Genomic DNA, 72089 nt, shown 5'->3' with positions numbered 1-72089 from the left:
TTTAGGTCTAAGTTTGGGGCCAGGGTGCGGGTTTAGGGTCCGGGGTCCGGGGTCCAATTCAAGGTTGGGGTTGGGGTCCGAGTCCGGGGTTCAAGATTGGGTCCAGGGTTCGAGGTCCAGTTCGGTGTCAGGGTCCGAGTTTGGGTCTGGGGTCCGACTTTGGGTTAGGATTCAAATTCAAGGTCTGGGTCGTGGTTTGGGTTCGTGGTCGGGGTTGAGGTCCAGGGTTTGGGGTCTAGGGTTCGAGATCTCGGTCGGGTTCGGGGTCCGAGGTCCAGGGTTTGAGGTCTGGGTCAGGGTTTAGGGTTTGAGGTCTGGGTCGCGGTCCAGGGTGTAGGGTCTAGGGTTCGAGGTCTAGGTTGGAGTTGGAGGTTCGTTCGGAGTTCGGGGTCTAGGGTCTGTGGTCCAAGTCAAGGTTGGGGTTAGGTTAGGATCGGGGTTGGGGTCCAGGACGGGTTTGGGATCCAGGTCTGGGTTAGGGTTCGCGGGTCCGTGTGGGAATCTGGATCTAGGGTTCAGGTCGAAGTTTGGGTCCGTGGTCAGGTTCAGGGTCCGAGTCAGGATTCAGGTGGGTTTGGGTCTAGGTTCTAAGGTCTAGGTTGGGGTCGGAGTCCAAAATATTGATTAAGAAAAAAATAAGTGTTTACAAAATTAAGAAAGTGACATTTTTCTGTTTTCAAAATTTTTAAAATTTTAATTCTCGATGACAAAATTGAAAAATTGAAAATATTTTTATAGAATAAGATTTTAAAAAATATTTTCATTTTTCTAATTTAAAAAAACAAAAAAAAATTATTATAAAAATATTACTAAATACAACCATATAATATCTTTATATATTAAAGTGCCTATCTAACGACATTTCTTGGTTTAACAGAATATACCTTATAAATAAAAGAATATTCTGTTAAATTTAACGATGTTAATAAGTTTGATCTCCCGTTAACAAATAAACCCAATAATTAAACCCAAAAAATTAAACAATCTTTTTTTAAATTAAAAAAAATCATCTTAGCCACATATCTCTCTAACAAACCGTATATCCCCAAATCATGCACCGCTCACCATCCTATCTTTTCCCCTGCGTCACCGCCTTGGCCTTCCTCTCCCTCACCATTCTCGTCCTCTACAAGGTCCTTTTTCCCATGCTCTGATGTTTCTTTTTTATGTTTTAGTTTTTACTTATTCGTTGGGACATTTTGTCTATAACAGGTTGACGACTTCGCCACCCAAACGAAAACGGTCGTCAGCCACAATCTAGAGTCGACCCCATGGCACTTTTTCCTGCCAAAATCTTTCTCCGAGGAGACTCGCCAGGCTCAAGTCTATAAGATACTTCATTGCTCATACCTGACTTTACTGGCTACACTTTCCCAAATTATTGTTGGGTTTTATGCCCTAAATAAAACTCATTTCAATATACTCAGATTTACTTATTAATATAGATCAGAAATAACATTTAATGTTGCATGGTTCACATGATTTATTTCATTATTATATGAACATAATGTATAGATTCATCTGAAACCCTTTTCACATACTTGATCCTGTTTATTGTGCTGTCAACACATTGGAAAGTAAACATGACTATGTGAATAAAGTTTCCTAGATTTATCAGACACAGGGTTTTACTGATATGATAATCTACAACAAGAGTTTACTTGTATTTGGAGAAATACTATGTTCTTTCCAGAACATTGGTTAAAGTAAAGCTCAGGTTGGATGCATGGAGTATGCATCGGAAGGGACCGATATTGAACTTTGACTTAGATTTAATTAAACTTACCGTAAAATCTATTCAAGTCAATATCGCCTAGTTGATCCTAGATCAAATGATCTTAATCCTGTTATGATTAGGCCCAATCTTGAAAGGTTATTCGTGTTCCTTGAATTGTTAGTTAAGCCTACTTTTAGGTCAGGGTGATACGTACTTTTTGGGAACACGGTAGTGCAATTGAGTGGGAGCGCTAGCATAAACATGGAATCTATAGCTTCTATTTGGTGAATAGTAAGCAAAGGATGATCTCCTTCGAGCTTGACCAAACGAAAATAAATGGTGGAGATCTCATTTCACATAAGCTGAAATATCATTTATACGGGGTCAAGTGTTTTAAGGATAAAATACATAGTAGGGTGTTACGGTAATTTAATCCATTTACTGTGTAGATCATTCATATAGAGGATAATTAATCAAATTAGGATTATAACAATGGATAACTAATGATGTGTCTATATGGTGGACCATATAGAGCATTCTATATACTGAGAGTGCAATTCTAAGTTCTATGCGTGGATTCAACGAAGAATTAATAAGTTAGTGAATTTTAGTGCTAAATTCTTGATCTACTTATTGGAAGCTCGGTTATATAGACCCATGGTCCCCCCACTAGTTGAGATAATATTGCTTGTAAGACTCATGTAATTGGTTTTGATTAATCAATTATAATTCACAAATTAGACTATGTCTATTTGTGAAATTTTCACTAAGTAAGGGCGAAATTGTAAAGAAAGAGTTTATAGGGGCATATTTGTTAATTATGATACTTTGTATGGTTCAATTAATAAATATGATAAATGACAATATTATTTAATAATTATTTATAGTTATTAAATAGTTAGAATTGGCATTTAAATGGTTGAATTAGGAAATTGGCATTTTTGAAAAAATCAGATACAAAAGGTGTTAAAATTGCAAAATTGCAAAAAGCAAGGCCCAATCCACTAAGTGTATGGCCGGCCACCTTAGTAGGTATTTTAAGTTGATTTTTTCATTATTTTAATGCCATATAATTCAAATCTAACCCTAGTGGAATGCTATAAATAGATAGTGAAGGCTTCAGGAAAAATACTTCTTCTGATTCAGAAAACCTGAGCTTTCTCTCTCCCTATCTTTAGCTGCCACTTCTTCTTTCTCTTCCCTCTTGATAATTTCGAAATCCTTAGTGTATGAGTAGTGCCCACACACATCAAGTGATACCTCAATCATAGTGAGGAAGATCGTGAAGAAAGACTTTCAGCAAGAAGGAGGTTTCAGCATCAAAGATTCAGAGAAAGAGATCCAGGTTCAGATATTGATAATGCTCTGCTACAGAAAGGAATCAAGGGCTAGATATCTGAACGGAAGGAGTCATATTATTCTGCTGCACCCAATGTAAGGTTTCCTAAACTTTATATGTGTTTATTTCATCGTTTTAGAAAGTTCATATTTAGGGTGTTAATAAACATACTTGCGAGTAGATCTAAGATCCTGGTAAAATAAATTCCAACAACTGGCCTCAGAGCCATGGTAATTGATTTACTTGCAAGAAATTTGGACTTTAAAACGATTGTTTGTATGATTTTTGGATGGTATCATGTTGTATTGAGTGTTATTTGATGATTGATTGATGTTTGTAAATTTTCGTAAAAAATAATTGCGATTTTGTTTCTGGAATTATTTTTATTGGATAGTATGGAAAAAATTAAGCAAGTTAGCCTTTTACAGAACTCAATTTCGATTTTATTTGAATTAGTTATGAATTTTTGAAGATTTGAAAAAATCGCGGCTGTGCTGAAATTTTCCTGCAATCGCAAAACTGTCCGTACAGTTCACAATTTTTTCGTTTTTCTTCGATTTTTCATGCTTTTTCATGGAATTAACTTCCGATTTTTGGTATAGTTTTGTATTTATACTATTACTATTCCTAATTCAATTCTAATTATGATTTTGAATTAATTTAATATTTTTTAAATTTAATTCAAGATATTAGTGTAATTTGAATTTGAATAGAATTAGTATCTATCTTCTTGCTTAAAAATCTATCTTATTTTAAAATTTGATTATATCTTATCTTATTTTAAATGTAAAAATAAGATATTTATAATCATGTAATTTTTAAATGATATAAGATATTTTGCTAATTTTTTAAATTTTGTTATTTTATTTATTTAAATTACATTTAAAATTTGAAAAAGATATTTATTTATCTTTTCTAATTTTTTATTTAATTTTTATTTATAAAATAACATTTAAAATTTTAAAAGTAGTTAGCAAATTTTGAAATGATATTTAGGTTGGTTGAAACCTAATTTTTTAAAATTGTAGGTTTAATTTTAAATTTAAATTTTAATTTAATTTCGAAATTTTTATTTCAATTTTTTTTTTTAAATTTTCGAAAATATTTTTTATTTAATTAATTATTTAATTTAAAATTAAATAAATCCTACATCCAACTATCCAGCTAACCTTGTTGCAGGAGTATGTGTTTTTAGCTTGTTTGTAAGTTTTCAAAACCTATTATTACTTGATTGCAAATAGCCATGGTTACTTTTTGCCAGATCTAATGATCTGATGGCTCCCCTGATTTGAACAACTGTACTAGGTTAATTACACTAGTTTAACCTAATAAAATTGATTAGCAACATAATTAATTTCATTTATTTTGAAATTAATTTAAGAAAATTATAGTTTAAAGAATTTTTTATTCTAAGCTAAACTATATGTATTTTCTTGTATTTAATTAAATATAGAATTATAACCATCTAGATTCTTTCTGAAGCTTAATTTAAATTTTTCATTAAATATTCCTATTTAAGTTGAAATTTAGTTATCTACAACTAACCAACTTAAATCTGAATATCTTTTGAATTTCAAATTTCAAAATTAAGTTGAGGAATTTTAGGCATTGGTTATTAAGATTCTTTAGATATTTTTTAAGTCAATATCTTTTCAAATATTAACTTAAAATGGAATATTTTCAAATTAAGTGGTTACAACTTAATTTTTGATATTTAATTAAATTTAAATTTGAAAATATTTAAGTTCTAGATTTTTTCTAATACAACTAAAATTAGATATCTTTTCAAATTTTGTGGAAAAGATACTTAGTCAAATAAGATATTTTCTAGATAATTATTTCTAGACTACTTATTATTTCTAATATTAATTAGGAAAATATTATACATTGTGAAATTAATTATTTATATAATTAATTTTGGTACAATTTATTTTAAGTATATTTTTCCTACTATTAAACTAGAGACTAATAATTAAGCCTTCTCTACACTTAATTATTTATTTCTTGAATTTAATACATTTAATTAATTTGAAAATTGAATATCTAAGTTGATTTTTATCATCATACTTAAATATTTCTTTTTCATGACATTTAATTAAATAGAAAATTATTTGTAGTTGAAATTTATTTTTTCAACTAAATTTAAATAATTTTCAAAATATATTTTTTTTCTTTATTTTATTAATCAATTTTCGAAATTGCATTTCTTAAATGCTGGAATTTCGAATTTTATTTGAAAAATAGATTAAGTTGTAAATTAATTATTTATTTTAATTAATTCTTGGATCAACTTAAATCAATGATTTTTTCATTTATTGATTAATTTAAAATAAATTGAATTAAAGTATATTATTAGAAATTGAATTAATTAGTCAAAGGAAAATCTAGATAGATGATATTTTTGCTTGAAGTATTTTTCTAGTGTATTTAATTAAATAGAAAATTAATATTTAAGTTGATTTTCATCATCATACTTAAATATTTGAAATTTTTCTTATATATTTAATTAAATAGGAAAATTATATTTTTTGTTGTAAATTAATTTTATTAATTAATTTTGGGCCAACATTAAATTAGAATAATTTTTCCAGGATTAATTTTTTATTTTAACATGCATTTTCGAAAATTGTATTCTTAAATACTTTAATTTTTCGAAATGCAATATATATTTATAAAAAATTAAATTTGAGTTGTAAATTAATTTATATTAATTTTGTAACAACTTAAATTGAATATTTTTCTAAATATTTATTGGAAATTATTACTAAGATGGAAATAATTCATGTTATTTTTATATCCATCTAAGTAAAATTTATAAATATTAAATTAAAATTTATATTTAGAATTTTTCATTCTAAATTGGAAATTTTAAATAAATATATATTTAAAATAAATAAATTAAATAAAGAGAATCAAAGAAAATACAACTCACTTTAAATAATGAGCTTGATTATTATTAAGATATTCGATCTCCATTGTTGGTCTTATAAAAGTTAAATGTTTTCAATATAACCTCGAGACGCTAGACTTCGTCCCCCTATGGATGGTTATTCGTTGAACGCATTTAACACCGTAAGATTTCATTTGATAAGTGTTTTGTGAGTTTTCGTCTCTATTTAGACTCTCCCCTACGGTGACTACTTAGAGATAAACTCATAAAACATGAAACAATGGTGGAAGCTCATAAAATGAGAATAACCTTGACTCTCGCCTACCGGGACAACGTTGGATTCTTATTTTGATTGAATAAAATGTTGCTAGAATGGTTTCTATTTTAGATGAGCTGACAACTCTATTCAATAAATGATGCTTTGACTCTCGCCTACCGGGACACTGTATCAGTTTGTTGAAAACCTTGGAAATTATTTAGGATTGTATGTTTTAGTATTTTCACTTGTCATTCCTACTTCCTATATGCTTATAATTTCTGAATTGTGTATGAATTTATATTGAACCATGTTATTTTCTGTTATTACACTACAAGAAAAGGGCTTTTTGCCGGCGCATTTGGTGACATGCGCCGGCAAAAGTTGTCGACACAAACAAATATATGGAATCCCAATTTTTTTTTGGGTTTACTTTTGCCGGCGCATATGTGCGCCGGCAAAACATATCTATACCGGCGCTATCAAGTTAAATGCGCCGGTAAAACGTGAAAACATTAGGCGCGAGAATTTGCCGCCTTTGATTTCATTTTTGGGGCGCATTTATACTTTTGCCGGCGCACATTTGCGCCGGTAAAAGTAACCAAATTTATTGGAGGGGAAATTCCCGCGTGGGTTTTATGTGGTAGGTGGGGCCACTTTTGCCGGCGCACTTATGCGCCGGCAAAAGTGTTAAGTGAAACGCACGTTTTGGGTTTAGGTTTACAAATATTTTTTTAATACTTTTACCGGCGCAATTGGATGCGCCGGTAAAAGTATTAATATGTATCAGGGGCTACGAAGCCCCCCCTTTCTTCCCCCCACTTCATTTTCTGGAAAACAGCCGCCCCCTCTCTTCTCTCTGGTTTTCTCTCAGCCGCCCCCTCTCTTCTCTCTTGTTTTCTCTCAGCCGCCCCCTCTATCTCTCTCAATCTCTCTAAATTTCTCTCAAAATCTATCTCCCCCACTCAATCCCTCTAATTTCCCATTATTTTTTTCCCCAAATAAAAAATCCGACCACACTCCGACGACACCACCGGCGGCTGCACCACCGCACCACCACTACCGTCCGCATCACCGCACCGCCCAACGCACCTGTTCAAGGTATTTTTTATTTTTTTTCTATTGATTAAATATTTAGATTTGTATATATGTGTATGTGTATATGGTAGATATGTTTGTATATGTGTATGTGTATGTATGTATGTATTTATATGTATGTGAGTGTATATACGTATATGTGTGTATGTGTATGTATGTATATTTGTGTATGTGTATGTATGTATGTAGGTATATATGTGTATGTGTATGTATTTATATATGTATGTATGTATGTATGTATGCATGAATATATGTATGTAAATATGTATGTGTATGTATGTATATATGAATGTATGTATGTATGTAAATATGTATGTATATATGTGTGTATGTATGTATATATGTATGTAAACATATATGTATATATGTATGTATGGGTGTGTATAAGTGTATGTGAGTTTATGTGTATGTGTATGTGTGTGTATGTGTATAAGTGGGTGTAGGTGAATAGCTATGTGTATGTGAGTGTATATACTAATATATGTGTGTATGTGTTGATATGTATTTAGGTATTAAATTTTTAATTTGATTTTACTTTTTTATGTAATTAGGTCCGTGTTCAACCGCTCGGGATTACCGCAAGCTGCCACAAGTTGTTATTTTTTCACTCGATTCAGGTATATTTTTTTGCTTTCACTTAGTACGTAGTAGTTTTTGATATTAGTTTATATGTATATGCATGTTAGTGAAGTAGGTTCTGTGATAAAATTGACTGCTGTTGGATGGGTGGATTATTTTCATGTTTATATATATTGTCTTGAAATATTTGTTTGTGTTGTTTATAGGTTTTGAAAATTTTGGGTTTACAATTTTTAAGCCGTTATGCTGCCGAAATTTTAGTAGGTAAAATGTGAAATTAAATAATTGTTTAAAAAAAAAATTAAGAATAACTTAATAAAGTAATTGGTGATAAAATAAAATAAATAAAGTAAAACATAAAATTGAAATTGGAACATGTAATTTAAAAATTTAGTGAAGTAATTTTATTTAAAAAAAAAATATTTTAAATTTAAATAATAAATAATTAGAAAAATAAAGTGGTAAGTTTACGTTTTTAAAAAGTTAGTAATTTTAATGTAAATAATAAATGATTAAAAAATAATAAAAGTAAAAAATAATGTAATATATAATTTACTATATATTAAAATTTTGAAAAAGTTAGTAATTTTAATTTAAATAATAAATGATAAAAAAAATAATAAAAATAAAAAAAATGTAATATATAAATTAGTATATATTATAATCTATAATAGGTAATCAATTATTTTTTATTTTAAAAAATTGTTAATCTTTAATTTAAATGAATAAATGTGAAAATTATAAATTACTACTTATTGTTTAATTTTAAAAAGTAAGTAAGTGATATTATTAACTTTAAAAAGGTTGTAATTTTTAAGTTAAAAAAAAAATAGAAAATTATAAATGAATATTTATTGTTAAATTTAAAATGTAAGCAAATGATATTTTGAAAATTAAAAAGTTTGTAATTTGTAATTTAAATAAATAAAATAAAAATTATGAATTAACTTTTATAATAAAAATTAAAATTTAATCAAGTGATATTTTTAAAATTTTAAAACTTTTATACTTATAATCTAAAGATAAAATAAAATAAAATTTTAAAGTAATTATATTTAGAATTTAATCAAGTTATCATAAAGTAAGTGTAACTATAAAGTAACTATAAATGAGCATAAGATATTAAAATAGCATAAAATTAAATTGTTTTTATCTTTTCTTCATCTCTTTGGTTATACACCAAAGATAGGATAGAACAATTGTATTTGTATTATCACATAGTGATAATTTAATTTTTTTTTCAATTTTACACATGCACGAAATACCTTAGACCCGTTTGGAGAGGCTGAGTCAGTAAGGACTCTTAATACGCTTCTCCAAATTATCCAGGACTGTTTGTCCGCATGGATAGTTTGGGCTTGTTTTATACTTATAGTATGATCTATTGCTTATTTGATTATTTCATTAGTAGATATTTTGGTACAACGTCTTCTTACACGTTCTTGTAAGTCGGCAAACTTAATTACTACAAGTTTGCTAACTTATAAGAACTGTGGGGAGGTGCTGCCGAAATTTTTACAAAAATGAAATAATCTTAAGAGCGTAGATTGCACTATATGTATATTACAAACCTGAATGGGATAGGTTCTTTACCCTTTTAGTAATGGAGTGAGAAGGTGGATTAGGACACTTGCACATTTTTTTGTTTGTTTTTAAATTGTTTTTGTTAAATACTTCGTAGTGGAAGATGCCTGCCAACCGAAGTTGGATGAAGGCGCACCGGCGCTCTGCAGAGTTTCGAAGTGGCGTTGACGAGTTTGTTGCGGTAGCAACAAACCACGTGAACGCTGACGGATTAGCTCGATGCCCATGCATGCGGTGTTTGAATGTGAATTTTCACACACCTGCAACTATAAGGGTTCATTTATTTCTCAGCGGGATCCAACCTTCGTACAACCCCTGGTATTTCCACGGGGAGACTTTCTCTCAGCCCGCAGTTGAACTTCCTGAAAATGACGAAGAGGAAATGGCAGATGTGTTGGCCGACATGTTAAGAGGGGACCCTGGGTTTGACGAATCTGCTAACACTACTGATTCTTTCAATGAACCCCCTATCAACGACAACAACAAGTTCGATGACTTGTTTAAGGAGATGGAGGCTGAGTTATATCCAGGTTGCAAAAAGTCAGCCCTTAATGCACTGGTAAAGCTTATGCACTGCAAGGTTTTGAATAGGTGGAGCAACCACTCTTTCGATATGTTGCTGTCCATCTTGATTGATCTATTTCCAGAGGGGACAAAATTACCGAAGTCGCATTATGAGTCGAAGATGCGATTGCGCAATCTAGGTTTGGGTTACGACTCAATAGATGTGTGCAAGTATAATTGTGCTATTTTCTGGAAGGAGAATGAGAAGAAGGAGTTTTGCCCTGTATGTGGCGAATCACGATGGGTGAAAAGAAAGGGTAAGGGGAAAAAAGTTCCTCACAAAGTTATGCGTTACTTCCCACTCACACCTAGGCTGAAACGATTATATTGCTCAAGACACACTGCGGAGGATATGCGGTGGCATTACTCGCAGAGACCAAAAGAAGACGGTGTGCTTAGGCATCCTGCGGATGCTGAAGAATGGAAGCAGTTTGACCGCCTTCATCCGTCTTTTGCTGTTGAACCTAGAAATGTCAGACTGGGATTGACGACTGACGGTTTTAATCCATTTGGCAACATGAGCAACTCTTACAGCCTGTGGCCAGTTATTTGTGTCCCATATAATTTGCCACCGTGGAAGTGTATGAGTTCTGAATCGTTGTTGTTGACCTTATTAATTCCAGGTCCATCATCTCCTGGGAAAGACATAGATGTATTCATGAGACCGTTAATTGATGAACTGAAACAGTTGTGGGAGACGGGTGTTGAAACGCACTGTGGGATAGACTTGAGGTATGCCTTACTAATTTTTTTAATTTCTAAATTACTATACTCTTATTAAATTGTAATTAATGTATTAATGTGTAACTTTTTGCAGACCAAGTTTATCCTCCCACGAGATAACCCTACATTCGTAGACTACGGTGAGTACGAGATGTCAAAGGGTTTACGTGACTGGAGGGCAGACTGCAAGAAGAAGTGGATACAAAACATTGAGGAGCTTGGACAGGAGAGGGCCGACATGTCACCTCCTGAGGGAGTAACTCAAGAGGTGTGGAGTGACTGCATCGCTTATTGGAGCACAGACAAACAAAAGGTACATTTTTTAAAATTTTAAATTTTGGTAATGTTTAATTTATATAGTCAATAATAAATAATTAATTGTTAGAAAAATTATTAATTTCAGGCGAGAGCAGCGAAAAATAAAGAAAGTCGGGGTAAGATGAAATTTTTAGGAGGCTGGGGCTCCAAGCCCATTGTTTCACATGTTGTCGAAGGGGTAAGTTTATATTTAACTATCATTCATTTAACTTTTTCTATTAAAATAACAGTACTAATATATTTTCTCTTGAAAATAGGCTAACCCCGACACAGGAGAACTGCCAACTGCGGTGGAAACTTTTCAAAAGTTTCACCATAAAGGCAACGATTGGCGCAACGAGTTCGCGCAACAAGCTTACGTAAGTTTACGTTTTAATTCAATTTTTATTTATTTCTTTCAATTTATTTTGTGTTAAAATTAACCATTTAACTTACTTGTTTAATTGTTTTAGGAGCAAATGGTTGAAATAGCGGCAACTCAACCAGCGCCCACTGCAGATGAGCCCGAAGAGCCTGCTGTCGATCCTACACAGTACCCCCGAGACTTACCTGTTATGACGCAAGTACTCGGGGAACGATCTCGGCATCTTAGAGGCTTTGGTCATCTCCCCAGACTGAAGGGAGTTGGGGCCAAAAGAGCACCTGCCACGCATCCTTCAGCCCAACCGACTGTTACAATGGAACAGTACGAGGCTTTACAGAAAAAAGTGGAGGAAGCGGAGCAGACAACTCAACATACGAGGCAGCAGTATGAGACACAACAACTCTACCTCAGACGATTCCAAGATCAGTTTGAGTATCTTTCTCGAGCTGTGCCGGGTTTCAACTTGCCTCCCATGGATCTTCCACCATTGCCCACTCCTGGTGCTGGATCATCTGAGCCGCTGCTGGTGCTGGATCGTCATCGCAGCCTCCCGAGACTCAGAGAAACAACGATGACGACATTACCCGCCTATAGAACTGTACTTTTTTTATTATCCAGTTCGAACATTTAACATTTTGTTTATATACTGATTTTAGTAGTAATTAATGTTGGTTTATCTTGTAATGTAAATTATGTTGGTTTATTTTGTTAATATAATATTATAATTATTTAAAAAAATATAATTAATTATATTTAATTAATTAATATTAAAATTAATTAAATATAATTAATTAAATTTTTTTAAAAATAAAATTTAATACTTTTGCCGGCGCAATAGTGCGCCGGTAAAAAGTGGCAAAAACAATTGGCGCCAACAGCCAGATTGGCGCCAATAGTTTTGCCGGCGCACTACATGCGCCGGCAAAACCTAATCATAGCAGGTTCAAGGCGGATAAGGGCATTTTTTAACACCGGCGCTTATTTATTGCCGGCGTTATTCCTCGCCGGTAAAAGGACGTTTTACCGGCGCAGTTAATGTACGCGCCGGTAAAAAGTCCTTTACCGACCAAGCTTCCCAGATAAGCTTTGCCGGCGCACAACTGCGCCGGCAAAGCTTTACCGGCGCAGTCAGTGTACTTTTGCCGGCGCAACAATGCGCCGGTAAAAGCTGGATTTCTTGTAGTGTTAAGTTGTAGTTTAATTTCGAATCTTCATTGTTGGTCTAACATGTTTGTTTTTCTAATGAGATAAATCCCTAATGGATTTTCACCATTAGACATACATAATAGTGTAAGATCTCGAAAGATAAATATTGTATATGCAACATGTAGCTGTTCATCAATTGATGACACCTTAGACTAGTATTTTTACAATATGAAACAAGAAGATTACATAAATAAGATTACTTTGTCTTTCGCTAATCGAAGCATCGTTGGATTCTTATTTGTAAACGAAATTATCCTAATTCTTCTTAGCTTATTCATTTCGAATTAGCTCAATAATATATCATTGGATGAATGGTCTATAAATCATTTCATGTCATTATATTTTCTCTTAAGAAATTAAATGACGCATATGATTATAATCCCGAAATTCTATTCCCAATTGATATAAATCCTCAATCTTAGAAATCTCCTACTTGTATGGGCAAATCTGACTTAGAGTTTGTATTAGTAGTGGTGGTCCAAGAAAGAATTACTCATTATATTTGGTTGAATTTAAGTCTTTGACTTTAATTTTAGAATCCAAACAGAAATTTTCTTATATTTCTAATTCCAGAATACAATACAGTTACACTTTCTCAAGTGTTTAATATCCATCTTCTATTAATGGATTAAAACTGTATGGAATATGAGTTAGGTATTCTGTGACCAGGATCCACTTGAAGTATTCTAAGAACTCTTTGATGTAACTATACCTAAGTCATCAAAAGACACTACCACATTTTTTTTTAATCTATGGCATTTGTATCTTGTTCATAGTAGATTTGACAAGATCAATCTCTGCAAAGAGTTAATATGCCTATATCCACTGAAAGTAGTTCATCTCATTCGCAGATGGATGTACATTCAGGGGCGGATATGAGTTTTTCGTTGTATTCTTAAAACGATAACTCTAGATTATACCTTTTAGCAAAGAAATTTGAAATGTTTGAAAAATTTCATTAATTTCTAGCAATGGTTAAAACCATTAAGGTAAGTGGTTAAAGATCTTGCGAACTGATAGGGGTGGAGAAATAGTTAGTAGATATGCAGTTCAAAGATCATTAATTTGATTTTTGAATTATATCCAAACTTACCTCCCCAGAAATTTCGAGTTGCATATTGATGATTAGTTACTAGTCGTTGCCTAAATCTTCTATGGTAATACAATTTCAGAATGATGTAATGGTTGTATACTTAATGTAAATCATTACTAGATTCATGGATGACCTAATCAAAATCTTAAGAAAAGCTAGAACTGTTAACCATAGTTTGTTAGCTTTTCTAAGTGATTAGGGGTGGACCATCCCATTGTCAATAGATAAGAAAGTGTTTGTTCAAACAAATACTACTTTTCTAAGAAAATGACTAAGTCTGAAAAACAAGTAGCAAATAAGGGAGATATTTAATTCTTGATTCCAAAAGTGTTCTATCATCTTACATAGGATGATCCCACTGCCTCTGTTGTCTTGTCACAATCAAAGAGGTTAATACCATTTAGTTTTCTTCGACATAATTCACGGTACCTTGTCGTAGTGGGAGAGTTTCTAGGAACTCACCTTCTTATAACTTGGGAGACACTAGTGATTAAAATCCATTGTGAGTTTAAACAAGTAATGGATTGTCATGATAAGAAACTAAGAAGAAAGCCAATAGAACTATGGTTTAATCCATTCACATGGAGTAACCTAAAGTTTTCTATTACAAGGACATAAAAGGAAATTTTCGTTTATAAGTCCATTCAATGGACTTAACAAAACTTCCTGTTCCTAGTATTATAGGTTTGAGTTTATCTAAACCTATGGCTTGTGGTATACCTGGTAATTACTTACTCTAATGCAAGCAACTTACTTTAGTAAGATGCTGAAGCATTTTCTTTCTAATGGCAATCTATAGAAGCTTCACAACTTCTTAGGTATAGATTTTATTTATCTAAGGAAAAGTCTCATCTATTCCAGAAAAGATAAAGCCATGAAAGAATTTCTCAAATCAACAGTGAGAGGTCTTAGATATGCTTTTGTATGCCTTAGACCAGACACCTGCTGTTGAGTGGGAGTAATGAGTAGGTATCAGATTAATCCAGGAGAAGAACATTGGAAGACAATCAAGTAAATCTTAAGATAAAGAAGAGGAACTATATGTTAGTCTATAATGGTATGTTTAAAACTCTTAGACTACACCATATCAGATTTCGAAATTTGCCTTTGTGCTAGTAAATCTTTCTGATAAGATGGTGGTTACTCTGGGGGTGGAATAGTGATTTTGGAGAAGTGTAAAAACCTATCTGAATTCTCTAGGTCTACCAGATAGGGACTGAATGTTAAAGCTGCAGGAAAGGTACTTATTCAGTCTAAGGAAGGTTCTATACATTTTTGGCATCATTCCAAATTGCCTTAAACTACTAGTGTTAATTTCCTGATTAACCAAAAATAGTTGCCAAAGATATAGAATCCAGTATCCCAAGAGAGTAGACATATAGAGAGGAATTTCACATTATCAATGATTTTGTGATTAAGGAAGAGTAATGGTGGAGAAAAGGTTGTGTTTAATTCAACCTTTCAGATCCTATTACGAGGAGGTTATTACTACTACACTTGATTTATATATCAAGGTGTTGAGATTATTTGAAACACACTTTTTGTTTTATATTAGTGCAAGTGGGAGTTTGTTGGGTTTTATGCCCTAAATAAAACTCATTTCAATATAATCAGATTTACTTATTAATATAGATCAGAAATAACATTTAATGTTGCATGGTTCACATGATTTATTTCATGATTATATGTACATAATGTATAGATTCATCTGAAACTCTTTTCACATACTTGATCCTGTTTATTGTGCCGTCAACACATTGGAAAGTAAACATGACTATGTGAATAAAGTTTCCTAGATTTATCAGACACAGGGTTTTACTGATATGATAATCTACAACAAGAGTTTACATGTATTTGGAGAAATACTATGTTCTTTGCAGAACATTGGTTAAAGTAAAGCTCAGGTTGGATGCATGGAGTATGCATCGGAAGGGACCGATATTGAACTTTGACTTAGATTTAATTAAACTTACCGTAAAATCTATTCAAGTCAATATCGCCTAGTTGATCCTAGATCAAATGATCTTAATGCTGTTATGATTAGGCCCAATCTTGAAAGGTTATTCGCGTTCCTTGAATTGTTAGTTAAGTCTACTTTTAGGTCAGGGTGATACGTACTTTTTGGGAACACGGTAGTGCAATTGAGTGGGAGCGCTAGCATAAACATGGAATCTATAGCTTCTATCTGGCGAATAGTAAGAAAAGGATGATCTCCTTCGAGCTTGACCAAACGAAAATAAATGGTGGAGATCTCATTTCACATAAGCTGAAATATCATTTATACGGGGTCAAGTGTTTTAAGGATAAAATACATAGTAGGGTGTTACGGTAATTTAATCCCTTTACTGTGTAGATCATTCATATAGAGGATAATTGATCAAATTAGGATTATAAGAATGTATAACTAATGATGTGTCTATATGGTGGACCATATAGAGCATTCTATATACTGAGAGTGCAATTCTAAGTTCTATGCGTGGATTCAACGAAGAATTAATAAGTTAGTAAATTTTAGTGCTAAATTCTTGATCTACTTATTGGAAGCTCGGTTATATAGACCCATGGTCCCCCCACTAGTTGAGATAATATTGCTTGTAAGACTTATGTAATTGGTTTTGATTAATCAATTATAATTCACAAATTAGACTATGTCTATTTGTGAAATTTTCACTAAGTAAGGGCGCAATTGTAAAGAAAGAGTTTATAGGGGCATATTTGTTAATTATGATACTTTGTATGGTTCAATTAATAAATATGATAAATGACAATATTATTTAATAATTATTTATAGTTATTAAATAGTTAGAATTGACATTTAAATGGTTGAATTAGGAAATTGGCATTTTTGAGAAAATCAGATACAAAAGGTGTTAAAATTGCAAAATTGCAAAAAGCAAGGCCCAATCCACTAAGTGTATGGCCGGCCACCTTAGTAGGTATTTTAAGTTGATTTTTTCATTATTTTAATGCCATATAATTCAAATCTAACCCTAGTGGAATGCTATAAATAGATAATGAAGGCTTCAGGAAAAATACTTCTTCTGATTCAGAAAACCTGAGCTTTCTCTCTCCCTATCTTTAGCTGTCACTTCTTCTTTCTCTTCCCTCTTGATAATTTCGAAATCCTTAGTGTATGAGTAGTGCCCACACACATCAAGTGATACCTCAATCATAGTGAGGAAGATCGTGAAGAAAGACTTTCAGCAAGAAGGAGGTTTCAGCATCAAAGATTCAGAGAAAGAGATCCAGGTTCAGATATTGATAATGCTCTACTACAGAAAGGAATCAAGGGCTAGATATCTGAACGGAAGGAGTCATATTATTCCGCTGCACCCAATGTAAGGTTTCCTAAACTTTATATGTGTTTATTTCATCGTTTTAGAAAGTTCATATTTAGGGTGTTAATAAACATACTTGTGAGTAGATCTAAGATCCTGGTAAAATAAATTCCAACAATTATATCACAGAAAGGCGTCGTTCTGTGCCCGTTGTGGGCAATCAGACATGCCCTGAATTCTTTCGATGGATCCATCGGGATCTCGAACCTTGGACCCTGACTGGAATCTCGAAGACCCATTTGAAGAAAGCTCTAGAATTCGCTTTGTTTCGGGTTGTGATTGTTGGAGGGAGATTGTTTGTTGACTTGTACTATGAGTGTGTACAGAGTCGAGCTATGTTTACGATTTGGGGTTTGTTGTAACTTCTTAGAAGGTACCCCTGGATGGTTCCTGATGTTGATATGATGTTTGATTGTATGGACAAGCCTAGTATTAACCGAACTGAACATGGATCGATGCCATTGCCTCTGTTTCAATACTGTACCACTCAAGCTCATTTTGACATCCCTTTTCTTGATTGGTCCTTTTGGGGTTGGTAAGAATTAAATTCTCTTCTTTCATTAAACTACATGATTATCATTTAATTATTTTCTTAATGTAGTTTTCATTTCATTATCCAAAAAATTTTCCAATTACATTGGCACAAAAGGATTGAGCTAATTTGTTTACAAAAGTTTGAATTATTACGACTAATCACCAATAATCTAAAATTAGAGGTATGTTCTATTTGAATTAATTTATTCATTGGGCTTATATATTTGTGTATTTTTTTTTGGTATTTGTGTATTTATGCGATTTTTTTTTTTATGAATTACTCTTTTTAAAAATAAATATGTTTATATAAATTTAAATTTAAACTCTATATAAAATAATAATTTTTTTTTCTAGAAACATAAAGCTACAGACTAATTTCATTAACAATCATCAATATAAAATTTAAACTCTATATTAAAAAATACTTTTTTTTTTTCTAGAAATATAAAGCTACAGATTAATTTCATTAACAATCATCAATATAAATCTGAACAATTCAAAATCAAAACAAATAAATATTCAAGTATTTCAATAAATTCATAAACAAATAAATCAGAACAATTCAAAATCTCAAATCAAGAAAATTAAAAGTTTAGATTTATAATCTTTACAATATGAAAAACTTAAATAGATTTATCTACCATTGTTGTTGTCGTTGCTTAGTTACTGAATTCTTAAACAGAAACCACTAGAACTTATATAAAACTAATATTTACGTGGCTCGCCACGTAATTTTCATCTAGTAATAAAATACATTTCATTTTTGACAAGGACAAAATGAATTGACCATAATATAATAATAATATATTAGTAATATAATATATATTTTTTTAAAGAATATAAAACAATTAATAGTGTCCACGTATTGAAATAGAAAATAATATAATATATCTCAATAATGCATTGGCAATAATATTTTTTTAAACGTGACTCTGTATCTGTTTTATACTATATAATAATAAAATGCTTTTCTAAGTAAAAGAGAAATATGATAGTGCCGAATTAGTTGAGGTTTTACTACTTTCACTAAACTAATTAGTAATATTAAGCACTAGCTACCATTTTCTGAAGCGACAATAGATTTTACTATATGTATCATGAACATTTATTAAAACTTTCACATATAGAAATTTATGGACATATTTTTCTTTTAAAAATATTTAATAATATTTTAACAAAATATAAATATATATTGCTAAAATAGAGGAATGAGGTTTGAAAATGAAATGATAAAATAAAATACTTTTTGTATGTATTTTTATAAATTTGTCTAAATTAAAACTAAATCATATATATTTTCTAGTTTTTTTTGACCTCTTGAAATAGAAAAATTGAAATATTACACAAATTTTTACAACACTCAATTAAACAATAATAATTTAAAATTTAATTATTTTACTAATTCCTTTTAAATATCTAGCTTATAATTATAAGGCGTTAATACTTTGCTAAAAAAAACAATGCCATAATAAAATAGTTAAAGAAATAGAAGAATGGACGTTTTTTTCTTAAAAAAAAATAATGCAAATAAAATCAAAGTATTCTAGTTTCATTTTGCATTAAGTAATGGTTGAGCATTGTCCAAGAAAAAAAAAAGTATGATTGCATTTTTCGAAATTATTATATTAAATTATATATTTATTTATCAATTTGTACATGTTTTTTTGCAGCATCTATTTATCAATATTTACACAAAAGAGTGTACAGTAAAAAAAAACTACTAACCAAATTAAGAAATGATATATTTATTAGGTGTGCGTTGTTTAATCATTCATTGGCTTTTAAAACGTGAAAAATGCACAAACAAATGGTTGAAAAAAAATCTAGATATGATTTTTCACATTGTCATATCTATATGATATGTAATTTATTCTATTCTTTATTATCACTATCTTATAATAATATTCTTATCACGTTGTCATAAAAAAATATTAATTCTTAGCCTTGGGCTATATATAATAACATAATAAGAGTTGAAAATTTACATAGAGAGAAGCGATCGATCGAGGAGGGTGTGAGGAAAATTAAGAAAGAATAGTTTATAATGGGGCAATATTGGAAATGGCTAGGGTATTATTTGATGATATGGGAGATAGTATTAGTATTAGGAGTAGTTGGGTCATCGACTCATTTAGGTGGATCAGGTTCGTCGTGGAAAAGGTCATATAAAAAGATAGTAAAGCAGATAAATGGTAAAGGACCCTATATTGGGCTTATCACTGTATATCCTCCTGAAGAAGATGCTTTCTTCTCTACTGGCTCTTTTCAACCCGACTCCGACTACCCTTTTCTCGATCTATCAGGTAAATCAATCAATACAATAGCTTCCCATTAATAAGGATTAATGTTAATTAAATATCTTTTTAATTTTGCAGGCAGGCGATTTCGAGTGGGGAATGTTTATGGCAAGAGAGTCATTTATGTGAAATGTGGAGTTGGACTGGTAAGTAATCTTATTTGTTAGTCTTTTTAAAAGTATAATTATTATGTGATTGATTTTTAATAAGATCTTGATTATCATCATCTTCATAAATAATTTACAGCCACACGATATATGTTTGTTTACTTATATTAATGGGTCCATCAGTGTCACCATAAGCTGCATGGGCCTGGCGCAGCCCACCAAAATCTTAAAATAAATAAATAAAAAATAATAAAACTCGTGTGAATTTTTATTAAAAGTCATATCTTGTATGAATTCATTAAAAAAAATATATATATTTAAAAACAAAACTTAGTTTTCAAACAAAAATATGAGAAAAAATCATTTTAAAAAAATTAAAAAATAAACAATTTTTTGTAGCTTTCATGTTTATATTATTTTAAAGATATGTTTATTATATCACCATCACTTTTACAAATATTTAAATATATATATTCAAATTGTAAAATATTATTCGGCATATTTATATTTGTCAATTTATTTCGTATTAGTTAGATCTTCAAAATCAAAACGTTGTAAAAAAAATATATGCTTGCATGTACTAACTAATTATATATATGTAAAGAAATATTTGTTTTAGAAAATATAAAAGAAAAAAACAATCCTCATATTTATTGGCATTAATACTATTGGTGGCCTTTATTTTATTTGGTTATATTATGAAGCAAAGAACAATGTCGTTGGCTTCCCAACCTACTACAAAAGTCATCCCAAACCCAACTGCCCTTCACTACTTTTTGACTGATTGGTGTAACAAACTACAAAAACAATTTGTATATGTTGGTGCTAATTTAATTTTTTATAAATGTTTTTTGGGGTTCAATTTAAACGATTTCAGTTATTAAATTTAGTAATTTATATAATATCATTTCATGTACAGTATACTGAACTATTGTTACATGCTAGTGATTTTTTTTTCTGAGTACAACATGCTAGTGACCTAAATTTATAATTCATTAATTCATATTATAATATATGCTTTGATTTGGTAGGTCCTAATTTAATTTTTATAAGTATTTTTCTGTTCAATTAATTAAACAATTTCAGTTATTAAATTTAAATTTAATAATTTATCTAATATCATTTCATATAGTATGTTGAAGTATCTTTACACGCTTATCTAAATTTATAATTCACTAATGAAAAACTTTGTAAATTATTTTCCGAAAATTTTATTAGAGAATTTTTTGGAATATATCCTTATATAGTTACAATTAATCTTAATTTTATACGATGATTTATTATTAAATTAAAATATGAATCATATATATATAATTAATATTTTGTGTATAATTAGATCAATGCGGCTGCTACAACACAACAAATGTTAGATGTATTTAACATGAGGGGTATTATTCATTTTGGGATTGCTGGGAATATCAACGACTCCATGTCTATTGGCGATGTTACCATTCCCAAAGAGTTTGCCGACACTGGCATTTGGGATTGGCTGGTAATTAATTAATTAATTTTAGTTATATTATACAAATAATTAACAAACAATATGTAATTAATTAATTAATTGGCAGAACCCGAATGCAACGGTGGATAGCACTGATATTGCAGGATTGGATGTGAAGAATTATAATGTACCAGAAGGAGGAGAAAATCTATTGGGTCATATTGGGTTCAACTTTGAGCAATTCTACTCAAATTCTGGGAAGCCAAACACTGCACAGCCCATGGTTTGGGCTCAGGTTAATCAGCACTGGCTTCATGTTGCTTCCAAACTTGAGGTACTTACTGATTTGGTATATTTCTTCATTAACTATATATTCTCTTCTTTATTGAAATATACCAAATAATTACCTAATTGTTATGGTTTTCAGGGGATGGAACTGAAACAGTGTGTGAATTCAACTTTGTGTTTGGAGAAAAAGCCCAAGTTAGTTGTGGGACTTAGGGGTTCAACATCCAATATTTTTGTTGACAATGCAGCTTATAGGGACTTCCTTTTCCAAACATTTCAGGTTTCATCTTCAGACATGGAAAGTTTTGCTGTGGTTATGGTAATTACTTAAAACTAATTTCTCTTTATGAAAATTACAAGGTTTAGTAAGATGATCATACAATATTTATGAATAATAATATAATTGGGTGTGTGTTTTTTTGCAGACAAGCTTGTCCAATGAATTCCCTGTGCTTGTAATTAGAGGGCTTTCTGATATAGCTGGTGGGCAAGAAGGAACAAATACCATTGAGCTGTTTGGTTCTCTGGCAGCTCTTAATACAGCCAACTCTGTTATTCGTTTCTTGAAGGAATTAAAAGCTTTTGATGATTCCAATTATAGTTATATGTAGTTTTCCACGATGAGTTACTACTAGTACTACTACAGTACTCAGATATGGAATGAAAGTTCTTGTATTGTTTATACATTTGCTAATTAAAAATTTCATAAATAAAACAAAAGTTGATGCATATCGCCGTCTGTGGGAATCGAACCCACGACCACGTGGTTAAAAGCCACGCGCTCTACCGGCTGAGCTAAGACGGCTTCTTGTAATGTAATGAAGTATTATAAATTATAATTCTTTGCCTCCTTCCAAACACAAATCTTAATTATCTAAACACATAGAAATAAATTTTTATCCACTTTGTAACATGTTTCTTTTACTATACATATATTTTTTAATATTTTTTTTTTTGGATTCTTTACTAAATTTAAAAGGTTAAATGGACCTTGTAGTATATAGTGATAGTGTGTTAAATTTGTTTAAAAAAGAAGAGTAAGCATTATATTTAGTACTATTTTTTAGTTGTGTTCCAATACATAATAACCTGAAACCGCTTACCATATTATGGCTGGCTGTTCTTTTACCAAAGCTTGTGTGGAGCGTAGTTTGGGTATGAATCTTAATACTGGGGATGAGGATTTTGGTGGCTGGTTTGAAGATTTCTGTAACTCTCATTTAACAGAGAATATTGAAAAGTTGGCAATGATTCTTTGGAGTGTTTGGCGGGCCCGCAATAATTTATTTTGGAATGATAAGGCTACTTCTGTGGAAAGAGTTGTTTCATCTGCAATTACTTATCTTGAACTTTAGAAATTTGCTCAAAATAACAATGGAGGAACTTCGTCTTCTTCTAGTCAGCCTCTTGCTGGTGTTGAGCACTGGATTAAACCGTCTTTGGGAGAGTTGAAGGTTAATTGTGATGCTGCTCTTTTTTCTGGAGAAAGGAGTCATGGATTGGGTTGGATTGCCAGAGATCATGCTGGGTTGTGCTTTGTCGCTGCTGCTGTCAAACTCCGAGGTGAAGTTGACCCTGTTGTTGCTGAGGCGCTGTCCATGAAGGAGGCTTTGAGTTGGATTAAATCCTGCTGGGGAGAAGGCAGGGTTGTTGAGGACTTTTGTCCTACATCAGTTATTTTGGAGTCGGATTGTCTTGTGTTGGTTAATGCTATCAATAGCAAAAGCCACATTCTTTCTCCTCTTGGTCTTATTATTTCGGATTGTATTAATCTTATACGATCCTTATTTAGTTTTCATGTTTCAGTTCAGTTTGTTAAACGATCTGGGAACCAAGCGATTAACTGGTTAGCTCGTTCTTCTGATTCATGTCCTGATCGTATTTCCAGTAAGGGGTCTGTCCCTTCTGGTTTGGAAGCTATTTTGTTAGCTGATTTGCTTCAATAAAAGTTGCAATCTTTGATTCAAAAAAAAAGATGCAAATTAAAAAAAAAAATCATTAATAATAATTAAGAAATTAATTTCCTTTTCCAAAAAATAAAATAAAATATATTTTCTTAAAAGATAATGATAATATTGTAATAAAAATAACTATTAAAGACATTCATTAATACTAAATGATAATATTGTAATAAAAAAAAATACATAAATTGTCTATTACATTTTAGTATACGATAAATTTAATACTGTTATAAAATAATATAATATAATATAGAATAGATGAGAAGAAAGAAGAAGAAGATGAAGAGAGAAAGAGAAAGTGAATGAGAATTTTTGAGTTGTTTATTCCAATGGGGTGAACCCCTATTTATACAAATACAAGAGTGAAATATTAAGAAACTAAGAAAAAGAGGAATGTTGATTACAATTAATGGTAATAAATAAAAGATTTGGACATCCACATAATTATTAATATTTATAAAACTCCCCCTTGGATGTCCATAATAACTGCCTTATTAAAAATCTTGCTGAAAACTTGATCAAAGGAAAAAGAGTATAGTGTAAACTAAGTCCCCCTCTTTTAGGCATTTGTGGAGATCTTCTAATCGACGAATTTCGATCTTATCTGCCGTTTTCTCAAATGTTGATGTTGGTAATAACTTTGTGAATAAATTTGCAAGATTGGCACTTGATTGAATATGTTGAACACCAATATGCATTTTCTTGAAGCGTATAAAGAATAATTTCGTGAAATGTGTTCCAACTCTATCTCCTTCAATATACCTCCTTTTAGTTGAGCGATGCAAGCAATATTATCCATAGAGAATTGCTTGGGTTGATACTTCTTTATTGAGTGCAATCCATATGTTTCCCGAATATGCTATGTCAATGATCTCACTCACACACATTCTCTACTTGGTTCATAAAATACAAGTATGTTAACATGATTTATAGTTGCCTCGTTAAAAACCTTGCCAGAAAAACCTTGTGGGACAAAATCTGAGCTAGGAAAAAAGAGTACAATATATATTTCATATTCATAATTATTTGTAAGTTGCCTCATTAAAAACCTTGCCAGGAAAACCCAGTGGGACAAAACCTGAACTAAGGGAAAAAGAGTGCAACATAAATATGTCTCCCCCTCATGCACATATGATCCATAATTCTTTTAGTGATAATAAAACTCATAGGATTATTGTTATCACTTTTAAAATATCACCATATATAATCTTTGATCATATATTTTCTATAACTCTTTCAGAGTATGTATGGACTTCTAAATTATAGATGAGGGGTTCGTGAAACATTAGTCTTTATCCAACTAATTGTATCATTCATGTGTGTACACAACTTTGTTCATACGAAAATTTAAAATTTCAAGTAGATATGAACATAACACATTAATGATAATATAAATTTTTATTTGTGATAATGATGGTACTCCAAGACCATATATTTATTTCATCTTTGTTATATATATGATCTTAATTTCCATATCAAATGATCATATATCTATAATTCTTGATACATATGAAGTACTTCAGGACTTCAATACTAATGAACAAACTTTATACATTAATATTTCTCGAAATACAAAAGAAATAAAATTTTGTTCTTCAATTAATCAAAAACTCTTCAAGAGTCTATCACAACGTATAATTTACGTATTTATACTGCATAGACAACCATACATATTTTTCAAACAATAATTTACTTACATGTCTTTATTTCATACAAAGATCTTTGTCATATAGTGCGCGCGACTTAGAATTTATATCACTTAAGACATGTATTAAATTCTTCTAGAATTTTTAAATAAGGCTTATTTCAAATTCTCACTATTTTAGGAGCTCCAAATGAATAACTTTTGTTGCAACATTTATGTGACGCTTATAAATCCTCATAAAATATATTCCAGGCTATAATCAAATCATGATTATATTTTCTCAATATTTAAGCCTTCAATCAATCTCATGTCTATGCAAACTTTGTACAATAATTCATTATGTACAAATACATATATGCAAATTTCTCATTAGAAATATTTATTTGCACACCCTACAGGTCTTACTTCACTTTATGTGAGTAAATTTGCCTGGACTGCGTCATAATATTTTGGCCAAAAACAAAATGGATGTCGATAATTCTCGACAAATCTAATATCATGATCCTTGCTATCTCATGTTAGTTAATTGCATATGCACACATTCAATATTTATTGTCGACAAAAATTTCAATAAATGATAATTTCCTCCCATATTGACATAATTTATAGAGATCTCTTCAAATTACATATTTTTCAAATATGTTTATCATTTATTGGTACCTATATAGAATTACTTTAGGGATTCAATTATGATCAAATGTGTTATGTCTAACTTCTCTTGGGAGTCTCTTCAAGTACCGTTTTCATCACGGTTATCATTTTAATCATCAATACTTTATAACATTAAGGTATCTTTATGAGTACCTCTATATTTAACAACTTCAGGTTAAATCAAATGAATATTTATTAATAATTTCTATATTGTTTATTTACGCTTCAGGCGTTTTCAACTCATTCTAACTCAACTTTGAATAATATTGATTTGCAGTTGGTATATATCATTTTGAACTATATATTGTTCTTATATACTTTGTGCAAGGATCATTTTTGAAAAATTATCATCGATCCCAACTGCTTCTCTCCCCCTGATTGAGAGAATTTTTTAAAATTGTGATATCTAATAATATTAATATACCTGTAGGGATTTCAATATATCACAATGAATCAATATTTATTTAAACTCATATATACTATATGAGATTGAACTTCAGGTTCAATAAACTTCAGTTTCAAGTTCAATCCTTATTATGAACTTAATTCATTTCTAAGAATGAGTCATACGTGTATAATTAGAAATACATAAATTTACACATTTTGTAAATGCATGATCATATAATCTTACCACATCGATAAGAAATTATGCAATAAAAATCTAACAATGGCTCAAGATTATTAAAGAAATATAATTTAAATATTTTTTATGTGCAAATATATATATGCACATTCTTCTTTTGAGCCTTATAAATTAACAATGAGAAGAATCTTATGGTTCTTAAACAAAATTTAGTCAAATCCTTTAACAATTTATTGCATATGGTTGATCATGTCAAAATAATTCAATTCATGAACTTCAGGTTCACTATAATTTGTATTTCAATGAAACTTTCATAAGGGAATGTAAAATCACTACAACATAATCATTACAAGTTTCATTTTTATATACACGAATAATATAATTATATTATTCTCCAAAACATATACACTCTTCAGGAGCCACTATTATGTTTATCAAACTTTATATTTCTTCAGGAATCACTATCATCAATTCAATGATGTGTATAATTTAAAAGATACATGACAACTTCATCATGTTATTGTAATGGTCAAATAGATATAATCATAATATATCATTCATTTTTCCTGGTATCTTTTTAACAAGTCGTCTAATTTATTAATAGACTATTCATCAGTCTAATTATCATGACTTGATATATTATATATTTAAATGTACAACAAGTACATATAATAAGTTATTTATTATCACTTTCATAACTAGATAAAAGTTATACATCTAGGTACATACAAAGATATTTTACTACTCAAAGTAGCAATTGTATGTACTTCTTCAGGAAGCTTTTCAAATAATCATTTTGTGATTCTTTATCACTTTGATATTATTGGATCACTAACAAATATTAGTAAATTATATATCCACTTTTGGGAATATGCAAACTGAATTATATAGTAACTATATATACATATCCTGTACCAACAATAGTTTGAAACTATTGATTTCAAGAAATAATAAAATATGTATATATTAATTTGCTTTTGGCATTACCAATATATGTGAAATCTATATTCTTTGAAATAGAATTTCATGTCTATTCATTCTCTTTAGGTAATGATATTTAAATATTCTAAATGTACAATAAGTTCGTACAATTCACATTCTATTAAATAATCAAGTATATTTTTATCTTGATTATAAGTGTGTCCGTACTACAGGTACGCGACCACTTTTATTCAATTCCACACATGATATACAGATTTCATGCACTTTGATTGTGTGTGGTATCTCATCTTTTGGTTGTTTCTACTTTTTTCTGGAAATATTTGAGTAGTAAATAATGTCATTGATTATTTAAAATCATTACATTCACTTCGGGGAATGACGTTGAACAAGTAGAACATTATTATAAATTTCTTAAAAATTTATTACTTGTTCATCCATAAAAATATAAGAAATTATTCAACAATTTCTTTTACGATATTTCAAAGAATATATGAATGCAATTTTTGCATAGTCTCCAAGATGTATGCAAACTTTAATCTTTAATATATGTCAGATTCAATAATTTCCAACATTGCAAGTAATAACAATGTATAATAACATGACTAATACGAGGAATCTTTAAAAGTAATTGACTTCAATTTGTATCATTCTCTGCAGGGAATGATGAACAATAAATACATGTCTCATGTATTTAAATAACATTAGTCATGCTCATTGTTATTCTTATACTTTGATGTTTCAATGCAATTTTCTTAACATTCTTTTTGGGTATTCAAAACCCACTATAAAATTGCATCAATAATAATCATTTTTAATGATTCTTTAGTTGTATTCACATAAATACAATCATTTTTTTTCTTCGATAAATATAAAACATTTACTTCAGGAAATGTTTGTCAAAATCTATATCGATATTAGATTACTTTTCATTGTCCTCAAAGAATACAAGAACATATATATAAATATGTATTCATCTCTTTCATTATATATCCATTAACTATATAATGAATATTACGTTTGCATAATCTTCAGGATATATGCAAGATTTTATTGAGGACGCATAATCTTCAGGATATATGCAATATTTTATCAAGGATGCATAATCTTCAGGATATATGCAATATTTTATCAAGGATGCATAATCTTCAGGATATATGCAATATTTTATCGATGATGTATAATCTTCAAGATATATGCAATATTTTATCGATGATACATAATCTTTTGGATATATGTATAATTTATACAGATTTTCTCTATCATATCATTGACACACATATATTGTAAATATTATAAATGATAAGAACATAATATATATGAAATCAATAATAAACATATAAAAGCATATACATACATATATAATATATATAGATATATAGATAAAAATAAAATAAAAAAAAAGATTCTTGAAATTGTTTCAGTCAGATGAGTATATATATAAATATATATTTAATGTATCGTGACTTTGAAACAATTCAAGAACCTTAACAAAATACTTATATTGGGTCTTAGGCAGAGATCATGCTTGAAGGTTGGACAGAGACTCGTGCTGATAACGTGTTATAAAATAATATAATATAATATAGAATAGATGAGAAGAAAGAAGAAGAAGATGAAGAGAGAAAGAGAAAGTGAATATGAGAATTTTTGAGTTGTTTATTCCAATGGGGTGAACCCCTATTTATACAAATACAAGAGTGAAATATTAAGAAACTAAGAAAAAGAGAAACTAAGAAAAAGAGGAATGTTGATTACAATTAATGGTAATAAATAAAAGATTTGGACATTCACATAATTATTAATATTTATAACAAATACAAGTTTTAGCATTAATAATCTACACTTAAATTTTAATTTTTTGTGACTGTGAAATAAATATCAATTTTATAAACTTACTTATAAGTATAGATTTCAGTTTAAAACCAACACTAAAAAGTAGAAAATCTATTTTTGCAATATAGTGTAACGCCCGTACTTTTATAAAAAATATTAATTTTATTTACAAGTGTTAAACGCGGAAAAAAATAATGTCGCATTTTTATTTAATACCTGAAAATGTTCACAATTGACCAGTTTTCGTACAAAAGACATAATAATTAATAACTAAAATAATTGCGACATAAGTTAAATAACGTAAATAAATAAACAGAGCGCCCTAGACTGCCTGCAGTTATATGGTCCTCAGCGAGTTCACACACACAAGCACCCAAAGTTCCACTCGCCACCGGCATTCTAGACTCCTTGGTCTGCACATGGTAATTTGATAAGGGTGAGCTACTAAACTCAGTAAGGAAATGTATGTTAGATAGTCACATAAATAAAAGTAAATCCTAACTAAAATGCACATGCACATATTTAGACAGATAGCAAAACATAAACTTAATTATATCACTAGTCACTAATAACTAGGTTCTAAGCTAAATCACATAATAATGATTACGCCTGAGTCCGAGTTTGGCAAATAAACTTGAGCTATTGGACTAAATGGCGGAGGGCTGGGTTCAGTAAAATCGTACCCACTACTACATGGCCCCCTATCTACCATATAGACCCAACAGTCAAGTATTTAACCATTATCTTCTCAGTCAAACCATGTCACATTATAATCTACCTAATTTAAATAATGTCAAACTACTATACATTATTTAAATAACATAACAATCATAATTAAATAATGTGAATCTTATAAACACATTATTTACATACATACTTAAATAACATGAATCTTATAAACATATTATTTAAATATATACCTTTAGCAATGGCCATGCTCTAATACTGTAAACATACATAAATAACATGAATCTTATAAACATATTATTTAAATATATATTACACAGTACATTAAATAACAAACAATAAAGAGTCAGGCAGAAGACCTTAGTTAACTTTTCTTTTACTATTCCCGCTCTTCCTATGAATGTTATTACATACAGAAACCTTATGTTTTTCTACTTAATTTCCTTACCTCGAATGTGGAGAAACCTTTGATTGCACTTAAAATTTTTAGAGGAAAACCAACTCGAACAATACCTTAATCATAAATACATGAACATTTGACTCAGGCATCATGACATCAAATCAAATTCTAAACCAATATTCTTAATAAAAATACATACCTTATATCTTTTATTTAATGTTCTAGCAGAAACTCTTGTATAATAATACCCTTGAACCTTAGCATATGAACTGTAGTACTTTATATGATTTTGGTAAATGAAGAATGGACAAACGAGAGAGAGAGAGAAAAAGAAATATGGTGTGAGGTTGCTTGATTTTTATGGTATCAGAAACCAAAAAAATGAAAGCACTTTTAAAACGTTGGTCTAGAAGAATCTTGGGGGAGCGTTGAGAAGCTTTATAGAATTTGAAAGGAAATGAAAGCTAAAGATCTTATTTATATAACATTGAGTACAAACTACACTGTGGTTCACTTAATTAACTAGAGTTAAACAATTAAAATGAATTAATAATCTACAAAATGACACATGGAATCCTAAAGTTTCCTTGTTGCTATTTCGGTTGAAGAATGATTCAAAGGTGAAGGATTTATCTGAAATAGTTGAAAAAGATGTGTGCATGTATGTACATGATTATAGACTTGACCCTCAAACTATTAACCACTTTTCTTGTTTTATTCTTTAATTGAATGTGTACAAAACTACTTCCTATTATTAAGAAATAACTCTTGAAGGATTTTGCCACCTAATCTAATAATTCCCTTTAGGTTCTTAGAGCTATACGTCCAAGCATAATAAAAATTACTACCTTGATTTTCTCTCTTCATGACACATAACCATTCTAACTTTAAAGTACTTAGTTATATACAACTACATTCTCTACTCTTATAATTGACTTAATCTCACTAATCACAACATACATACAACATACATTCATGTGTATATAGCTAACTAAATATCTACCATCATAATTCAAATTTTAATATCTTACCTCTAAATTATAACCCACAAGCCACACGTCCAAGATAGAGTGAAACTCTCTCTCTCTTGATGTCACATATATTAATTTAAAGTACTATTTACATAGAAAATTTGTCATCATTCCATTAATTAAATATGATAACTAAAATTACTCATAATTTTCTAAGTCTAATCCATAAAGAACCTAATTCAAAATCCATAATAATTAATGGAAGTCCAATAATACTTCCATTCTACTAATACTCATATTCTTGTTATTTTCTAGACTAACACAAATCTTATTTAATTAAAAAAAAATACTACTATGCTCTAAAAGCTAACTTATTCCATGCAATTACTATTTCCACATCAAGATTTATAGACTAGCATAATAGGAAAATAATAACTGAATATTTTAGTTATTACAATCTACCCTCCTTAAAGGAATTTCGTCCTCGAAATTTACTTACTTGAGAATAACTTGGGGTACTGATTCTGCATGTCCTTCTCCAACTCTCATGTCGCTTCTCTATCAGAACTATCACTCCATAAGATTTTGACTAAGGGTATAGTCTTATTTTGTAAGACCTTTATTCTTTTTTCTATCACGTGCACAGGCCGTGCCATATAACTCATATCCTGCTGCAAGTTCAAGTTCTCGTATTTAAGCACATGTGTCGGATCAGGTACATACTTCCGTAACATGGAAATGTGAAAAACATTATGTGTTTCTGCTAATGTTGGCGGTAGGGCCAAACGGTAAGCTACTTGACCAACTCTGTCTAGTATCTCAAAAGGACCTATAAATCTTGGGCTTAACTTTCCCCGTTTTCCGAAATGCATAATCCCCTTCATAGGTGATACCTTCAAGAACACTAAGTCCCCTACAGAAAACTCAACCTCCCGTCTTTTCAAATCTGCATAACTTTTCTGTCTACTTTGGGCGGTGAGCATCCTTTGTCGTATCTTTTCAACTACTTCTGAAGCTTCTCTAACTGCTTCTGGACCTAAGTAGCGTCTTTCTCCAACTTCATCCCAATGAAGCGGTGATCTACATTTTCGTCTATACAACATCTCATATGGTGTCATTTTGATTGTGGCTTGATAGCTATTATTGTAGGAGAACTCCATTAGAGGTAAATACTTACTCCACGAGCCAGTGAAGTCCAGTGCACACGCTCGAAGCATATCCTCGAGTATTTGGATGGTGCGTTCAGATTGTCCATCTGTTTGGGGATGAAATGTTGTACTTAATTACAATCGTGTCCCCATTGCCTTATGTAGACTCTCCCAAAACTTGGAGGTGAATACTGAACCTCTATTAGAGACTATCGTCTTTGAAACTCCATGCAGCCTCAATATCTCTTGCACGTACAGGTTAGCATACTGCTCTGCGATGTAAGTAGACTTTACTGGCTGAGTTGGTGAGTCTGTCTATGATTACCTAAACTGAGTTGTGTTGCTTGGTTGTTCGGGGTAGTCCTGTCACAAAATCCATGGCTATATCTTCCCACTTCCATTCAGGGATTTCTAGGGGTTGCAACATCCTTGCTGGTCTCTGATGTTCAGCCTTAACTTGTTGACATGTGAGGCATCTAGCTACAAATTCAGCTACATCCTTCTTCATCCCTGGCCACCAATACAAGGTTTTTAAGTCATTGTACATTTTGGTTGACCCTGGATGCATTGAGTAGGGTGTAGTGTGTGCTTCCATCATGATCTTTCTTTTAAGCTCTATGTCGTTGGCTACACACACGCTTCCCTTATACCACAGCATGCTGTCTGTACCTTCGGAGAAATCCTTTGCCTTCGTCTCTGGCAAGCCTGCTCTTTTCTTCTGTAAGAACTCATCAACAATCTGTGCATCTTTAAGTTCCTGTAGCAGCGTTGAGACAATGGTTAGGTTAGCTAGTTTAAGTGTAATGATCTACATACCACTTCTTTGGAGTTCTTATTGTAGTGACTTTTCCATTTGTGCTAGTATTGCCACACTGGCATAATATTATGTTGGCCTTCCTCGGGTGGTAGTGGATTTCACAATCATAGTCCTTAACAAGCACTAGCCATCGCCTCTGCCTCATGTTGAGTTCCTTTTGCGTAAAGAAGTACTTCAGGCTCTTGTGTTCGGTATAAATTTCACATTTGTCCCTGTAGAGATAGTGCCTCCATATTTTAGCGCAAAAACTACTGCTGCCAACTCTAGATCGTGTGTTGGGTACCTTTGTTCATACTCCTTAAGTTGTCTTGAGGCATATGCTAATACTTTGTCATTTTGCATTAGCACGCATCCCAGCCCTTGTTTCGATGCATCAAAGTACACCACAAACTTATCCTTGTTATTGGGAACACATAATACAGGGACTGTTATTAGTTTGTCCTTAAGTGTTTGGAAGCTTGTAACGCCCCGATTTCCCGAGACGTCACACTAGCTAGTCCGTTTAAAACCATTTAAGATAAAGACAATAAAAGACTTCTTTAATAAAAAAATAACTAAGCATGAGATCTCATTATTTTTAAAACAAAACATTTATTTATTCATAACTTTAAAATATAAAGCCTTACAAAAACTATTTGAATCATAATCTTAAATGAAATATTTTTAAACCAAAACATCGTGACAATCCCCTAACATGTAATCCACGCCTCGAGCTCGCCATCCTCACTGTTTAGTTTTGTCTTTACCTGCACACAGAGTACCCGTGAGCTAACGCCCAGTAAGAAGAACTATGTAGGACATAACCCCCCAACTAGATAACATAGTCATAAGTATAACAATATCACAACATCAAATTAACTCATACCATACTTGCATACATATAACGACATGTCATATCACATATTATTCTCACATACAATACAACATCATATCACAGTGTAATCTTAATGCATGCTATACTCACACACATAACACATAGTATCTTATCGCACATTGTCCTCACATACGATAATCTACTCCCACTCATGTTGATCAGACATGAAGTGTAACTTGCCCTGCCCTGTGCTGTTCTCACACTCGACATCCAATAAGGCAATCCCTTATCACAAGTTGTACTCACCCATGAAAGGATAACCTGCAAGTAAACCCATACAAGCAGCCAAAAATATATATCCTGCAGTGCTATGCTCACACCAGCAGCAGAAAACCTATCCTATAAGTGCTATCCTCACACAAACAGTCAAAAGCCTTATCACTATCACACACTAATAACATTAGCATAAAACAACAATCTACCATAAAACATGTAAATACAAACCCATAATACAGTTGTATGTTTCAACATACACCCTGTGCACAGATGTCCACTCTTCTTACCTCAGTTGTTAAGAACACCTTCCTGCTACTCCAAGCACCTCAATGAATTTTCTTGTTGAGGACAAGATCCTCAAATTCCGCTGCTTAAGACTTGTTATCTCGTCATTACTACCTATAACAACACATGGTTCAAGGCCCTAACATTAAAATTCATACTCTTACAGTACAGCAGAAAGATCACTATTTTTGACCAACAACTATACTAATTCAGTGAAAGTTGTCTTCATAAAAATTATAGGAAATTTTATTATCTTTCCAATGATATAAAGATCATTAAAAATGGATTAAAACTGAGGGAGTTATGATTGTTTTACTGAAACTATTTCTGAGAAAGAATATGGAGTAACGAATTACACAACTTAGCAAAAATACAAACTTTTGACATTGAATGGTTCAGAACTAGAAGATAACATCTTCATCAAAGTTTTAGTAAATAAATTCCCTTTCTAATGATACCAAAATCTTTGAAATTGGAATTATATTCAAAGAGATATTACAATTTTACCAAAACAGTTTTGCCAGAACAAGATTCAAGAAACGAATCACATGATATTGAATAAAACTAACTTTTTGACATAGTATGACTTTGAATTAGCAAAAAGTTTCTTCATAAAACTTATGGGAAATCGAATAAGCTTTCCAACGATATAAAAATCTCTAAAAACGGATCAATATCAAGAGAGATATCATCACTTTACTGAAACTTATTTTTCTGAAAACGAAAAAATATAATAGATCCGAACCCTAGATAACATTTAGCATTATTGAGCAAGAAAATATTTCATACCTCTTCACAAATTTCTATTTGATGTCTCAAGCCCGCAAGCCTTGATTAGGAGCAAACATGAAGAAGAATGAGGCTTTGACTAATTGGTTTGGAGAGGAAAAATAAAATTATGATAGTTTAGGGTTTGATAAAAAGATTATGAGATATCGTATTCTGATAGGTTTAGGTTAACTAAAAATAATAATATATAATAAAATGCTAAAATTTTATTAAATCAACAAATATCTAAATTTTTAAATTTTAAAAGTAAGCCCTTTATTTCGTAACTTTAGGCTCAGTTTTCACCCAGAAAAATTCCGAATTATGATATAACTATTTCTACAAAATTTATAGATTTTTGAATTATCTTTCCAACGCCACTGGAATCACCTCAATTGGAGCTCTAAAACTCTAGATATGATCATTTTAGTAAAACAGTTTTTAATCCTGCGAATTTATCCAAACCTACGAATTTTTGTGACATTAATTCCATTATAATGTTATTTCATGCACTCATACAATAAATTAAACCCACTAAATAATCTATAAAACTCTAATAGACTTTCATATTGGGCTTTAATTGAGTAATTATCCTAATTCGTAAAAACACCATAATTTTACCTTGACACTTACTATAATTTCAACTATGTTTAGAAATCTATCAATACTATTTTAAGCAATAGTCTCTATTCACTATTAGTAGAAATAAATAAATACTTATTCTCACACAAATTGTATATCTGTTGCGATATTTAGCACACGCAAGTGTACGTATCGTTTAAAGTAGTAGACTCACCAAGAGTGAGGTCGATCCCACAGGGAGTGTAGTTAAGTACGTTAAAATTAAAATTTTACTTCTATTTGGTTAAATAAAAATAAAGAAAGAATTAAGAATAAGAAACTAGTAAGAAACAATTATTCAAGAAAATTGAAAGTTAATAAAAACTAGGGCTTCGATTTCAATTGTTTCTATTGAATATGGCCTAATATGATTATTTTCCTAATATTAATTTCTATGCAATAGCAGGTTTACTAAGGTAATTTATAGTCTTCTCAGATATATAAACCTCAATTACATGTAAACTTTCTACTCTCGTGATAAATTTAACATGCAACAGGCATTAAACACAGAAACCCTATAAGATATCTAAACCATATAGGTACTCTCGTCCTATATCGAAATTCAGTTCTATTCTACTATAGCATATTTGACACTCACTTCTCAGATCTCGCATCAAAATCATAAACAGTTAATTGGTGGCCAGACAATTAAAAGAAATTAAGTACAAGTAAAATAGAATACATAGAAATTAGGGGGAAAATTAATCATATTAAAATCATAAAACAATGTTAAACAATATCCATCTAACCCTAATTAAAGTGTTTAGTTACTCATGTTTACTGAAGCACAATTACACATATTAACTTTAAGAAAAGAGATGAAAATAGAGAAGAGAAGAAGAGAAGAATGCTGAAAACCCTCTGAAGAATGCCTTCAATATTGCAGTTGATCTCTCCACTCTGTATCTGAATTCTCTCTGAAATTGCTTGCTGAAATCAACTCCCTTCTTCCCTTTATATAGGCATTCAGGGCCTAAAAAGATGGAAAATCGCACATGTTAAATGCCCATTCAAACTAGGAAACCCCCAACACCCACGTGAGATAAAAATACGATTTTTGTGCTGTTTAGGGAGGCGGGCCGCGGCATGCTAAAGCCATGCCGCGGCCCGTGTTGGAAGCGATTTTTCTGCTGCGTCGACTGATAGTATTTTGGCCATAACTCTCTCAATATTGCTCGGAATTGGATGATTCAAGATGTTCTGGAAAGATAAAAGAGAGATCTAGAACTTTTATGTTTTGACTTTTTCCAAAATCCAATCAAAAGACAGTCGAATTCAGGCTTGAAGTTTCAGCTTTATTTTCTTGCACAGTTTTCTCTATTTTAAATATCATGATATTTTTATCTTTTCCCATCTTTTTCTCTGATATTTTTCTAATCTTCTTCTATTTTAAATCTGCAAAAATAAAAGATAACAAGCGTAAAAATGCTCCAAACACGATTAAAACTCAATTAAAAATATACTAAACTTAATCTAAAATCAATACTAAAAATAACCTAACAATATCAAATAAAATTTAAAATATATGTATATTTTTACCGGGTATTACATTCTACCCTCCTTAAAGAAATTTCGTCCTCGAAATTTAACTACCAAATACACGAGGGACTTCATGTTTGTCACCACTTACTACATGACCTCCTTATCTACCTTATGGACCCAACAAATATGTACTTAACTTTTATCTTATTGGTCAAACTACAACACATAACATATACAGTCTAATTTAAGTATAGTTATTCCTTTATACATTACTTAAATAACAAAACATACTCCATCCCAATAACTTACATATACGTGCTTTAAATACATAAGTTTTGCAATAACATGCTCGTAATTTTGTAAAAAAATTCTTCTCTTATTAACATCCTTACATGTCATTAAGAGTTAAACTATTTATTCTCTAATGAACATCCTTATATGTCACTTGAGAACACATTATACAATACAAAAATAACAAACAACAAAGAGTATGATAGAAGAACTTATGCAAACTTCTCTTTAATTGTTCCCATTCTTTCATTGAATGTTAATTTTTTTTTAACTTAATTTCCTCCATAAAGCTACAATTCCGTTATTATAGTTACGTAGCATAATTATTAAGAATGTTGCCCTACACATAACGATCCAATATATCATCAACAAACCGATGTCATTCAAACAGACCACATGTCTTCTATAAATTACATGAACTACATGTAAGCTAAAGATCGTTAAAGGTCTTCTTACACATGCGAGCTAGCCAATATATAGGCTTAGAAGCATACAAGTTAACATACTCTCAGGAATGAGCTACATGCATATCACTATAAAAGAAACATTTACTAATCCATCCAACTAATGAAATATGAATAAAATTTACTATCAAAATCACTCTTTCTAAGAATAACTCGAGAACGAAAATCGCTTAATCCAATTCTCATATATATTTTTCTTTACTCGCTTAATCATATACCATTTATTTGTACTAAACGAAACCATTACATATATGTAGGGATCACAACCCTAACATCATGCTCATAGCACAATCATAGCAATAACATATAAAAATGATTTCAATCATATCATGTCTTTACCATAACATTGGCATATCATAGCCATTACTTACATAACCTGGGCCTAGCCTGGCCTTACAATATCCTGGGCCTAATCTGCCCATATAATAAACTGGGCCTATGTAGCCCTACCATTGTTATAGGATAGGGTATCTCTATATTCAACAGTAACATCACTGGATCATACCCCACTATAACAATGTCATACACGAATCAGACAAATGTAGGGTAGGGTATCTCTACATTCAACGGCCTTATCCCGTATCATACCCCACCATAATAATTTCAAACACGACTTAGAAAAATGCAGGGTAGGGTATCTCTACATTCAACGGCCTTACCCCGTATCATACCCCACCATGGTCCCTCACTTTACCTGAGACGTTAGCATACAACTTGCAGCATACAACAAGCAATATATGAATGCAACATACAACATATACAAGTCAAAACAACCCTAATCAATATATCAATTCACAAACTCATATTGTGTCCATACCACACATTCTCAGTACCATATACATATTCATAATAACAAATCATAAATCATATTTCAATACATAAAGAGTTTAAATTGTGACAGTCAGTAGTCCCGTGATCCATAAGGGGAAATACCGGGTAAGCTGTGCAATCCCACATCGCCTGGGGAAGGTCAAGTGGGATGATTCTGAGACTGTGTAGGTATGGGACTACACAGTTGAAGAGGGTTTAAATGGATTGATTGGTACTACCTATGTCAACAAGGTGCATCTTGTTTTTCGGTAGCCCATCTCGAAAGAACTCCACAGTTAAGCGTGCTTGGCCTGGAGCAATTTCAAGGATGGGTGACCTCCTGGGAAGTTTTCCCAGGATGCGTGTGAGTGAGGACAAAGCACGCTGGAAACACCTGTGTTGGTCTGTAGGGTCAGTCATCAATCCAGGAAGCAGCCAGAGTGGCGTACTCGTGTATAAGAGCCATTAGTCCGTGGGTGTAAGGGCCCAATGGAGGCTTGAAGCGGGGACGTTACAAATGGTATCAGAGCCTTGACCCAGCCGGAAGTGTGGTCGACGAGGACGTCGGACCCCGTAAGGGGGGGTGATTGTGACAGTCAGTAGTCCCGTGATCCATAAGAGGAAATACCGGGTAAGCTGTGCAATCCCACATCGCCTGGGGAAGGTCAAGTGGGATGATTCTGAGACTGTGTAGGTATGGGACTACACAGTTGAAGAGGGTTTAAATGGATTGATTGGTACTACCTATGTCAACAAGGTGCATCTTGTTTTTCGGTAGCCCATCTCGAAAGAACTCCACAGTTAAGCGTGCTGGCCTGGAGCAATTTCAAGGATGGGTGACCTCCTGGGAAGTTTTCCCAAGATGCGTGTGAGTGAGGACAAAGCACGCTGGAAACACCTGTGTTGGTCTGTAGGGTCAGTCATCAATCCAGGAAGCAGCCAGAGTGGCGTACTCGTGTATAAGAGCCATTAGTCCGTGGGTGTAAGGGCCCAATGGAGGCTTGAAGCGGGGACGTTACAAAGCTACCCTCACACTATTCTAACCAGACAAACATCTGCGTCTTTCAAGTCAACAAGTCAAGTTGGTTAGAGGAGTTGCAATCTTGAAAAATCCTTCAAGGAAGCGTCTATAGTAACCAGCTTCTTACTTCACTTGCAGTCTTAGGTGTTGGCCAGCTCTTGACCGCTTTGATCTTTGTAGGATCCACCTCGACTCCATATTTGGAAACTATATCGCCTAGGAATGCTACCTTCTCTAACCAGAATTCACATTTCTTGAATTTGGCGTATAGTTGGTTCTCCTTAAGTCGGTTTAGAGTCATCCTCAGGTGTTCCACATGTTCTTCCACAATTTTGGAGTAGATAAGAATGTCATCAATGAATACAACAACAAACTTATTTAGGTACTCCTTGAACACCCTATTCATCATATCCATGAAGGTTGCTGGGGCATTAGTTAGTCCAAAAGACATTACTAAAAACTCATAGTGTCCATACCGTGTTCTGAATACTGTCTTGGGTATGTCTTCCTTTCGGACCTTCAACTGGTGATACCCAGATCTTAGATCTATCTTTGAGAACACAGTCGAGCCTTGCAATTGATTAAATAGATCGTCAATCCTTGGAAAATGGTACTTATTCTTGATGGTCACCTTGTTGAGCTCACGATAGTCTATGAACATCCTCGTGCTTCCATCTTTCTTCTTGATAAAGATTACTAGAGCACCCCAAGGTGAGAAACTTGGTCTAAAGATCCCTTTGTATAGGAGCTCTTGTAGCTATACTTTGAGTTTCTACAGCTTGTTAATCACCATTTTGTATGGAGCCTTCAAAATTGAAGCATTCTTGGAGCTAACTTGATGATGAACTCCACGTCATTGTCTGAGGTTATCCCCGATAGATCTCTTAAAAGACCTTTTGGAATTCACAGATTATGTGCGTGTTTTTCATCGTTAGTTGTGTCTCAAGTGCTTTGTGCATTACATTGGCCAACAACGCCTGACACCATACCTTCCTTATCTGGCTAATCTTTAAGGATGAGATTAAAGAAATTCATAAGGCTAGCTTAACTTCTTTGAAAGTAATTTGGTCTCCGGCCTTTGTTTCCAAAAGCGACCAAATACTTTCAGCAATAGATGAATGGATAGCCAATCCATATCAAGTGCAACGTCATGATCCTTCATTTCCAGCTCTATCAAGTCATTCGTCAGTTGTCTTTTATTGAGTTCCGTATATCCCAATATGGGTGCTACAATCCTTCGTCATTCCTTCCCCTCTCATCGATTAGAGCCTCCTTCAAATGTCGATGGTTTTTTTTTTCATTCTTTCATGTGATGGCTTAAAGCAGTGTGTTGGCTGTTGAACTAAATTCCTCGTGCTTTACTGCTTATTGCAATGCAACTTTTCATCCTGAGCTTGGAGCCATTCCATAAGCTTGGAATTCTCTTGCACCAACTACCCGCAAAAATGAGCATCCTCTCAACTCAGCTTATGAATTGTTATGTACTTACGCGGACACCTCTTCCGTAATAGTGCAACTCATTATCCTTGTCGTCCACCACGACTATCCTAGCCTTGTAAATCGTCTCCTTCTTAAACTTCTTGTAGGTGTTGAAGCTCCTCCTTCTTGATTGTTTCCATTGAGACGACTTGATCGTCTAAGCAACATTGTCTCTTAATATTTAGTTCTAATTCTTCTAAAATAAAAATTCCTAAAAAAAACTAACCTAACTATTTGAATAATTTATAATATTCCTAGTAGATAAAATCAACTAATTATTTTTCTATAAAAGAAAAGTTTCTCCCTATTAACATAACAGTTCACAAAATAATCTCTATAATCACGTAAAAGAAAATAATAAAACATATTTTTATATGGTTTACTTAAAAAAAAAATTCATTTTTTTTTTCAAAAGTCATATGGTGCTAACTAAAATCAACTTCTAAAATTTGACCTAAGAAATTTCTTAAAATAAATTTTTATGAAGATATTAAAAATAATTATTTCATATGGGTAGTACCTAAACTTGGATATTGGTACTAAGGGGTTTTTTTTTTTTTGAAGTAAAATGTAAATTTGGAAATTACACAAATACACATAAAATGCAAGCATACAAAATGAGACTTACTTGGTAACAAGCGGAGACTTTTTAGCCGATGTGTGTAACTCGTGAGAACGTTCGGGAACGATATAACTGTGGCTCTGATACCAAACTGTAACGCCCATACTTTTATAAAAAATATTAATTTATTTACAAGCGTTAAACGCAGAAAAACATAATGTCGCATTTTTATTTAATACTTGAAAATGTTCACAATTGGCCAGTTTTCGTACAAAAGACATAATAATTAATAACTAAAATAATTGCGACATAAGTTTAATAACGTAAATAAATAAACAGAGCGCCTTAGACCGCCCGCAGTTATATGGTCCTCAGCGAGTTCACACACACAAGCACCCAAAGTTCCACTCGCCACCGGCATTCTAGACTCCTTGGTCTACACATGGTAATTTGATAAGGGTGAGCTACTAAACTCAGTAAGGAAATGTGTGTTAGATAGTCACATAAATAAAAGTAAATCCTAACTAAAATGCACATGCACATATTTAGACAGATAGCAAAACATAAACTTAATTATATCACTAGTCACTAATAACTAGGTTCTAAGCTAAATCACATAATAATGATTACGCCTGAGTCCGACTTTGGCAAATAAACTTGAGCTATTGGACTAAATGGCGGAGGGCTGGGTTCAGTAAAATCATACCCACTACTACATGGCCCCCTATCTACCATATAGACCCAACAGTCAAGTATTTAACCATTATCTTCTCGGTCAAACCATGTCACATTATAATCTACCTAATTAAATAATGCCAAACTACTATACATTATTTAAATAACATAACAATCATAATTAAATAATGTGAATCTTATAAACACACTATTTACATACATACTTAAATAACATGAATCTTATAAACATATTATTTAAATATATACCTTTAGCAATGGCCATGCTCTAATACTGTAAACATACATAAATAACATGAATCTTATAAACATATTATTTAAATATATATTACACAGTACATTAAATAACAAACAATAAAGAGTCAGGCAGAAGACCTTAGTTAACTTCTCTTTTACTATTCTCGCTCTTCCTATGAATGTTATTACATACAGAAAACTTATGTTTTTCTACTTAATTTCCTTACCTCGAATGTGGAGAAACCTTTGATTGCACTTAAAATTTTTAGAGGAAAACCAACTCGAACAATACCTTAATCATAAATACATGAACATTTGACTCAGGCATCATGACATCAAATCAAATTCTAAACCAATATTCTTAATAAAAATACATACCTTATATCTTTTATTTAATGTTCTAGCAGAAACTCTTGTATAATAATACCCTTAAACCTTAGCATATGAACTGTAGTACTTTATATGATTTTGGTAAATGAAGAATGGACAAACGAGAGAGAGAGAGAGAAAAAGAAATATGGTGTGAGGTTGCTTGATTTTTATGGTATCAGAAATCAAAAAATAAAAGCACTTTTAAAACGTTGGTCTAGAAGAATCTTGGGGGAGCGTTGAGAAGCTTTATAGAATTTGAAAGGAAATGAAAGCTAAAGATCTTATTTAAATAACATTGAGTACAAACTACACTGTGGTTCACTTAATTAACTAGAGTTAAACAATTAAAATCTATATATTTATATAAAGGAAAGCAGACAAATGTATAGTTGGCTCTCTAGAATTTTTTGTTTTTATTTTTCTAATGTTTTGAGAATTTTATATTAATGTGCTAAAAAACATGAGTACTCACTAATCTTACTTTTGTTAATAATCCCACATTGTTTATAAAGTAAAGTGGAATATTACATATACACTATAAAATAAGTCCTTTCTTTTGTTATTTTTATTTGTCCTAAAATTTATTTTTTTTTCTTCTTGGATAATTGATTAAATTAATCTTATTTAATTAATTAGTTAGAAACTTTTTTTTTTTTTTAAAAAAAAATCATCTAATCTATAGTGTGTGCTTATATATTTTATTATTTATATATATTTATATATATAGAAAAAATACAATTTATTTTTTCATTTTAAATTTTGGGAGAATGTCATATTAGTTTTATATAATTTTTTTATTTATACAAATATACTATAAATAAATAATTTCTTTTGTCATTTTTATTTATTCTAATCTATAAATCTATATAAAGAAAAATAGACTTTCTATATTTTTTCTTTATATTTGTCAAATTTTGTGAGAATTTCATATATATATAAAGGAATGCACAAGACAATGTGAGGTGACATTCTAAGAATTCATTTTTCTATGTTTTTTTTTCTGTATTTTTTAAGTAACTTTGTTAATTTTCACACTCAATAATAGAAAGTTCTTTAGGAGAAGCAAAAATCCCACATCGTCTAGAAATCATTAAGAATGTTAATGTGCTTAGTAATTTTTGTGAAAGTTGTATAATGGGTGATTAATAGTATTAATCTATCCCACATAATTAATTTTTTTTAAATAAAATATACATTATTTTATTAATTATTTAAAAATCTAACAAATGAAAAAATTTATTAATTTATTTTCAAAATTAAAGTTTTTTTTTTTTAAATTATATTTTTTTAATGTTGACAAATCTATATAACTATAACCAACTTCATACGGTACTTATTATTTTAATTATCGCAAAATAGTAAGATAAATAAATATTTTATTATGGAAATAATTAGTCATATGGATTATGAGTTTTCTTTTGGTATAAATTTTACATCCATATAATTTATTAAAATTAATTCTCTTATCTAAACATTTTATATAGAAATATTCTATCACTAATAGTTTTATATAAATCTCGTAGTTTTTAATTTTTAAAAAAAAGATAATCAATCCCTTTTATAGTTCTCATCCTACATTCATTTTTGTAGAGAAGGTATTTTAACGGCACCATAAAACAAAATGTAAAAACGTTTATAAATAATAATTAAATACACAAATTAAAATATTATATTTTAGATATATCACTCAATATAAGTATAATAAATATATGTACAAATAAAGATTATAAAAGTTAAACAATACCGCGCGAAGCGCGGCTTAGTTACCTAGTGAATTAATAATCCACAAAATGACACATGGCATCCTAAAGTTTCCTTGTTGCTATTTCGGTTGAAGAATGATTCAAAGGTGAAGGATTTATGTAATATCCAGTTTATATACATATATTGGTATTTGGTATATTAAGTGTGATACAATTATATTATTATTATTATTATTATTATTATTATTATTATTATTATTATTATTAATATTTTTATTGTTGTTGTTGTTGTGCGTGTGTGACTCGGAAAAAAAATGATATATATATTAAATAGTAAAGCATTAGATTAGTTAGTTTAAAATTTAAAATTTAAATTTAAATCAGCATAATTTTATCTGATTAGTTAGATTTTTATTTTTAAATTTAAACCTATTATACGATATGTTATATACGTATATACTCTAGAACCCTAGCAGCCAGATAGTATCGTATTCCTTTATTCTCACCATCTCTCAATTTTTTTTATCCTCTCTATTGAACCAAATCAATTGTTTTAATCTTAAGAGCTTCGGGGTCAGCAATCAACCGATCATCGTTCCGTGTCTTCGAAATCTTCAGGTAAAATTCGTAGTTGTTTTTATTTTCGTTTTCAGAGAAATAGGCTTTCATAAAACTATCATATCTCTCTCCCCATAGGTCCGTTTTCAGTGATCTAGGTACCGTTTTAAATATAATTTAATGATCTATATTTTTTATGAAAAAACTCTTTCCTAATTCTGATTATTTCGATGTCAAAAAATTCATGTTTTACACTGACTGTCGATTTACAGTTTTTTTAAAATTTCTTTCCGATATTGCCTTAGTAAAAGTGTGATATCTCTCTCGATATCTATTATTTTACAGCGATTCTTGTACTGTTAGAAAGATAATTCAATAATCCATATTTTCTTTGAAGAAACCTTTCTCTAGTTCGGAGTTCTTACCAGTCAAAAGTTAGGATATTTACTCGGTTATGGTATTTGGTTTTAAGTTTTGTTTCAGAAAAAGTATCTTCAGTAAAAATTCAATATCTCTCTCTCTCTCTTTTGATCCATTTTAAAAGATCTTTATCTCGTTTTAAAGCTTAGCAAAATAGCTACATTTTTTATGAAGAAAGTATTGTCTAGATCGGGGTGTAACTATTTTTAAAACTTTTATTTTTGGGCTGTATTCAGAAATCGGCATGATCCAGGATTTTAAAGAAACTGTTTTGAGAAAACATGCATAACTCCTAGGTTATAGCTCCGATTTTGATGATCTTTATACCGTTAGAAAGGTCTTTCAATTAACTAAAAACTTTGTGAACAGTAGGACTTCTAATTCAAACGTTTTATAAGTCAAATTCTAGGCTAAAGTTGTTGTACAGTAAGAGTAATAAATATATTGAGTTTATCGGTGGACTAAGGGTTTCGTTAAATGTTATAGGGCCTAGAAGGTGTCGTAGGAGTTAATTACAGCGGAATTGAGGTAAGGAAAAATAATTATACTTTATACTTGCTTTTTATATGGTTTGAGTACCTAGTATGACTGCTTGAATAAATTGTATTGAAACTGTGGAATGTGATAGTTTCGGTGAAATATTAGTGTTTTGTCGATGGATTGTATATGGTTGTTTAATCATGTTCCAGGTACTTGGAAGTGGTTGGAAACCACACATGTATGGTGATGTGGTAAGTGAGGCAGTGTACGTAAGGGTGCACTGGTTATTGGTACTGCGTTCCGGTTAAGAACGTAAGACACTCCAGATTTGTATGGAAGCTGGAGTGTGAGTGTGTGGTATTTCAGTATTTGTGTGGCTGCCTCTATTTATACTTATGATTAGTTTGTTGTATGTTTGATGTATATGTTTGTGCTATGATGTGTGAATGCTGATACATGGTATTTTGTTTTTCCTTACTGGGCTTTGCAGCTCACCCCTTATTTACCCCCTATGTGCAGATAAGTAAGCCTGTAAGCTTTCGGTGACAAGTTGAGTCTGGGCAGCATGGGGTGTATCTCGTGTGATCATGTAACTGCGTGTGGTCTTGGCCATCTTCCGCTGAAAGTTTTTTTTTTAATTTATTAAACTTATCGAGGATGTTGTCGTTTAAATTTTCTATTACTTTTCCCTAAGTGGTAATACTTTATTTTCAACTGGGTACCCATGTTTTGAAAATTGTTATTTTTTTTAATAAAGGCAACATTAGTATCTTAATGCCAATTTATTTATGGCATCTTATTTAACATAAGTAAGGGCGTTACAATTTATCTCAAATAGTTGAAAAAGATGTGTGCATGTATGTACACGATTATAGACTTGACCCTCAAACTATTAACCACTTTTCTTGTTTTATTCTTTAATTGAATGTGTACAAAACTACTTCCTAATATTAAGAAATAACTCTTGAAGGATTTTGCCACCTAATCTAATAACTCCCTTTAGGTTCTTAGAGCTATACGTCCAAGCATAATAAAAATTACTACCTTGATTTTCTCTCTTCATGACACATAACCATTCTTACTTTAAAGTACTTAGTTATATACAACTACATTCTCTACTTTTATAATGGGAAATTTGATTTTCTATACTTAGAAAATCAAAAAAATTTTTCCCTAAACCAAAAATTTAAAACCTAAAAAAACTATTCCTTTTTTTTCAAAACCCCAAAAATACCCCCCTCACAATATTCTCTCTCTCTGCATCATCTCTCTCTCCCTCTATCTCACCCCAACCGCCCACCCTCACCCGAACCACCCTCACCCACCCACGTCAACCCCAACGCCGATCACCACCCTCACCCCCGTCGACCACGACCCCAACCCCTCCGACCCCAACACCAACCCGAAAGAGAACCCCAGTCTCTGAAACTTTTTTTTTTTTCCTGCGATTTGAGAGAGGGAAGAAGACAGAGGTCCGATGGTCGGACCCCCAAGGTCCGACCGTCTTTTTAATTTTTTTTTTTCTGCGATTTTGGAGAGAGAGGAAGAAAGAGGTCGAGTGGTCGGACCTTCGGTCCGATGGGTCCGACCATCGGACCCATCGGACCCGAAGGTCCGACCGGCTTTTAATTTTTTTTTTTCCTGCGATTTGAGAGAGAGGGGAAGAGAGAGGTCCGATGGTCGGACCCCATGGTCCGACCATCGGACCTGGGGTGTGGGATTATTGGGACCGGCTAGATAGAGAGAGAAAGAGAGATAGTTTTAGTTTGGGGGTATTTTTGGGGTTTTGAAAAAAAAGGTATAGTTTTTTTAGGGTTTAAATTATTGGTTTAGAAATCAAATTTTTTAATTTTCTAAGTATAGAAAATCAAATTTCCCATTAGAATTGACTTAATCTCACTTATCACAACATACATTCATGTGTATATAGCTAATTAATATCTACCATCATAATTCAAATTTCAATATCTTACCTCTAAATTATAACCCACAAGCCACACGTCCAAGATAGAGTGAAACTCTCTCTTTCTCTTGATGTCACATATATTAATTTAAAGTACTATTTACATAGAAAATTTGTCATCACTTCATTAATTAAATATAATAACTAAAATTACTCATAATTTTCTAAGTCTAATCCATAAAGAACCTAATTCAAAACCCATAATAATTAACGAAAGTCCAATAATATTTCCATTCTACTAATACTCATATTCTTGTTATTTTCTAGACTCACAAATCTTATTTAATTCAAAAAAAAAAATACTACTATGCTCTAAAAGCTAACTTATTCCATGCAATCACTATTTCCACTTGATTTATAGACTAGCATAATAGGAAAATAATAACTGAATATTTTAGTTATAGTATCAATATTGGGTTCTAGTATTTTACTTTAATAATAAGTATATAAAATCACTAACGATTTATAAGTTGATAAATGATAATCATGTCGAGCACTATAAAATTAATACATTAATAATTATTTATTATTATTTAATATATTAAAGTGCTTAATAATAACTATATATTAACATGCATGCCGTTTTATAATAAATTAATAATTTTTTATATTATTTATTATCAAAATTTGTAAAACCTTACATATTATTATAATGTATCCATAATATTATCACCTTGTTATATAGTTGATATTTATTTTGAGTGCGTTACTTTTCTTCCATAAATTTAATTAAATATAAGACTGATGATCCCAGAATTTATTTTATGGCTTTATTCAACGACTACCTTTGACTAATTAATAACATTAATGATGCAGGAAAAATATATTTCGACCCATGGTCAATAATCACATTTGACAAACACTAATAAAGGGTAAATACTATTTTGGACCATCTGTTTTACAAAAGTTACTAATTGAACCCTGTGTTTTGTTAAATGACAAAATGGACCTTGTATTTTTTAAAATAGTACAAATAGGACCCTGAATTGATTTTTTGTCAAAATAAAGTTTAATTATAATCCGATCTAAAAGTACTGTGACAAAACTGTTTACATTTTTTGTATCTGTTCGTATTAAGCATTGTCTTCAAGTTGGTTGTATTAAAAAAAAAAGTTGTCAAAAATTAAGCTCATGGTCCTATTTTTACTATTTTAGAAAATACAGGGTCCATTTTGTCATTTAATAAAATACAGGGTCCAATCTATAACTTTTGCAAAACACAGGGTCCAAACTGGTATTTACCCCACTAATAAATGCCAAAAATATATGTATTTGTAGTAATCAATTAATAATAGAGAAATGCTAAAAGAACCGGTAGTATATAGTATCTTTTTATATTTTAATATCGTTATTGGTTTAATTAAAAATTGAGTCTCATATAGTTTAATATAATAATTAAAGAGTATCGCTAGCCAATCGCAACACATGTCTAGAAAATACTAAACACTACTATAGTGCCTAATAGCAATGCTCTTAATAATACTAGCAAATATAATTTAAATGAATTAGGATTCTTTCATCATGATATATATTAAATTATGTTTCTTAAATTTTTAAGGCTATTAATTTTTTTAAAAAAATTATTAATTGAGATTGTTAATATAAACACTTTTATCCAATTTTAATAAGAGAAGTGTCACATGGATAATTTAGTACATGAGTTTGAGAGATAATTTAGTAGAGATTAAAATATGGGGAGTATAATTTAGTAAATGAACCATCATTAAATTAATAAAATTAAATAAAATTAGATGAAATTCTTTAAATTCAATAATTTTAATAATTCAAAAAAAAAAATTAACAACTAAAAAAATTCCGGAGCGAAAAAAAATCATAATTATCCTAAATTAAAATGTCCAATACCACCAAAATAATAATAAAAAAAATTGATACTAAATAGATAAATAACAATATGATACCTTCTTGTCAAATTTGACACTTTAATTATGCATCGATTTTAACATTTCTCTATATAATTACGGCAGAACAGAGTTTTCTTTTAAACAATGAACTTTCATTGAAAATAATAAAAAAGTTTAATACATTACAGAGAAGAAAGATAGAAAAATATCCATTCAAACTAGCTTGATATCACCAATTATGAATTCATGTGCGGCCATGAATGAAGAACATGAATCAGAATATTTTAAGTACGATAAAAACTCATAACAATTATGAATTCATGTGCGGCCATATATGACGAACATGAATCAGAATATTTTAAGTACGATAAAAACTCAACAACAATATGACACTCACACTAAACATATACTCATAATAATTTCCTTACGTTCACTATTTAGTATTACATTACACACATAATATTGTGTCGCATATGCACTTATTTATAATCTTATATGTTTACACTTAAAATTACTACTACGTACGTACGTTGTGACTGGTTCAAATCAAGGTGATCGGAAGGCCTTCAGGATTGGGATTAACAAAGAGAAGAAACTGGGGATCTTTTTCCAGAACAGCCATATGCTTCTCTTCAAGGGTTACAAATGCCTCAATTCCTTTCCCACCTTGTCCGTCTACAAACGCAATCATGTTCCTAAACTCGGGTCCTACATTTCCATGGGCCCCGACCCATATCGGCTTTCCCCATCCAAAATCTACTTCATTGAAGAAGCCTTTCCAGTTTGTGAATGCATAAATCTCAGTTGCATTTGTTAGAAGTCATCACCTCCTCTAAACTTCTAGAAATTTCTAGTTATTACATATTTGTTAGTTAATTTAAGACAAAGCCCATTGTAATTACCAAAGATTAGTAGAAAAGTCTAGATAAATGTAAGAAATGAGTAGAAAATAATTCTCTAGAAATTTTTAGAAACAATAGTCACTAGATGTTTCTAGTTATTTGGGACAAGCCCAATGCTAGAATTCTCTAGCAAATTGAAGAGGCTTCATCAACCAACCATGAGGCACTATAAATAGACCCTTGGTCTCATGGATGTGGGTGCACAAAACAAGTGAAGTCTTAGTGTGTGCTAAGTTATCTATACACAAGTGTGTGTGTTCTTAATAAGTGTCTAAATACAAAGTGTCCCAAAAGTGTGAGTTATACACAAGTGTGTAGTAAAGGTGTCTAGTGATAAAATAAAAGAGTGAGTGCTTAGTGTGTATTGTGGTCAAGTTAAAGTGTTCAAGTCTTGGTGTAATTGCTTTTACAATAATAAAGTAATTACGTTTTTCACGTGTTGTGGTGTCCAACAAGTGGTATCAGAGCCGGATCGAGTTCGTTCCGAAAGAGTCCTTTGTTGAGTTTCTTAGAGTGATCGTGTGTGGTTTAGTACTATAGAGTTTGCACGATGGGTGACCTTCAAGTGGTCGGCGGAATTAAGAAACTTAACAACCAAAATTACAACACGTGGTCGATGCACATGGAGGCATATCTCCAAGGCCAAGACTTATGGGAGATCGTTGGTGGCAATGAAGTCACACAACCAGAGGATGCATCCGCTTTAAAGAAATGGAAGATTAAAGCGGGCAAAGCCATGTTTGCGATTCGGACCACAGTCGAAGATGAGATGTTGGAGCACATCAGGCCGGCGAAGACACCGAAGGAAGCATGGGATACTTTTGCATCGCTGTTCACCAAGAAGAATGATACAAGATTGCAGCTTCTGGAGAATGAGCTTCTCTCAATCAGGCAGCGCGACATGACGATCAACCAATACTTCACCAAGGTAAAATCTCTTTGTCGCGAAATCTCTGCATTAGATTCTGGTGCTGGCATGTCAGATGCTAGAATTAGAAGAATTATTATTCATGGATTAAGGCCAGAATATAGAACTTTTATTGCTGCAATACAAGGTTGGCCAAGCCAACCTTCTCTTGTTGAGTTAGAAAACTTGCTAGCTGACCAAGAAGCGTTAGCTAAGCAAACGTCTGGAGTCTCATTAAAGAGTGATGAAGAAGCACTCTTTAGTAGAGATAAGAAAGGACGACCCCGACCAAATACTAGTAGAAATACTAGAAAACATGATGATAATGATAGTCATCGTGGGAGATCCCAAACATGAGGAGCTCAGAATAAAGACAAACGGGGTGGTCAATCAAAGAATAACAATAAATTTGATGGAAAATGCTACAACTGTGGCAAGTATGGCCACATGGCTAAAAGTTGTTGGTTCAAGAAGAAAACTGCAGAAGGCAATGCAGCCACATCAAATGCAGAAAGGACAAGCGATGAAGAATGGGACGCAGAAGCATCATTCGCAGTGGAGGAAGAAGAATTAGCTTTAACAGCTTCTGTTCCAGGAAAGATCGACTACAATAACGATTGGATAGTCGACTCTGGCTGCTCAAATCATATGACAGGAGATGAAGAGAAGCTGCAAGATATGACAACATATAAAGGTGGTCGCGTTGTGGTGACAGCCAACAACTCAAGATTACCGATCGTGCACATCGGTAAAACAACAATCACGCCGAGATTTAGCCCAAAAGAAGTTTCACTCCAGGATGTCTACCATGTACCTGGGATGAAGAAAAACTTACTATCAACTGGGCGCAATCCTTACTTCTGACAGCCACCATGTCGTATTCGGCCCTCAAGATGTCAAGATCTACAAAGATCTTGAAATCTCTGGAACACCGATGATGAAAGGATGCCGCTTAGAGTCTGTCTATGTAATGTCAGCAGAGTCTGCTTATGTAGACAAGACTCGGAAGAATGAAACAACAGATTTGTGGCATGCAAGGCTAGGACATGTCAGTTATCATAAACTCAAGGTGATGATGAAGAAGTCTATGCTGAAGGGTCTTCCTCAACTCGAGGTCAGAACAGAAACCGTATGTGCTGGCTGCCAATACGGTAAGGCGCATCAATTACCGTATGAAGATTCAAAGTTCAAAGCTAAAGCACCATTGGAGCTGGTCCATTCTGACGTATTTGGGCGAGTCAAACAACCATCAATCAGCGGTATGCGATACATGGTTACATTCATCGACGACTTCTCAAGGTACGTATGGGTTTTCTTTATGAAAGAAAAATCTGAAACTTTTTCAAAATTTAAAGAGTTTAAAGAAATAGTAGAAGGAGAAGTCGGCAAGAAAATCCAATGTCTCCGAACAGACAACGGTGGCGAATATGCCTCAGATGAATTTTCTGAGTATCTTCGAGAATGCCGCATACGCCATCAATTCACATGTGCAAATACGCCACAACAGAATGGAGTAGCCGAGAGGAAGAATCGCCATCTTGCAGAAACATGTCGAAGCATGTTACATGCAAAGAATGTTCCAGGGAGATTTTGGGCTGAAGGTATGAAGACAGCTGCTCATGTAATCAATAGGCTTCCCCAGGCTAAGTTAGGGTTCGTTTCACCCTTTGAAAAACTGTGGGGTTATAAACCTGCAGTAAGTCACTTTCGAGTATTTGGCTGTGTGTGCTACGTGTTTGTGCCAAGCCACCTACGTAGCAAATTTGACAAGAAGGCGGTACGATGTATCTTTGTGGGATACGACAGCCAACGGAAAGGGTGGAGATGTTGCGACCCTACAACTGGAAAGTGTTACACATCAAGGAATGTGGTCATTGATGAAACATCATCATGGTGGTCATCGCAAAAGGAATCATTACCAGATTCTAAAGAAATGGAAGATGAATTGCAGAAGAAAATGGGGGAGCAAATTGTTGAGTTACCTACAACTCAAGATACAGATGAAGAAGAAAACACCGAGGACGAGGCACCTCAGAATCCATGGCAAACGGGGGTGCATCAAAGAGAAGGACATGATGATAGTCAACCAGAACTTCGGAGATCAACAAGAGCGCGAAAGCCAAATCCGAAATATGCTAATGCTGCTGTAGCTGAAGAAGAAAAGTTCAGAGAACCAGAGTCATATGAAGAGGCATACCGAAATTCCAAGTGGCTAGGAGCTATGAAAGAAGAAATAAGTGCCCTAGCAAAGAATCAGACTTGGGAGTTGGTGCCAAAGCCGAAGGAAGTGAAACCCATTTCGTGCAAATGGGTCTACAAGGTAAAAACTCGTCCTGACGGTTCAATTGAGAGATACAAGGCCCGGTTAGTTGCTCGAGGATTCTCTCAACAATATGGGCTTGATTATGACGAGACATTTAGTCCAGTCGCTAAAATTACAACAGTACGGGTTCTGTTAGCACTTGCAGCTAGTAAAGACTGGAGGCTATGGCAGATGGATGTGAAGAATGCCTTTCTACATGGAGAACTGGATCGAGAGATATATATGGTGCAACCAAGAGGATTTGAGGATAAAGCACATCCTGACTATGTTTGCAAGCTGAAAAAGGCGCTCTATGGATTAAAGCAAGCTCCACGAGCATGGTATGGAAAGATTGCTGAGTTCTTAGTTGAAAGCGGATATTCTATGGCACATGCAGATTCAAGCTTATTTGTCAAAGTAACGGAAGCAAAGATCGCGATAGTTTTGGTATATGTCGATGATCTCATTATCACTGGAGATGATGACGCAGAAATTTGTCAAACAAAGGAGAACTTATCAGTACGCTTTCAAATGAAGGAGCTAGGAGAATTGAAACACTTCCTCGGATTAGAAGTTGACCGAACTAAGGAAGGTTTATTTCTCTGTCAGCAAAAGTATGCTAAAGATTTGCTGCAAAGATTTGGAATGCTCGAGTGTAAGCCCATCTCAACACCTATGGAAGCCAATGCTAAGCTATGTGCTCATGCTGGGAAGGACTTGCAAGATGGAGCAATGTATCGACAACTGGTGGGAAGTCTAATCTACCTTACATTGACTCGACCAGATATTTCTTATGCAGTTGGAGTAGTAAGTCGATATATGCAGCAACCAAAGAAGCCACATTTGGAAGTAGTACGACGAATACTGAGGTATGTCAAAGATACCATTAACTATGGTCTCTTCTATAAGAAAGGGGATGAGGTTAAGATCATTGGCTACTGCGATGCTGATTATGCTGGAGATCATGATACCCGACGATCAACTACTGGGTATGTATTCAAGATTGGATCTGGAGTAGTGTCTTGGTGTAGCAAAAGGCAACCAACAGTGTCTTTGTCAACCACAGAAGCAGAGTATAGAGCAAAGAAGAATGGCAGCTCAAGAGAGTACGTGGTTGATGCAACTAATGAAGGATCTACACCAATCTACAGATTCTGCAGTGCCACTATATTGTGACAATCAGTCTGCTATTCGTCTAGCAGAGAATCCAGTATTTCATGCTCGAACAAAGCATGTGGAGGTGCATTACCATTTTCTCAGAGAGAAAGTACTTCAGGAAGAATTAGAGATGCACCAAGTGAAGAGCGAAGATCAAGTAGCAGACTTATTCACTAAAGGACTCAGCACAACGAGATTTCAAAAACTCAGAGAACAACTCAATATGAAGAGTCGGTGCTGAGGGGGAGTGTTAGAAGTCATCACCTCCTCTAAACTTCTAGAAATTTCTAGTTATTACATATCTGTTAGTTAATTTAAGACAAAGCCCATTGTAATTACCAAAGATTAGTAGAAAAGTCTAGATAAATGTAAGAAATGAGTAGAAAATAATTCTCTAGAAATTTTTAGAAACAATAGTCACTAGATGTTTCTAGTTATTTGGGACAAGCCCAATGCTAGAATTCTCTAGCAAATTGAAGAGGCTTCATCAACCAACCATGAGGCACTATAAATAGACCCTTGGTCTCATGGATGTGGGTGCACAAAACAAGTGAAGTCTTAGTGTGTGCTAAGTTATCTATACACAAGTGTGTGTGTTCTTAATAAGTGTCTAAATACAAAGTGTCCCAAAAGTGTGAGTTATACACAAGTGTGTAGTAAAGGTGTCTAGTGATAAAATAAAAGAGTGAGTGCTTAGTGTGTATTGTGGTCAAGTTAAAGTGTTCAAGTCTTGGTGTAATTGCTTTTACAATAATAAAGTAATTACGTTTTTCACGTGTTGTGGTGTCCAACAGCATTATCATCATCCTTGTTAGATAGCGGGTTAATAATGTGTTCAATTGAATCATAAAACTCTGATACAGCAGAACCCACGTCAACTTCTATGCTCTCCAAATACTCATTGCTGAAATTCACTAGAGACTCCCTTACCATTTCCACCATTTCAGACAACTCCAATGAGCGAATATCTTTGGGTGTTGTTTTGGCCCACCAAAAGAGGTTTCCAACGGAGGTGCTCAACGCATTAGATTTCATTCGAGGCCTCATGTTCACTGCATGGGCCATAACAGAATCCTTATTAGGAAATCCGTTATTATTGTTATTATTATTAACTACTGCAGCTGCCATAGATGCATGCTTCCACACAAAACATGTGAGAACCTCATTACGTGATGGCTGAGGGACACGTTGGCTGCTAGCGATTTCCCTAAGCTTTGTGAGAGCTTTGGCATCGAACACGAATCGCTTCGTTACAAAGTTTCCTTTCGCCCCAAACCACAACTTATCCTTTAGATTTCTGTAGCTGGGAGGCAAATCTCTTGGTGGGAAGGCTATTGATGCATCAGAGAGATTGGGACGTAGGATTTTATTTTGAGGGAGGCCTCGGAAAGAGGCTGCCCATGACATGAGGAAAAGGGCTAATGTTCCTCCATCGGCTATTTTATGGCCCAACGAAGTAGACAAAGCTATTCCACCACATGTGAAAATATTGACTTGAAAACCCATTTGAGGCAACTCCTCTTGTCGGGCTTCAGTTTCATCACGCCAAGGAAGGAATGGAACGAACTTGTTCAGCAACTCGTTCTGTTTGAGCTTGAAAAACTCGATCAAGCTACAGTTGACCTTGGCCTCAACATAGGTGACTCCTGCGTCGAAATCATCGACGTAGAAGTTGTTCTTTGTCCTTCCTGAAAATGGGTAATAGAAGGTGAGGGTTTCAGATAGGGAGGTTTTTAGTTGGGATAATAAGGTTTGGTGAATATTAGCATGGGAATTTGGATCGATACAGTTGCGGAAGAAAACCATGATTGAGGCGTATGTCATGGGAGTGATTTGATCAAAGAGGCACAGTTTGTAGGGTTTTAAATCGTTAAACTGAAGGGAGGATGGTTTCACAATCTCACTCGAGATAATACTAACCTCCATAATTCAACAATTAAGGGATTTTCAATTCAATAATATAGCTGAAAACAGTTCTTATGCTTCTTTTTTCTTTTTGGATTTGGTTGTGCTATTATAAGCATCATCAAGTGGGTATTTATAGTGTTTTTATATTTATTAATATATATATTTTTTCCATTAATTTTTGTTCGAAGAGTTCAATTTCTTTTTGCCCTTAATAAACATAAATGAGCTGGTCCACAAACAAATAAATAAAATCTAAGAAAAGGAATTACATATTTTTGACGTGTCAAATAGTGTTCCGCCTCGGGATATACACGTGGCGAAAAATTGACGAGGGGTGCTCCATCCTGATTCTTCTCATTTAGGATTTTAATCTCCCTGCCTATTAGAGACGAAGCGGGAAATCTACTAATGGAGAAATAAATGTAAAAATAATTTTTTAAGTGTATAATAAAAATATTGAATTACATAAAAATTAATATATTATGTATTATTTAATATACTAATTACTATACAAAACTCAACTTAAAAAATTATAAAAATAACACTAATATATAATAAAAAAACAAATACATTTTATAAAATATAAATTAATAAAAATAATCAAAATATTAATTGAGATTGTTAATTTAAACACTTTTATCCAATTTTAATAAGAGAAGTGTCACATGGATGAACCTTAAATGGACATAATTTAGTACATGAGTTTGAGAGATAATTTAGTAGAGATTAAAATATGGGGGAGTATAATTTAGTAAATGAACAATCACTAAATTAGTAAAATTAAATAAAATTAGATAAAATTCTTTAAATTCAATAATTTTAATAATTCAAAAAAAAAATAAAAAATTAACAACTAAAAAATTCCGGAGCAAAAAAAAATCATAATTATCCTAAATTAAAATGTCCAATACCACCAAAATAATAATAAAAAAAATTGATACTAAATAGATAAATAACAATATGATACCTTCTTGTCAAATTTGACACTAATTATGCATCGATTTTAACATTTCTCTAATATAATTACGGCAGAACAGAGTTTTTTTTTTAAACAATGAACTTTCATTGAAAATAATAAAAGTTTAATACATTAACATTATAGAGAAGAAACATAGAAAAATATCCATTCAAACTAGCTTGATACGTACCTTAAGTGCACCAATTATGAATTCATGTGCGGCCATAAATGACGAACATGAATCAAAATATTTTAAGTACGATAAAAACTCAACAACAATATATATGACACTCACACTAAACATATACTCATATAATAATTTCCTTACGTTCACTATTTAGTATTACATTACACACATAATATTGTGTCGCATATGCACTTATTTATAATCTTATATTTATACTTTAAAGCTACTACGTACGTACGTACGTTGTGACTGGTTCAAATCAAGGTGACCGGAAGGCCTTCAGGATTGGGATTAACAAAGAGAAGAAACTGGGGATCTTTTTCCAGAACAGCCATATGCTTCTCTTCAAGGGTTACAAATGCCTCAATTCCTTTCCCACCTTGTCCGTCCACAAACACAATCATGTTCCTAAACTCGGGTCCTACATTTCCATGGGCCCCGACCCATATCGGCTTTCCCCATCCAAAATCTACCTCATTGAAGAAGCCTTTCCAGTTTGTGAAAGCATAAATCTCAGTTGCATTATCATCATCCTTGTTAGATAGCGGGTTAATAATGTGTTCAATTGAATCATAAAACTCTGATACAGCAGAACCCACGTCAACTTCTATGCTCTCCAAATACTCATTGCTGAAATTCACTAGAGACTCCCTTACCATTTCCACCATTTCAGACAACTCCAATGAGCGAATATCTTTGGGTGTTGTTTTGGCCCACCAAAAGAGGTTTCCAACGGAGGTGCTCAACGCATTAGATTTCATTCGAGGCCTCATGTTCACTGCATGGGCCATAACAGAATCCTTATTAGGAAATCCGTTATTATTGTTATTATTATTAACTACTGCAGCTGCCATAGATGCATGCTTCCACACAAAACATGTGAGAACCTCATTACGTGATGGCTGAGGGACACGTTGGCTGCTAGCGATTTCCCTAAGCTTTGTGAGAGCTTTGGCATCGAACACGAATCGCTTCGTTACAAAGTTTCCTTTCGCCCCAAACCACAACTTATCCTTTAGATTTCTGTAGCTGGGAGGCAAATCTCTTGGTGGGAAGGCTATTGATGCATCAGAGAGATTGGGACGTAGGATTTTATTTTGAGGGAGGCCTCGGAAAGAGGCTGCCCATGACATGAGGAAAAGGGCTAATGTTCCTCCATCGGCTATTTTATGGCCCAACGAAGTAGACAAAGCTATTCCACCACATGTGAAAATATTGACTTGAAAACCCATTTGAGGCAACTCCTCTTGTCGGGCTTCAGTTTCATCACGCCAAGGAAGGAATGGAACGAACTTGTTCAGCAACTCGTTCTGTTTGAGCTTGAAAAACTCGATCAAGCTACAGTTGACCTTGGCCTCAACATAAGTGACTCCTGCGTCGAAATCATCGACGTAGAAGTTGTTCTTTGTCCTTCCTGAAAATGGGTAATAGAAGGTGAGGGTTTCAGATAGGGAGGTTTTTAGTTGGGATAATAAGGTTTGGTGAATATTAGCATGGGAATTTGGATCGATACAGTTGCGGAAGAAAACCATGATTGAGGCGTATGTCATGGGAGTGATTTGATCAAAGAGGCACAGTTTGTAGGGCTTTAAATCGTTAAACTGAAGGGAGGATGGTTTCACAATCTCACTCGAGATAATACTAACCTCCATAATTCAACAATTAAGGGATTTTCAATTCAATAATATAGCTGAAAACAGTTCTTATGCTTCTTTTTTCTTTTTGGATTTGGTTGTGCTATTATAAGCATCATCTGGGTATTTATAGTGTTTTTATATTTATTAATATATATATTTTTTCCATTAATTTTTGTTCGAAGAGTTCAATTTCTTTTTGCCCTTAATAAACATAAATGAGCTGGTCCACAAACAAATAAATAAAATCTAAGAAAAGGAATTACATATTTTTGACGTGTCAAATAGGAACAAAAATCTGCTGTCCCATTTTTTCTGTCCCAAGCCTGTCCCAACCACTTAAGTACTGACATATCATTTAATTTGACACATCATCTAACGAAGTTAAGAGGAAAACCTTTGTTCACTTTTCTGTCAATACCAAGAACATTTTGTCTAATCACCTTCTTCTACCGATTTTATATATTTCATAAAGAAAAACAGAGTATGGTATACTACATTCTCATCAAAGTTCCATTTTTACTTATTGTTATCTTTCTTTTTCGTTATCTTTCTTTTTCATTTTCTTTCTAAAGTTTAAATAAAATAAGAGATATGTTCTTGAAGAAATTAAATAAGAGAAAAAAATTCTCCATTTTCTCATGTATGTATATATACCAACTATTTATTGTTTCATCTTCTTTCTCATTTCTTTTCATTTAATACTGTTTATCTTTTCTTTTCCAATATATATAAAAATGGACCGAAAAATATTATATTCAACTACCTTGTTTGTAATCATTCATGACAACTAATTACTAATCACATCATTTCTATTCTATTATATTAATCTAAAATGACTAATTTTTTGGGGGGTTTTACTTGACTTGCAATTATAAACTCTATTTCTCAAAAATTTCAGTCCAGTAATTCTCTTTGTACTACTCATATCAATGTATTACATTCTTTCATTAACAAAAAGTATATAAATTTATATATTTCTAAATCTATTCTTGGATGATATTATCAACATATTAATTTTTAAAGAAGATATTTTTATTAAATATTACATAATATAGAAGAAGAATATGAAATGATCATAAAATGATTTGAATTAACAGAGAAGTTGCGAATATTGGTAGTGTTAAATAATTTTTCTCTGTTTTTCAAAATAAAAAAAAAGTTCTCTGCAATATATTTAATTTCTCCAGAATAAACTCTCTGATTTCAAAAATAAGAAAGATGACAATAAAGAAAGAAGGTTTGAAGGGATATTATTATGGCATAGCATACCCAAAGAATATAAATGACGGGAAAAATGTTTGGTATTAACAGAAGAGGGAACAAGGTTTTCACTCTTAACCTTCGTTAGATGATGTGTCAAATTAAATGACATGTCAGTACTTAATTGGTTGGGACAGGCTTGGGACAGAGAAAATGGGACAGCAGATTTTTGTCCGTCAAATAGTGTTCAGCCTCGGGATATACACGTGGCGAAAAATTGACGAGGGGTGCTCCATCCTGATTCTTCTCATTTAGGATTTTAATCTCCCTGCCTATTAGAGACGAAGCGGGAAATCTACTAATGGGGAAATAAAAGTAAAAATAATTTTTTTTCAAAAAAAATTAAGTGTATAATAAAAATCTTAAATTACATAAAAATTAATATATTATGTATTTTTTAATATACTAATTACTATACAAAACTCAACTTAAAAAATTATAAAAATGACACTAATATATAATAAAAAAAACAAATACATTTTATAAAATATAAATTAATAAAAATAATCAAAATATTAAGCAGTGTCGTGATACCGTTCCTGCTCCGTTTAACATTCAGGAACAAAAAAAAATCTCCGTCTTCGCTCCGTTCTCCATTTAGATGAGGAATTTTCACTCCATTAGAGGTGGATTCTTGCGGAGCCCATTCTTATGGGAGAAATATACATCCCTAGTACCGCTACTTATTTTCTAATAAATTCATTATCTAAGAAAAAAAGGATGAAGCAACCATACCTTACGAAAAATTAAGCAGCCAAGGATTTTGATAGTTATTTGAGTAGAGTATGTTTGGTTTTGTAATCAATATTTTAATGAAATTATGATTATAATTCCAATATTTGGTATTTTTATCATTTTAAACTCTTTGTAATGTAATGACAATATTACATCACTTGTATTCATTTTTTTTGATCGATTACATTATCACTTGTAAAAATTGATTACATTAATATATATTCAGAAATTTGATTTTATATACTTAAAAAATTAAAAAAAATTTATTATTAAATCAAAACCCTAAACTCTAAAAAAACTATGATTTTTTTTTTCAAAACCCCAAAAATACCCCCTCACAATTCAAACTCATTCTCTCTCTGCATCATCTCTCTCTCTCTATCTCGCATCCCAACCGCCCACCCTCACCACCACCTCCGACCTCCGACCTCCGACCCTCACCACCACCTCCGACTACCCGCACCAACACCTTCGACCCAGCCCCACTCTCTAGGACCACCCAAATGTCGCACCCCCTCAGCCCCACTCTCTCTTCCTCTCTCTGAAATCGCAAAAATAAAAAAATTCCCCCAGGTCCGATGGTCGGACCATGGGGTCCGACCAATCGGACCCATCGGACCCCATGGCCCGACCATCGGACCCCAATCTCTCTTCCTCTCTCTGAAATCGCAAAAAAAAAAATAATAATAAAATAAAATATATAGGTCCGATGGTCGGACCATTGAGTTCGATGAGTCCGATTGGTCGGACCCCATCGGACCCCATGGTCCAACCATCGGACCTGGGGGAATTTTTTATTTTTTTTTTATTTTTTTTGTGATTTCAGAGAGAGGAAGAGAGATTGGGGCTGAGGGGGTGCGACATTTGGGTGGTCCGAGAGAGTAGGGCTGGGTCGAGGGTGTTGGTGCGGGTGGTCGGAGGTGGTGGTGAGGGTCGGAGGTCGGAGGTCGGAGGTGGTGGTGAGGGTGGGCGGTTGGGATGCGAGATAGAGAGAGAGATGATGCAGAGAGAGAATTGATTTGAATTGTGAGGAGGGTATTTTTGGGGTTTTGAAAAAAATGTCATAGTTTTTTTAGGGTTTAGAGTTTTGGTTTAATAATAAAATTTTTTAATTTTTTAAGTATATAAAATCAAAATTCTCTATATATATGCTCGTTACAATTATTTAAAATGATTTTTAATTTATTGGGATATTGGCAGCTAAACTCACCATAACTTTTAGGTTTGTAACAGTTAACCACAAAAACTAAAATTTTGGCGGCATGGTTCCGTTTTGCTCAGCACTATTACGTCCAAAAATCACAGTTAAGTATCACTGTGGACTACCTACGTGTACACAAGAGTACACGTGGTAAAATTATAGTGGTCCACGTAATTTTAATTTTAAATATACTAAAAATAATTTTAAAATTAAAAAAATTAAAAAAAAAAAATTCTCTTTTTCTTTTTTTTTTCTCTTTCTCTTTCTCTTTCTTTTCGACAGAACCCCCCTAACCCTTCTTCTTCTTCTTCTGTCATTCTTCTTTATCAGATAAACCGTATCAATTTGTTTATTCTGTGGAATCTTCCCCTAAACACAAAAGGTGGATCAGGTATGTACATACAGTTTATTTTGTAATGGTAATATTTTGTAATGATAAAGATTGAATTAATCAAAGTCCATTCAGTAGTTAAATATTCTTCTTCTGCCATTTTTCTTCTTCTTCTGATGGTGGTAATGGAAGTCTTCTCTGCGATTTGCTAAACCAGATAAAACCCAAGCAAAGAGACAACAAAACCCCCCTCGAAGCTCCACCGTCGGTTAAACCCCCTCGAAGCACTGTCGTTCAAACCCCCTCAAAGGGCTTCTGGCTAAGAACCCACACACCAGCGCACCGCCTATGTCAAACCTCGTCACCAGAGCATCGCCTCCGTCGAACTCCCCAACTCGCGAGGCCCTTCTCGTAATGGTTTAATGGTTGCAGTGGTGATGGGAGAGAGAAGGAGTTCGGGTGGTGATGGCGATTGCAAGTGGTTTCAGTGCTGATGGTGGTTTTAGGGGTTTTGGGGATTCTGATGGTAGTAATGGTAGAAAAAGAAGAAGAAGGGTTAGGGGGATTCTGTCGAGAAGAAGAAGAAAAAGGGTTAGGGGGTTTTGTCGAGAAGAAAGAGAAAGAAAAAGAAAAAGAGAAAAAAAAAAGGAAAAAAAAAAGATTTGTTTTTATTTTTATATTTTTTTCAATTTTCAAATTATTTTTAGTATATTTAAAATTAAAATTACGTGGACCACTAAAATTGTGTCACGTGTACTCTTGTGTACACGTAAGCAGTCTACAGTGGCACTTAACTATGATTTTTGGACGGAATAGTGCTGAGCAAAACGGAACCAGAGTTCAGAGAGTTATGCCGCTAAAATTTCGATTTTTATGATTAATTGTTTCAAACCTAAAAATTAGGGTGGTTTAGCCGCCAATAATTTTTTCTTACTAAATACTGCCAATTTAATATTTATATATTTCAACAAAAAAATTAAACATTATAATTAATTCTTATTATATATTACTATTATTATTATCATTACATACCTAAGAAGAAAAAAAACCACATCAACTAGAGAGCACTAAAATGAGAAAAATAAATTTAAAATATATTTTTTTTCAAAATATTTAGTAGCTAGAAATATATAAAATTATATAATCAAATATTCCACCAAACCAAACATCCATCCACTAAAAATAATGGGTTTTTAGTTATAACTTTTTAGTGACAACAAAAATAATTTGTGACTAATTATAATTTTTTCTCACAACTTATAGCGAATAATATTTTAGTGAGCATTTGTTTTTATTAAGATTCAGACCTCTGAATTTATGAATGCACATCTGAATAATAAGATATTATATCTGAATCAGAATATTAAAATATATAGATTGTTTATTTTTTTACATCTGAATGTATTTTTCAGAGTTTTTAATTATATATGTCAATAAATTTATTATATTATATCTATTTTTTTAAAAAAAAAAATTAAAATATTCAAACACAGAACATAATTAATATTAAGAAATTTAAAGTATTAATTGTTTCCTCTTCTTTGCATTAACTTTAGTGCAAGTTCATTTCTCAAATTGTTCATGAACTGTGCATTCTGCTCTCCAACTGGGTTCATTTGTTTCCTCCATTATTTTTTGAGAAATGTAAGTAAATGGCTCTATTTCTAACTCTATAGATAGTTAATGTTCCTTTTTTAAAATAATAAAGCAAATGTCCTTTTTTACTTTTAATACCTAAAATACCTTTCATTATATAAAAGGTATTATATGTTTTATTCTTTTAATAGAAATTATGAAAAACAATAAATCAAAATCTCTTTACTGAATTTTTGTCAACTATTTTTTCATTATATAAAAGGTATTATATATTTTATTCTTTTACATTTTGCTGTTGTTGTTGTTGTCTAATATGTTATTTAACCATATAATTAATTTTTTATTAATATACAAATAATATACATATATCACAAACTTAAACTAATATACTATTAAATGAATTGTTTTCCACAATATACAGTAGCATACAAAAATTATATATCACAATCATAAGCAGATATACCATAGTCAAAAATTAATATACCACCAGCATAGTGAAAAAAAAAATTATACAAAAAACTTAATTTAATATTCCACAAGTTTTTCTTTTCTTGTTCTTTCCTTCATGAAATACCAATGAACATAAAATCAATATACCTAAGTCAAATATAACTATACCTCATACTTAAATTAATATTTAATAGTTTTTTTTCTTTATATCCTTCACGATATACATATCACATACAAACGATATACCTTAGACCAATATAAATATACCATAAACTTAAACTAATATACTATTAAATGATTTTTTACACGATATATAATAGCATATAAAAACTATATTCTGGAATCATAAGCAGAAATACTATAGTGAAAAATTAATATACCTCCAATATAGTGGAAAATATATATATACTAAAAACTTAATTTAATATTCCACATGTTTTTTTTTTCTTTTTCTTTCATGATATACTAATGAACATAAAGACAATATTTCCTATGAAATATAATTATACCTCAAACTTAAACTAATATTCCATATTTTTAAATTTCCGTCTTTCGTTCATTATATACCATAGCACATTAAAATAATATACTACAATCTTAAACTAATATACTACCTTTCAGTTATTTCAAAATATATATATACTACCTTTTAGTTTTTTTTAATATATTATTGCACATAAAAACGATATACCATTGTGAAATATAACTATACCTCAAACTTAAACTAATATTCCATATTTTTTAATTTCCGTCTTTCGTTCATTATATACCATAGCACATTAAAATAATATACTACAATCTTAAACTAATATACTACCTTTCAGTTATTTCAAAAAAAAAATATATATATACTACCTTTCAGTTTTTTTTAATATATTATTGCACATAAAAACGATATACTATTGTGCAAAATAACTATACCAAACACTTAATTATTCAAGGTTATAATTGTAATTTTATCATTAAATTTTTAACTAAAAGGACATTTTGTTAATTTTTTTAAAAAAGGGACATTTATTAACTTAAATGTTAGTGTTGACCGAGATTTTCGGCAACTAATAAAATATTATAAAATTATTGAGCTGTAAGAAAGTGAGAGAAGGATTTTTACATGGTTGGGGCGTTAATGAGCCTTAGTCCACGAGTCTTTGTTATTTATGGATGTATTTAATACAGAGATTCAACTTGGGAGAATTTCACCCTTATAAATACAGAGAATGTTCTTGGTGAGTATTTACTCTACTTGCTCATATGCAACCCAAGATTCTCGATCCCATTTAATGAGCTTTCAGAGGGTATTTATAGTGTTTTTGGCGGGGTAATCCCTAGAATTGTCCTTACAAGTGTATCTGTAAGTATCCATAAAGTTGGGTATTCCCAATGAATATACCATGGGTAATGCATGGTCAAATCCTTAGGTGCTGTAGGGTTTTTATGTGGAATGTCCTTATTGCCTTTTGATTGACGTGACTCTTCACAGTGTAGCCGTCGCTAGACTTAAATGATCATTACTGTGGCGCTGCTGGTTGGGGGTTGTGCCGTCAGACTTTATTGCGTGTAGCAGTCCCAACACACTTCCTCCCATGCGGCATTTAATGCGACTTGATTGCTCAGGTGAAGCCTGACACCTCGCGGAGATGCCTTAGCATTATGTGAGCTTCCGGGAGCACCTTGATCTCCATGTGCCTTCTCCGGGACCTATGTCCGGGACGTTACCTTATGGCAAAAAAAAGACTTAGCAAATATTGTGAATTGCTTGATCCACGTGTCCCTGTCCGTTTGGTCCACGTATATTGGGTGAAATTAGGGGCAATATTTACCCCCCAAGCCTTGTTTATTTGAAAAATGAAACAAGGCTTGCTCAGGTGCCTCCGGTTGACTCCTCGGTTTCCTAGCACGAGCTTAGAGCGCGTGAGGGTGTATTCAATGATGGCATTTTATGCAGCGATTCACTTTTTGCAGAGGTCGATTCGTTTCATGCCCATTGATTGATACGGCGCATTAATGGTGTCAGACGGATACTCAAACGTTTCCACCGCCTTTATTGTAAATCAATCTGGTCCGTTGATCTTTGGGCATTTGAATCGTGCGCTTCCCTCACCGTTTGATTGGTAGGTGATGACGCCTGTTCCTCATGCATTTTTGCCTATAAAAGCCACCATCTTTCCTTCATTTCGGTTACTTCCCATTTCTTGCCAACTTTGCTCGAATTTCCTAGAGAGAAAATTCTCAGACCTAGAACGAAGCCTTCAAACACTTTGCGATTTTCCCAGTCCTTCTTTGCTCGTTGCTACCAGTCCTTCTCGTCTTTACTCGACTTGCCTCAGGACCCCCAGTTCAACACTTCATTGTAAGTTTTTTGCATCCTTTGCTATTACTGAATGGCATGCTATTACTTATTCTGTTTGTTCTTTTCTAGGGTTTGCATTCGAGATTTTTGGGCATGCAAGTGTTTAAGTTCTTCATGTAGTCTGTCTAAATTTACTGCTCTAGTGGTAGGATCGCCATTGTCATGCCTCTGTTGTTATTGTGTATTTTCTTTGTAGAAGACCATACGTTCTTCGTATAATGGTTGCTTAGGGCATAGAACAGAATCTTTTCTTTCTGTTTTCTTTATCGCGTAAAGCCTTCTTCTGCGAATTTACTGCACCCGACACTTGTCCAGGGAATCCTTCTGGGGTTTCCTGTGTGACACGTGTCCGGAGGGGGCCTCTTTCCAGCGGTTAGGGGACCCCCATTCCCTTTTTCTTGATTTAGGGTTTGGTACGGGACCTAACTGCTGGACTTTTATTCTCTTTTTTTTTCGCAGAATAGAAAAATGTCTGCTTCTGGCTCAAAATCCTCAAAGAAAAGTGGAAAGCGCATGGCTACTCTTGAAGAGGTCTCCTTGGGACCCGTCGCCCAGGAAGGGTATAAGTCCCGGGCGACCGGATGGGAAGCGGCTGAGCTTCATTCCACCTTGACCTGTCCCCACCAACTGGAGAACATTGTGGAGGTTGCTGGAATCAAGCCTTCCACCTCAGGAACCTACCATCGGCCACCTCGCGACGCGGAGACGCCCAACCACAATTACGGCGGCTTCGGAGCCTGGAGCCAAACGCACCTGATGGCCAGTGCCATGCTTCCTCTTCAGGATTACTTTGTTAATTTTCTTGTTTTTGTCGGCTTGCGCCATACCAACTCATTCCCCAAGCTTACCGCCTGCTCTCAGGCTTATTTATTTTTTATGCCGCCCGAGGATGGGGATCTCCCCGCCCGGCGGAAATTTTGTACTTTTATGAACTTGTTTCCGTCCCCAAGAAGGGGGACAAACTTAAGGACGGTTTTTATGGGTTCCGGGTCCACCCTGCTAATGAAGGGGTGGTCCCGTATAATAGGCAGACTCACGTCAAGGAGTATCGCCATCGCTTTTTCTTTTCCTCCGGATTTAGGGCAGTGGACCACCCGGAGCTCCTCACTGAGTGGGTGAGGATCCCTCCATATCAGCGGACCGCCCCTACCCAGGCTTTTCTCCGGAGAGCCCAGGCCTTTGCTTCTTACGACCGAGCCGATCTTGACGTCGGGGGTTTGGTCACTACGGAGAACTGCAGGAAGGCCAAACTTATCCTTCCGCATCAATCCGTGGAGGACTCTAACCTCTCCCGGGTCATCTGTCCCAATGTGAGGGCGCCGGTCGCGGAGAAGACCTTCCGGGACAAGATCATTGCCACGGCAGAGAAGAAATACCAGGACTATCTCTACCGGAAGGCCCAGGAGAAGGCGTACTCTAAGGCCCAGGAGGCCTCTGTTGGAAATTATTTTACCAGGATCTAGATTTACTAACAAGTATGTTGGATTAACAACCTAATATGAATTCTAAAACAATGAAAATAAACACATATAAAGTTAGAAAACCTTACAGTGGGTGCAGCGGAATAATATGACTCCTTCCGTTCAGATCTCTAGCCCTTGATTCCTTTCTACGCGCGAGCATCACCAAGATCTGAACCTGGATCTTCTTTTCTCCTCCTTTGATGTAGAATTTCCATAGTCTTCCATACTATGATTGAGATACCACTTGATGTGTGTGGGCACTACTCATTCACTCAAAGTTTCGAAATTACAAAGAAGAAAAGAGAGAGAGAAGGTGGCGTGAGAGGCTTTTTCTGAGAGAAACAAAGTGATCAAAGATGTGTGTGTGTTTTTTTTTTCCTCAAGCCAACACTTTCTATTTATAGAAAACCCTCTAGGTTTAGGTTAGAATTGTATGGCATTAAAATAATGGAAACTACAAATGGTATTTCTCATGCATAGGGCCGGCCATACAAAGGGTATTGGGCCTTACTTTGCAACTTTCCCATTTTGTTATTTTCCATTCCTATTTTCTCAAAAATGCCAATTTTCCAATTTAACCTTTTAAATGCCAATTCTAATTATTTAATAACTTGGAAATAATTATCAAATAATATTGCCATTTAATATATTTATTAATTTAGACATATAAAGTCTCTTAATCAATAAATAAACCTAAAATCTCTTTTCTTTACAATTTCGCCCTTGCTTAGTGAAAATTCATAAAGTAGACATAGTCTAACTTTTAGAATTTTAATTGATTAATTAAAATCAATTAGCTGAGTCTTACAAGCAGTATGGCCTCAACTAGTGTGGGGACCATGGGTCTATATAACCGAGCTTCCAATAAGTCGAACCGAATTTACCAAGTAAATTCCCTAACTTATTAATTCTCATTGAATCCAAAAACTTAGAACTTGGAATTGCACTCTCAGTCATATAGCAACGCTCTATATGTTCCACGATATAGACACGTCATTAGTTATCCATTGTTATAACCCTAATGTGATCAATGATCCTCTATATAGATGATTTACACTGTACAGGATTAAATTACCGTAACACCCTACAATGTATTTTATCCTTAAAACACTTAACCCTGTATAAATGATATTTCACCTAAGTGAAATGAGATCTCCACCATTTATCTTCGTTTGGTTAAGCTCGAAGGAAATCATCATTTACTTCTATTTGCCAAATAGAAGCTATAGATTCCATATTTATGTTAGCGCTCCCACTCAATTGCACTACCGTGTTCCCAAAATGTACGTATCACCCTGATACAAAACTAGGCTTAACTAACAAATCAAAGAACACGAGTAACACTCTTGAAATTGAGCCTAACCATATCAGGATTTCGATCATGTGATCTAGGATCAATAGGTGATATTGAATTGAATAGATATTACGGTAAATTTTAACATATCTAATCAAAGTTCAATATCGGTCCCTTCCGATGTATACTCCATACATCCGATACTGGTAAACTTTGCCAATGTCTTGGAAAGGACATAACACTTTTCAAAGGTGTAAGAATACCTATCGCTGATTATACCATGTCAGTCTAAATCCAGTGTTCTGACAAATCAGGGAATAAACTTTTGAACATATGATTAAAGATTATATTCCACTGTGCTGACAACACTATAATCTTTAACCAACTCATATGTTCTGGACTTAAAAAAAATTCATACATTATATACCTATAATCATGAAATAAATCATGTGAACCATGCAAAATAAAATGTTATTTCTGATCTTTATTAATATGTAAATCTGATTATATGAAATGAGTTTTATTTAGGGCATAAAACCCAACAGCCTCCGGGAGGGTGCTCCGTGTGGGGAGCCCGGTGGAGAGAAGAAGTCAGGCGATTGCCGGGAAGTCCGAGGCTAAATTTTTTGACAAGATTCTTCAAGAAGAGATTGGAGATCGTCGTGCCGGGAAGCCCCTTCCCATTGGGGATTCATCGGAGAGAAGGGCTCCCAGGCCACAGCCTTCGTTTCCAGAGCCAAACACTGGGGCTCCTGGTGCTAGCTCTTCCGGTGCCGGCGGTAAGTCTCATTTGATAATTCATTATGTTCCTTCTGTTGGCGAATATGCCAATCGTAGGCCCGTAGGGTTCGACGAGCGTCTGTATAGGTTTAGGATGCCCTCGACCCGGTGGGGGGATCGTTTGAAGGAATTTTA

At 32.8% G+C, this 72089-nt stretch overlaps 4 protein-coding genes, 1 long non-coding RNA gene and 1 other non-coding gene across 6 annotated transcripts; 2 read left to right on the top strand and 4 right to left on the bottom strand.

The window, feature by feature from the left end:
* Window positions 1–10741: 10741 nt before the first annotated feature.
* Window positions 10742–12468, top strand: LOC133033901 (uncharacterized). Its single transcript, XM_061108975.1, has 5 exons — window positions 10742–11063; window positions 11154–11246; window positions 11326–11427; window positions 11521–11958; window positions 12271–12468. The coding sequence occupies exons 1-5, from the start codon at window positions 10827–10829 to the stop codon at window positions 12466–12468; spliced, it is 1068 nt and encodes a 355-aa protein (XP_060964958.1). The 5' UTR covers window positions 10742–10826.
* A 7021-nt stretch (window positions 12469–19489) lies between these two features.
* Window positions 19490–22594, top strand: LOC115703615 (bark storage protein A). The gene is made up of 6 exons (XM_030630852.2): window positions 19490–19906; window positions 19979–20046; window positions 21344–21499; window positions 21576–21782; window positions 21876–22055; window positions 22162–22594. Exons 1-6 carry the CDS (start codon window positions 19648–19650, stop codon window positions 22345–22347), a joined length of 1056 nt encoding a protein of 351 aa, XP_030486712.2. The 5' UTR covers window positions 19490–19647; the 3' UTR covers window positions 22348–22594.
* Window positions 22469–22541, bottom strand: TRNAK-UUU (transfer RNA lysine (anticodon UUU)). The gene has a single exon. It is a non-coding gene; the product is annotated as a tRNA-Lys (tRNA).
* A 6766-nt stretch (window positions 22595–29360) lies between the features above and the next one.
* On the bottom strand, window positions 29361–30957 carry LOC115702219 (uncharacterized). Its single transcript, XR_009683372.1, has 3 exons — window positions 30638–30957; window positions 30487–30551; window positions 29361–29764 (listed from the first exon to the last, which is right to left on the bottom strand). It is a non-coding gene; the product is annotated as an uncharacterized LOC115702219 (long non-coding RNA).
* Window positions 30958–56560: 25603 nt separating this feature from the next.
* Window positions 56561–57835, bottom strand: LOC133033409 (stemmadenine O-acetyltransferase-like). The gene has a single exon (XM_061108125.1). It carries the CDS (start codon window positions 57728–57730, stop codon window positions 56576–56578), a length of 1155 nt encoding a protein of 384 aa, XP_060964108.1. The 5' UTR covers window positions 57731–57835; the 3' UTR covers window positions 56561–56575.
* A 1140-nt stretch (window positions 57836–58975) lies between these two features.
* Window positions 58976–60611, bottom strand: LOC115708341 (stemmadenine O-acetyltransferase-like). The gene has a single exon (XM_030636583.2). The coding sequence runs from the start codon at window positions 60507–60509 to the stop codon at window positions 59112–59114; it is 1398 nt and encodes a 465-aa protein (XP_030492443.2). The 5' UTR covers window positions 60510–60611; the 3' UTR covers window positions 58976–59111.
* Between the last annotated feature and the right edge of the window lie 11478 nt (window positions 60612–72089).

The sequence above is a fragment of the Cannabis sativa genome, chromosome 1 (genome assembly GCF_029168945.1).
Source record: "Cannabis sativa cultivar Pink pepper isolate KNU-18-1 chromosome 1, ASM2916894v1, whole genome shotgun sequence".
Lineage (NCBI taxonomy): Eukaryota > Viridiplantae > Streptophyta > Magnoliopsida > Rosales > Cannabaceae > Cannabis > Cannabis sativa.
This window is presented reverse-complemented; position numbering and strand designations above follow the sequence as displayed.

Coding starts and splice junctions, on each gene's coding strand:
- LOC115703615 (XM_030630852.2), top strand. CDS start 19,648: ATGGGGCAATATTGGAAATGGCTAGGGTATTATTTGATGATATGGGAG. Junction 19,907..19,978: donor CCCTTTTCTCGATCTATCAG/GTAAATCAATCA, acceptor TTAATTTTGCAG/GCAGGCGATTTCGAGTGGGG. Junction 21,500..21,575: donor CTGGCATTTGGGATTGGCTG/GTAATTAATTAA, acceptor ATTAATTGGCAG/AACCCGAATGCAACGGTGGA.
- LOC133033409 (XM_061108125.1), bottom strand. CDS start 57,730: ATGGAGGTTAGTATTATCTCGAGTGAGATTGTGAAACCATCCTCCCTT.
- LOC133033901 (XM_061108975.1), top strand. CDS start 10,827: ATGTGTAACTTTTTGCAGACCAAGTTTATCCTCCCACGAGATAACCCT. Junction 11,064..11,153: donor GGAGCACAGACAAACAAAAG/GTACATTTTTTA, acceptor TATTAATTTCAG/GCGAGAGCAGCGAAAAATAA. Junction 11,247..11,325: donor TTTCACATGTTGTCGAAGGG/GTAAGTTTATAT, acceptor TCTTGAAAATAG/GCTAACCCCGACACAGGAGA.
- LOC115708341 (XM_030636583.2), bottom strand. CDS start 60,509: ATGGAGGTTAGTATTATCTCGAGTGAGATTGTGAAACCATCCTCCCTT.